Source organism: Carcharodon carcharias, chromosome 10 (genome assembly GCF_017639515.1).
Source record: "Carcharodon carcharias isolate sCarCar2 chromosome 10, sCarCar2.pri, whole genome shotgun sequence".
Taxonomy (NCBI): Eukaryota; Metazoa; Chordata; class Chondrichthyes; order Lamniformes; family Lamnidae; genus Carcharodon; species Carcharodon carcharias.
Genome location: NC_054476.1, coordinates 105,103,487 through 105,164,434, shown reverse-complemented (window position 1 = coordinate 105,164,434; position 60,948 = coordinate 105,103,487). Strand labels below are relative to the sequence as shown.

At 43.8% G+C, this 60,948-nt stretch overlaps 3 protein-coding genes across 6 annotated transcripts; 1 reads left to right on the top strand and 2 right to left on the bottom strand.

The window, feature by feature from the left end:
* Positions 1-3,116: 3,116 nt before the first annotated feature.
* On the bottom strand, positions 3,117-23,732 carry derl2 (derlin 2). Of its 2 annotated transcripts, none has more exons than XM_041196512.1 (7): positions 23,605-23,732; positions 15,982-16,047; positions 13,724-13,797; positions 13,402-13,495; positions 10,494-10,689; positions 7,269-7,359; positions 3,117-5,002 (listed from the first exon to the last, which is right to left on the bottom strand). In XM_041196512.1, exons 1-7 carry the CDS (start codon positions 23,695-23,697, stop codon positions 4,897-4,899), a joined length of 720 nt encoding a protein of 239 aa, XP_041052446.1. In that variant the 5' UTR covers positions 23,698-23,732; the 3' UTR covers positions 3,117-4,896. The 2 variants fall into 2 exon arrangements, with proteins under 2 accessions (XP_041052446.1, XP_041052445.1); XM_041196511.1 differs by having other exon boundaries at positions 23,506-23,729.
* Positions 23,733-23,786: 54 nt separating this feature from the next.
* On the top strand, positions 23,787-29,283 carry mis12 (MIS12 kinetochore complex component). Of its 2 annotated transcripts, XM_041196514.1 has the most exons (3): positions 23,804-23,874; positions 27,886-28,042; positions 28,143-29,283. In XM_041196514.1, exon 3 carries the CDS (start codon positions 28,151-28,153, stop codon positions 28,835-28,837), a length of 687 nt encoding a protein of 228 aa, XP_041052448.1. In that variant the 5' UTR covers positions 23,804-23,874; positions 27,886-28,042; positions 28,143-28,150; the 3' UTR covers positions 28,838-29,283. The 2 variants fall into 2 exon arrangements, with proteins under 2 accessions (XP_041052447.1, XP_041052448.1); XM_041196513.1 differs by lacking the exon at positions 27,886-28,042 and having other exon boundaries at positions 23,787-23,874.
* Positions 29,284-29,363: 80 nt separating this feature from the next.
* Positions 29,364-53,674, bottom strand: ift22 (intraflagellar transport 22 homolog (Chlamydomonas)). Of its 2 annotated transcripts, none has more exons than XM_041196516.1 (5): positions 53,585-53,674; positions 50,659-50,741; positions 41,912-42,001; positions 36,065-36,267; positions 29,364-29,991 (listed from the first exon to the last, which is right to left on the bottom strand). In XM_041196516.1, the coding sequence occupies exons 1-5, from the start codon at positions 53,621-53,623 to the stop codon at positions 29,951-29,953; spliced, it is 456 nt and encodes a 151-aa protein (XP_041052450.1). In that variant the 5' UTR covers positions 53,624-53,674; the 3' UTR covers positions 29,364-29,950. The 2 variants fall into 2 exon arrangements, with proteins under 2 accessions (XP_041052450.1, XP_041052449.1); XM_041196515.1 differs by lacking the exon at positions 29,364-29,991 and adding an exon at positions 32,006-34,249.
* Between the last annotated feature and the right edge of the window lie 7,274 nt (positions 53,675-60,948).

Below are 60,948 nucleotides of genomic sequence, written 5' to 3'. Positions count from 1 at the left end.
AAAACAGCACTCCAGTGCAGACCTCGAGTAAAGTATCAGCCTGGATTGTGTGCTCAAGGGTCTGCTGTGGGAATTGAACCTTTGACTTTGAGTCAGGGGTGAATGTTACGGTGTGTCAGTGTCAGCTGTGGAAAGCACTATCTCTGAGTCAGAAGGCTGTGGGTGCAAATTCCACAAAATCAAGGCTGACACTCCAGGCAAGTAACTGAGGATGTACTGCACTATCAGAGGTGATGTTTTCTGGATATGACACATTGTCTGTTCTCTTCTCTACAGAAAAGATCCCACAGCACTATTTCAAAGAAGAGCAGGTGAGTTATCCCTAATGCCCTGGCCAATATTTATCCCTCAACCAACATCATTAAAAACAGATTATCTGGTCATTATTACATTGATGTTTGTGGGAACTTGCTGTGCATAAATTGGCATTTTCTACATCATGAGATAATTAATTAGGGGACAATTAATAAAGAATAATGAATTGAAGAAAGACAACTTTGATGCGATGAGAATGCACCCAAGTCAAGTGAGTTGAAATCAAATGCTTACAGAAAAGACCATGGCTGATCAATAGGCTACCTTTAAAGAAACACTATTGCAGGCAATGTCAAGGTATATTCAGTTGCAGAGGAAAGGTAGGACAAGTAAAGCCAGAGTGCCCTGGATGATGAGAAAGATAGAGGTGAAGATGAAAAGGAAGAAGTGCGCGTACGACAGATTCAGGTAGAAAATACAATGGAGAATCAAGCTGAATATAGAAATACCAGAGGGGAAGTGAAGAAACTAATCAGAAAAGTAAGGAGGGAGCATGTCAAGAGGCCGACAACAAACATAAAAGGGAATCCTAAGGTCTTCTATAAGCATGTGAATAATAAAAGGGTGGTAAAAGAAAGAGTAGGATCGATTAGGGATATAAAAGGGGACTTGCATGTGGAGGCAGGAGAAATAGCGGAGGTACTAAACGAGCACTTTGCGCCTGTCTTTACAAAGGAAGAACTTGCTACCCAGGCTGAGTTGACAGAGGAGGTAACTGGTACATTAGAATAATTTACAATTGAGGAGGTGGTGGTGTTAGAAAATCTGTCTTTACTTAAAATAGATAAGGATGAGCTACCAGGACCAGATGAGATGCATCCAAGGATGCTGAGGGAAGTGAGAGTGGAAATTGCAGAGGCACTAGTGATAATCTTCCAGTCTTCCTTAGACGCAGGAGTGGTGCCAGAGGACAGGAGGATTGCAAGTGTTACTCCCTTGTTCAAAATAAAAGTGCAAAGATAAAGCTGGCAACTAGAGGTCAGTCAGTCTGACTTCAGTGGTAGGGAAACTTCTGGAAATTATAGTTCGGGACAAAAATCAATAATCACTTAGACAAGTGCAGGATAATCAAGGAAAGCCATCAAGGGAAAATCATGTTTAACTAACTTGGAGTTTTTTTGAGGTGGTACCAGAGAAGGTTGATAAAGGAAATGCTGATGTGGTATATGTGGATTTTCAAAAGGCATTTGATTTGGTGCCACACAACAGACTTGTGAGCAAAATTCTAGCTCATGGAATTAAAGGGAGAGTAGGCACTTGGATAAGAAATTGGCTGTGTAACAGGAAACAGAGTAGTGATAAATGGTTGTCTTTCAGATTGGAGGAAGGTCTGTAGTGGAGTTCCTCCGGGGTCAGTGTTGGGACCCTTGCTCTTCCTGATATATATTTATGACCTACACTCTGGTGTTCAGGGCATGATTTCAAAATGCACAGATGATATGAAAATTGGAAATGTTGTCACTGTGATGAAGATAATCTTGAACTTCAAGAGGACATAGGCTTGTTACTGGATTGGGCAGACAAATGGCAGATGAGATTCAATGAAGAGATGTGTGAGGTGATTCAGTGTGACAGGAAAAATATGGAGACAATTTAAAATAAAAGGAGAAACTCTAAAGGAGGTACAGGAACAGAGGGACCTCAGTGTATGTCATGGCTGGTCAAGTTGAGAGAGCAATGAATAAAGCACATTTAGGCTTCATTAATAGGGGCATTGAGTACAAGAGCAAGGTCATGTTGACCTTGTATAAGACACTAGTTAGGCCTCATCTGGAATACTGCGTCCAGTTTTGGGCGCCATACTTGAGGAAGGACGTGAAGGTATTGGAGAGAGTACAGAGGAGATTCACAAGAATGATTCTAGGGATAAATGAACTGTAGCTATGAGGATAGATTGGAGAGGTTGTTTTCCTTGGAGAAAAGAAGGCTGGGAGGGGACTTGATAGAGGTGTTCAAGGTCCTGGGGGTTATGGACAAGGTAAGTAGTGAGAAACTGTTCCCACTCAGGAGAACATTAAGAACTAGAGGGTACAGATTCAAAATAATTGGCAAAAGGAGTAATAGTGATGTGAGGAAATTTTTTTCACCCAGAAGGTGGTTGGAATCTGGAAAAACTTCCTAAGAGAGTGCTGAAGGCAAGTTTAATTGAGGTATTCAAAAGGGAACTAGATGGCTACAAGAATGAATGCACAAGGTTACGGGGATAAGATAGGGGAGTGAGACTAGTTAGAATGTTCTTTCAGAGAGCCATGGGCTCAATGGGCTGAATGGTCTCCTGCTGCACCATAAAGATTCTGTGACAAGAGTGACTGCGCTTCAAAAGTGCTGCATTGGCTGGAAAACATTGATGTCCTGAGGTTGTGAAAGGTGCTATTTAAATACAAGTCTCTCCAGCATTGGGTCATATTTGGCATTCCTCCACCCAACTGGTCTCTCTAGTTCCTTTGCTTCAGGGAGATACAGGAAAGATACCTGTTGTATCTCAGTCCTCTCTCCTTCAGACATATATCTGAACACTGACTAAGGGGTCTCGGTCCCTCTCTGTCAGGTTGTATTTACTGTAGCCAGTAGTACTTGGGTGGAACCTGTATAAAGAGGAACCTTGAGGAAAGGAGTGAAATATTTTAACTAAAATAATTTAATTTCTATCACAAGGCTTAATGTGACTAGAGAGACTAGGATAAAAAGAGACTCCTGCGCACTGTCAAACGACGCTGAAAGAGTTAAACAAGAAACCACTTTTAGAGTGCAGCGCTCTGCATAAAGGAAAACTGACAAAATGCTGCTCAACAACTTCACAATTATCAAAGCATCACAGTTTATGGGAATCAAATTTTATGATTAAAAACATCCAAAGTACTTTAGATTTGGCACAAGTGCGAATTGATTAAAATGTTTCAACCTTCCAGAGACAGGCCTATTGGTACCAGATACAGGCCTGTGGGGTACAGAATCTCACACAGACATACAAGATCCCACAACACTATTTCAAGGAGCAAGGGAATTCTCTCCAGTGTCCAAACCATGAGATGAAAGGTCATCAACCTGCAATGTTAGCTCTGCTTCTCTCTTCAGAGGTGTTGCCTGACCTGTTGAACATTTGTGGCATTTTCTTATTTCAGATTTCCAGCATCTGCAGTATTTTGCTCCTGTACGAGGGGAGCAGAGTTTGAGGGCCCATCAATCTCCCTATAGTATTGCAATGTTTCTCTCATGTCACAGCCCCTTTGTTCCTCTGCTGTAAGTTCTCTTGTGCTCACAGCATTTCCTATGAAGCGATCTTGGACCTGGGAATCTAAAAGGCTGCTTCGTAACCAAGTGCTGGGAACCCCAACCTGGCATCAGCCTCCCTCAGTACGGGCATCAACTCAGTGAAGATTGGTGTGGGAAATTGCAAACACAAGAGTTGTGTCCCACACACTCTGTTTAATGGAGTTAATCAAAGTGTGGCTGTTTCAATACAGACCAGGCATTCTTCTTATTCAGATGTGCAGTCAGTTTGTTTCAGATACCCCTGTACAGCTGGGTGCTGCTAATTTATGTGTAAGAATTTAATGGAGAATGAGTTTACAGAAGCATCATCTCACCCTCCCATTATATGTGAGGTATCTGAAACGCTCAGATACATCTGCTTTCTGCTAATATTTCTACTAGCAAGTACATTTACATACCCTTCCCATGAGTCAAGGCAGCAGTTTACACTCCATTGTGCAGTGTGGGACTGTGAACCTCATGGCTAACATATCACAAACAAATGTATTCTACCTCGATCTAGCCACGGGCATATGTTACCTAGATGCCAGGCACTGTGACACTGAAAAGGATATGAAGATGTCCTCAGATTACGGTGGCTTGCTGTGGTGTGTTTGGCCAGGTTACACTCTTAGATGAGTGTAATCACCAGCATGAAACAGGGAAAGAGCGTGCAACAGCAAAGGGTTACTCTGTTTAACCAATACTGATTAGACTGACATCTACAGGGTTTAGCTGTACACTTGTGTGACTGACAAAACATACTGATCGAAAGATAGCTGACGCCGACTGTGCTTAGGTAACACATTCCTGTATTAGCCCTGCTGAGTACAGATCAAAGACTCCATCTGCTGGCGTTTTGTTCAGGAATTTGATGTCTCAGATCAGAGTGAGGTTGATGGGTTAAACTCTGTGTTCATTGTAAAAGAATTCTTTCAGCAGTCAGCAACTGTTCATTAAAACCAGTTATATAAAAATTATAGCTACCCATTCAACTAAATGAATGTAACCTCAGAGATTTGATCTTCCAAGAGACAATTAATGTGAACACTCAGTTTGATGGAATAAATCTCACTGGAAGGTCAATGTTTCCAGTATAACAGACAAAGCTCTAGGCACTGTTGGCCAATTGTAATTCACCCTCAAAAGTCAACAGGTATCCATCATCCATGAAGTGTTTGCTGCTTCGTGGATCATTGGCAATCTGCAAGGTGGCATTTATTGAACTGAACCAAACCAGGGTGATGGGGGGGCAGTAGGAAGGCAAAAGAGAACAAATACATCCTTGGAGGTCCTGCAGAGAGCATGTTGTTCGCAGTTGGTTTGTGACTAGCCCCCAAGTCGCTGTCCCTCGCCCCAGTTGAAACCTCCAGGTCGGTCCTCGGGCAGTGGGTTGTAGTTGGGATCTTCTTCAGGAATGTCAAAAACAGCTTTCCTGTCGGCGAAGAACAGAACCCATTCCTGGGATAAGTAACGGAAACAAACAACGTTGCACAGGGCCAACAGTAACACTTGCACAGACCCAGAGATGAGGCTGGGTGGGAACAATCAGGTCAGGAGTAAACATCACACAATCGACATAAGGGTGAGCAATAGAAAGAAAGGACTAAGTCAGTCTTATCTTTGGAACAAATACAGCAGTATTCATAATACATTCTAAAGGTGCATAAAGATTGCCCCTCAGAGTACTATCAAGGCAATGCTGGGGACAGCAGGAGTCTGGTGGGCAGAGGGGGCAGCGGGAGCTTATGATTTGCTTGTGAATTGATTGTGATTAGGACTCTACACTGCCCCTGTTTTTTTTATTATTCATTCACGGGATGTGGGCTTCACTGGCAGGGCCTTGAGAAGCTGGTGGTGAGCTGCCTTCTTGAACCCCTGCAGTCCATGTGGTGTAGGTACACCCACAGTGCTGTTAGGAAGGGAGTTCCAGGATTTTGGCCCAGCGACAGTGAAGGAACGGTGACATATTCTGAAGTCAGGATGGTGAGTGGCTTGGAGGGGAACTTGCAGGTGGTGGTGTTCCCATGTATCTGTTGCCCTTGTCCTTCTAGATGGCAGTGGTCGTGGGTTTGGAAGATGCAGTGTAAGGAGCCTTGGTGAATTCCTGCAGTGCATCTTGTAGATGGTACACATTACTGCTACTGTGTGTGTGGTAGAGGGAGTGAATGTTTGTGGAGGGGGTGCCAATTAAGCAGACTGCTTTGTCCTGGATGGTATCGAGTTTCTTGAGTGTTGTAGCTGTACTCATCCAGGCAAGTGGGGAATATTCCATCACACTCCTGACTTATACCTTGTAGATGGTGGTCAGGCTTTGGGTAATCAGGAGGTGAGTTACTCATTGCACGATTCCTAGCCTCTGACCTGCTCTTGTAGCCACAGTATTTATGTTGTCACTGGGCTGGTATTCCAGAGACCTAGGCTAATGCTCTGGGGACCTGAGTTCGAATCCCACCACGGCAGATGGTGAAATTTGAATTCAATAAAAATCTGGACTTCGAATCATTGTCTATTGTTGTAAAAACCCATGTAGTTCACTAACGCCCTTAAGGGAAGGAAATCTGCTGTCCTTACCTGGTCTGGCCTACATGTGACTCCAGACCCACAGCAATGTGGTTGACTCTTAAAATGCTCTGAACAAGGGCAATTAGGGATGGGCAATAAACATTGGCCTAACCAGCGATTCCCACATCCCAAGAACAAATGAATAAAAAAAAGCTGGCACAATGACTTTATTCTCTGTGAGGTTGTAGGCATAAAAGGCCAGGTCCTAACTGACAATGGAACCTTGAGTTCTTGGCTAATGTTGTCTCTGTGGTTGAGAAGCTGTGGAACATTACATACAGAACAGGCACCTCTGTTTGTATAAAACAAACAAATGGATTGTTTTGGTTAATTGGAAGGGAGATATGTAACAAACCCAACTCTGTTCTGTACCCATGGTTATACACAATGTTACACCAAAATATGAAGCAGCTGAGAGGTATGGAGAGGCCCCTGCCTCTAAACGCCCAGTAAGCAACACCTGCAAAAAGCTAATTGCAAGAAGCACTCTGAAAATCCAACCTACTTCAGATCCTAGTCCTATAACATACATCAACTCCTCAACATCCTAACCTCTGGGCCCTGTTTTTCCTTCTACCCGTGCGTCTCATCAATATGATGGGATGGAACAGAGAGCAGAGCTGGAAGAGAACAGATTGACTGACTGCGAGGACCATCAAGGGGGAGAGAATGCTGCAGTCACATACAGCATCATTGTTAACTTGGCTCAGGGTAGTCTTACTTCTAGATTTTAAACTAGACCATACTCAAAGAGTATGGAGGTGGGCACTGAGTGTACCTGAGAGGGAGGATTACAGAAAGGTTAGTAAGTCTAGAGGACAGAGTTTTTTTTGATATATAATGCAAGCATTTTATAACCGAACAAAATCATAAGGGGAGTGCACGTGTAGGTTCATACATGGAGCTGCAGTCAGTGAGCTACCCGTGGAGATATCAAATAAATCAACAACACTCATCAGATCATGAAGATTTTCCATTCTTTTAGACAATGGAAGGGCAGATTCAATTAAATTATTCACTGATATTTGATCCTTTAACAGTTCAGGTACTGCTACATACAAACAGACGCACCCTTTATAATCACTCTGCTACTTGTCTAGAACACTGAACAACTGCTTCAGTAAAAACCGACTTACAAAATATTTGGAGTCCTGAGCAGGCGACCTCCACCGGGTTGGTCTGGAAACACATCTTCCAGAAAATAGTAGATATGGCCAACAGCGATTCCTAAAGTCAAACAATAGCCAGGTGAAGTTAGAAGCACAAAACAGGACCACTTTAAATTACTAGCCCATGTATCACATGAAGCAACACAGCCACCAGGACTTGTTTCCTACATATTATCATCAGCTTGCAATATGTTTTCAGACCCCCTTGAATCATACAACATGGAACGAGGCCATCCAGCCCATCAGGCCTGTCCAATGAAAGCTATCCAATCAAGTCCACTCCCTTGTTCTTTATCCAGAGACCTGCAATTTTTACTTTTTCATGTATTTATCCGATTCCCTTTTGAAATTTACTATTGAATTTTCCTCAGCCATCCGTTCAGGCAGAGCATTCCAGGTGAAACATCTTGCTGTTGACTAAAAGAACATCCCCTCATTTTCCCCCTATATGTTTAGCCAATTATCTGAACTCTGATTGGAAATGGTTTCTCCCTATCGGCTCCACCAAAATCCTTCCTGTACCATTGCTCACAGTATTTCTAAAACCTGCAACTGACTGAGTGTAATGACAAGAAGGTTTATGTGGGCACTGGGGCCTTGGGGGCAAGGTTTGGCAGGACTGGGATATGGTGCTAGGGTTGAGTAGGCCACTTAGCCATTCATTAGATCACGGCTAATCTACAACCTAAATTCATATCCCCACCTTTAACCCATATCCCCAAATACTGTACTTAACAAAAATCTATGATCTAGCACTAATTAACAATTGATCTAGCACTAATTGTTGTATGCCGAGGAGAATTCCAAATTTTTACCATTGTGTGTGTAAAAGTGCTTCCATATTTAAAACCAAAGATCTGGGTCTAATATTACTCCTTAGACTAAGGAGTGTCATTAAACTTATACAAAAGGTTTTAGAGAAGGAAGCAGTGGATTGAGATCCTACAAGGTTTTGGCAATTATGTGAGAGATCAAAGAACATGACCTCCAGGGATTGAGTGCAAATCAGAATAGGAAGACAGTTAAATACATGAATGGAGCAATGGTGCAAGGGGGAAGGGTTTGGATTCCTGGAACATTATCTCAATACCGTTTCCAATCACACTGGGCAGGAGCAACCTGTACAGAATGTATCTGCACAATACTGGGATCACTTTCCTGGCTGTGAGAATACTTGATTAAGTGATGGAGAGGAAAATGAATTGATAAAACAGAAATGTAAGCAGAATAGGATGCTGTGATGCTTGGGACTTTTGCCTGTAAGGGATTTTCATTCCGGTTATATCTGGATTTTTATTGAGCTTACTAATGGTTAACTCCCAGGAGTGTAGTTCCTTCTGACAATACTAAAGGCAGCAGGCAAAGGCCAGAAGGTTAATAGGCTACCCAAAAAAGATTGGATAGCCACCAAACTCTAGTTTTACATGTTACTGTAACTTCCAAACAATGGGAAGTGAGCAGGATGCAATTCAGAAGCAATAATGCTGGGAGACAAAAGAGGACTGATAGGAGCATTAAACAAAGATTCCATTACAGCATTAAAACAGTGTGATGATTTGGTCTGGGTCAAGCTAAGGGAGGAAGGAACATGATAGATGGGGGTGCATGACAGATAGCTGAACAGTGGAAAGGAGATGGAGGAAGGGATTTGTACCCAAATTAGAGAAAAGTGAAAGTGCAACACAGGAGACTGAGGATAGAATAATGCTAGAAGGGGGGGAACTCAAAAGTAGAAAAGAGTGAACAGAACATAATTAGGTACAATATAAAATTGAAAAGGGTATCAACACAGATAAAAGTAGTTAAATGGCAAAAAAAACTATTTCAATGAAATAAAAAGGAAACCAAGCCAAATAAACTGGAAACAAACACTATTTAAGGAACATGATTCACATTCAGGCTAGACAGACCAGAGACAGAAGGAAATATGGGAGTCTTGCATTTAAAGCGGAACCATATTCAAAGAATAAGGAACATGGTATTTACACTCAGCAAACTAATGTTCTTCCTCATTTAGTCAACTCCACGGAAGAATCAAAGCATAGTTAATGTAGTGTACAAGCTGCGGCTTGGAGCCTGCTGTGTTGGACTGTGCAGTGAGATGGGCTTTCAGAATTTATGAGAAAGAAATATGAAAGATAAGGAAACTATTGAGTGTGCAGAGATTATTTTACTGAAAAGCCAGGTGACCAATCCAAAGAATGTCTTCTGAGACAGATTGGAGACCTGTCATTTTAAAATCATAAAAGTATCAAGAGTTGATATTTCCAGATATCCAACTGTGACCACTTTAATTTAATCACTTGACTGCTTTAGCTCTGAAGAGTCATACAGACTCGAAACGTTAACTGTTTCTCTCTCCGAGATGCTGCCAGACCTGCTGAGTTTTACCCACATTTTCTGTTTTTATTTTAATTTGATCACTGCTTGCTTGTAAAGGAGATACACATTTACACTGAGGTGCAGACATCATTTCAAAGAGTGGGTGAGTCTCCTCAGTCTAGATAGGCCATTAAAGGAGTATTTGATGCCAAATTTACCCAGGGTGGGAATCAGCTGGGTTGGATTATTTGGTTGTGGCTGCTGATTTAGGATTGCAGACACACTGGGGGAAAAGAAGGTGATGCAGTAGGATTTACACACAACTTACCTAATCCTGGCTGATTGATGGTTCCCATTTGACAGAGAAGCAAATGCTGGATGGCGAGCCTTTTCCCAGTTTGCCTGTTCCCTTCTGGTTGTATTGATATAATGGAGGAGAGATCGTGGAACTCATATTTTTTCAAAAATCGTACCTTACAGACAGGACAAGGCCATTTAGCCCATCGTGTCTTTGTCAGCTTCCTGATAGAGCTCGCTACTTGCCCTGGTCTTATTCACTTAACCTCCCACACCTCTCTCTTGCAAAAACCACTCCATTTCCTTTTAATGGAGATTCTGCTCCTGCCAATATTTCTGATCAGACATTCCACATCTTAACAAACCATTGCAATGTTTTTGCCCTTGTCCTTTTGCTGATGATCTTAAATTTATACCATCTAGTCTCCGTCACACATTGTATTTAGATAGAGAATAGCATCAGGTGTAAACATGACACAAAATCTTTGAAGTTTGCTCCCCAAATAATCAAATGATACAACATGCACATTTTCACTGTTCAAAGTGTTGCTTTACATGACATTGTTTCCTTACCTAGCAAATCCACTATGATTGAATTCCCAAGCAACAATGAGAAGCCCATTAACACCCAGGGCAGGAATGGAGCCTGAAAATTAAGGAGCCCAAAAAAGTTCATCCTGACATAAGGATTTCTCCTGCTCCATATGTATACGAGCATTATAGTAAAGGCCTGACCCAAGAACACTAGATTGACAAACAAGCCAAAGATCTGACACAAAGTTAAGGAGAATAATCACCAAAACTTTCAACAGGATTATGAGAATTTTGTCCATGAGTTGAATAAGGTGAGATGGGACTGGCAAAACGTGGAGGTAGACAGAGAGGTGCAAGAGCAGGCAGGACAGGGGCAAGGACAAGGGTGAGGGGACGAAAGGGGAAGGGGAAGGGTGCAGGGCAGAGTGAGTGCACATTGTTGGGGAGGGGGCGAAAAGAGCTCTCCCCTTTTACCTGTTTATGCAAGGTACCGCTGTCTACCCCCCTGTACATAAAGCTTAGGTTTGAGAATTTACGGTGCTCCCCTGAACTCTTCATTTGCTTGTGACCTTTCCATGTGTTCAAGCTTTCTTTTTGTGCAAAGTCAAAGCTTTCAATGAAGCAACTTTACTTGAAAAAGGAGTATTCGAAATGCAATCTTTTAAGCGTTAAAACAAATGGCAAAAACAAATCTATTGGTTACTGCCACAGGAGGTTAGGTAAGATTAAAGATGTGCACCGAGAACCAGTTTCAGACACTGTTAATCTGTCTCGTACTGTCCTACTTGTAACTGCTTCTAGAATGCTACTGAGAGCTGCACAGACCATGTTACAACTCCAGATCCATAAACTAAGGATAATAATGGATTAAAAGTGACAGCATATCAAACCAAAGCCATCATTTCCCCAATGGTTCAGTTGCTAAGGCCAGTGAACAGTTGCTTCATACAAGCCTGAAGGTCCCTAATGTCATTCAGGGTCTGGGCTGAGTTAGCTGATCTTCATCAGAAGACAGTGGGAAGCCATCATTAGGCTGGTGCAGTGAGGAGTGCAGGGGTTGTGGGTGGTTGGCGAGAGGGGTGGTGTGGAGCTGTTGGTGGAGGTGAATCCAGTGGCCTCTGCTGAAAAGTGACAAAGTTATCAGGTAATTGCGCGGTTGATTAGCCTCAGCCATGATTCCCCCATGTTAGAATAACTTGACTAGACCCACTTAAATGAGGTATCAGAGGGTCAACTGCTTCAAAAGCTTCCAAACGGGAATGGAGAAAAGGGAATGTAACTGACATAAAGCTTGATTGTCTTGCACAAACCTAAAAATCATACATCATCTAGAATTCCTGCATTTTCAAACTTACACACATTACTGAATCACAAAATCTTTACAGTGCAGAAGGCCATTCAGCCCATCGAGTCAGCCCTGACTCTCTGAAAGAGCATTCTACCTCGTCTCAATTCCCTGCCTTATCTCCGTAACCTTACACATTCTCTCTTTTCAGGTAGCAATCCAATTCCCTTTTGAATACCTCAATCAAACCTTCCTCCACCACCCTCTCAGGAAGTTCATTCCAGACTCTAGCCACCTTTGGGTGAAAATTTTTTCCTCACATCACATTTACTCCTTTTGCCAATTATTTTGAATCTCTGCCCTCTAGTTATTAATGCTCAATTGAGTGGGAACAGTTTCTCAATATTTACCCTGTCCATATCCCTCAGGGTCTTGAATTCCTCCATCAAGTCTCCTTTCAGTCTTCTTTTCTCCAAGGAAAACAGTCCCAAACTCTCAAATCTATCCTCATAGCTACAGTTCTTCATCCCAGGGATCATTCTGGAGAATCTCTTCTGTACTCTGTCCAATACAGTCACATCCTTCCTCAAGTATGACGCCCAGAACTCCAGATACAGCCTAGCTAGTGTCTTATACAAGTTCAACTTTATTAATTGCTCTCTCTTAGCATGCCCTGCCATCTTCAATGACTTAGGTACATATACACTGAGGTCCCATTGTTCCCGCATCTCCTTTAGAGTCTCTCCCTTTACTTCGTATGCGGTCTCTTCATATACTTCCTGCCAAAATGAAACACCTCACACTCTGCATTAACCTCATCTGCCACTTGTCTGCCCAATCCACCAACGTGCCTATGTCCCTTTGAAGCTCAAGACTATCCTCTTTGCAGCCGACATTTCCAATCTTCATGTCATTTTCAAATTTTGAAATCATGCACTGAACACAACAGTCTAGGTCATTAAGTTCCCATCCAAGTCATTCATCATCCTGACTTGGAAATATATCACTGTTCCTTCACTGTTGCTGGGTCAAAATCCTGGAACTCCCTTCCTAACAGCATTGTGGGAATACCTACACCAAATGGACTGCAGCGATTCAAGAAAGCAGCTCATTACCACCTTCTCAAGGGCAATAAGGGAAGGGCAATAAATGCTGGCCTAGCCAGCGACGCCCACATCCAGTAAACAAACAATTTTAAAAAATACACAGCAGGAAGAGCAAAGGTCCCAACACCAATCCTGAGGAACTCCACTACAAACCTTCCTCCAATCTGAAAAACCATTTATCACTACTCTCTGTTTCCTGTCACACAGCCAATTTCTTATCCTGCTCTCCCTTTTATTCCATGAGCTAGAATTTTGCTCGCAAGTTTGTTGTGTGGCACCGAATCAAATGCCTTTTGAAAATTCAGAAATATCACATCAACAGCATTGCCCTTATTAACCTTCTTTGTTACCCCCTCAAAAAAAATCAGCAAGTTAAACATGATTTTCCCTAATGAATCCATGTTGGTTTTCCTTAATTATCCTGCACTTGTCTAAGTGACTACTGATTTTGTCCCAAACTCATAAGTTTCATATTAAATACATTCTGTTAATTTACTAATCCTCTAAAGTAGTTTGATGATATATAATTATAAAAGAAATAAAGGCTGAAGGATACAGTCATTAAAAATCCACCAAAGAGAAACATAAAGACAAAATCTGCAGTTCGACCCCTGAATGACCCTTCTTCAAGCATCCGACAATATCGATATCTGTAGTCAATTGTTAAGAAAAGGCAAGGTGCATCAAAATAAAAAATATTGCAAGCGGAAAATATTTTTGGAGGGAGTAAACACTGTCCTTAAACCGGATTTCTTTGGAAATGTAATTTGTAAATAGACATCTTTTCAGTCATTAGCAAAATCAAACAGTTTGATTCTGATCCAAAACCAGTTTTCTGAAATTTCTACATGTAATTTCAACAGCAGTCAAAAGGATACAGGAATATCATATTAAACAAAAAATTAAATCCCACTGTACCAAAAAACAGGAAATTTGTAATTAATCTCCAAACCTATAAGAAAAGAAAACATGGGTTAATATTAGTCTGGAGATCCAGTTGACACATGTAAAGGAGGTTTTTTTTTAAAAAAGTTCCTCACTCCTCTCTTCAGTACTCAGCTGAGTCGCAGCACTAACAGTGTTCTGTCTATTAAAAACAAAGCATATTTAAATAGCATGATTTGGTTTATGGAGAAAGAAAGAAAGTGGAACTCTTAAGGTACCTTGGTAATCACAGCCAACACCCTGGTAGGATCATCTTGGTAAGGCCAGCCAGCAGCCTTGTAAGAACATCTGACAAGGAGTGAACACCAGCAACCCGGGAGGGGGCAGCAAAAATCAATGGGTGGGTGTCTCCAACAATCATCAATGAAGAAAGATGTGAGAAAACAAACAGTGGCCACGTGAAGGATATGATGCAGTCCGTGTGTGAGCAGTTACTCATTCTGGTTCACACCTGCTATCTTCAGAGACTGAGTTCCTGATCCTCACAGTGATGTTTGGGGCTGCAACTGAGTGAAGGGTGGAATACCTGTGTGAAGCTTACTTGTGGTAAATTATTTTTCACAGCATTGAGGAAGATCTGGGGACAGGCAATGACATTCAGCACTGGGAAAACAGAAAAAGCCTGGAGCGGGTGGTGGGGTGGGAAATCAAAGAATTTACTAAAGACACCACAGCAATCGATAAAATCAACTTACATGAACATAATTTTAGATCCCTACTGTTCAATTTACAATCCATAAAACTAGCAGAACTTGTGCTATGTCGGCATTTTCCAATATTACCAGAACAAGGGCAAGCAACCACTCTACTCAAACCAGGAATTGTCGACCCAATAGATTTAGGTTGAGATGAAGATGATTCTAACAGTATTGAATAAATTAGCTCATAACGGGAATAACTACCACTGCATTAGAAACATTAGGAACAGAGATTTATTAGAATTATTTGAGGAGGTAACAAGCAAGATAAATAAAGGGGAACCAATAGATGTAATATATTTGGATTTCCAAAAGAGATTTGATAAGGCACCGCACATAGGGCTACTTAATAAGATAAGAGCCCATGGTGTTGGGGGTAGTATTTTAGCATGGAGAGAGGATTGGCTAACTAATAGAAGACAGAGAGTTGGGATAAGGGAGGCATTTTTGGGATGGCAACCTGTAACGAGTGGAGTGCCACAGGGATCAGTGAAAGGGCCTTAGTTATTTACAATATTTATTAATGACTCAGATGAGGGAAGTGAATGTACTATCACCATTTGCAGATGACACAAAAATAGGTGAGAAGACAAGTGGTGAGGATGACACAATAAGTCCACAGAGGGATATAGACAGGTTAAGTGAGTGGGCAAAAACTTGGCAGATGGAATATAATGTGTGAAATGTGAGGTTATGCATTTTGCCAGGAAGAATAGAGGAGCTGAATATTATTTAAATGGAGAAAGACTGCAGAAGGCTGCAGCGCAGAGGGATTTGCATGAATCCCAAAAAGCTAACATACAAGTTCAACAGGTAATAGGGAAGGCAAATGGAATGTTGGCCTTTATTTCAAAGGTATGGAGTGTAAAAATAGGGAAATCTTGCTAAAACTATACAAGGCACTAGTTAAAGCACACCTAGAATACTGTGAACAGTTTTGGTCCCCTTATCTAAGGAAAGATATACTGGCATTGGAGGCAGTCCAGAGAAGGTTCACTAGGTTGATCCTGGGGATGGAGGGATTTTCTTATGAGGAGAGGTTGGGCCTATACTCATTGGGGTTTAGAAGAATGAGAGGCGACCTTATTGAATCATATAAGATTCTTAGGGGGCTTGACAGGGTAGATGCTGAGAGGTTGTTTCCCCTTGTGGGAGTGTAGGACCAGAGGAGACACCAAAGTAAAACAGAGACTTCTCTCAGATTTCTTCTCTCAGATGGGTAGTGAATCTGTGGAATTCTTTACCGCAGAGGGCTGTAGAGGCTGGGCCATTAAGTATATTCGAGGCTGAGATAGGCAGATTTTTAATCAGTAAGGGAATCAAGGGGTAAAAGGCAGGAAAGTGGAGTTGAGGATTATCAGATCAGCCATGATCTCACTGAATGGCGGAGCAGATTCGATAGCCTGAATGGCCTACTTTTGCTCCTATGTCTTATGGAGAGTATACACTGTCCATGTGTCATTCTGCAATAAGGTAAAAAACACAGCACTTACTTGATAGTGTTTAAATATTAACTCTGGATTGAAGTACAGCTGGAAAGGTGTGATTATTTCCAATTGCTGAAATAAATAAACAAACATTTCTTAACTTTCACAAAGAAACAAAAGATGATGATGCATTTACAAAGCACCTTTCCTATCCTCAAACCATCCGAAAGAATTTACAGCAAATGAAGCAAAGTATTGTTACTGTTGTGATGTAGGGAAATGTGGCAACCTATTTTCTCGCAGCAAGTTCCCATAAACAGTAATGAGATACATCATACTGGCTTTCAGTGTCCAATATGAATAGGATGAGGAGTGCAGTATCAAAGCACATCCATGACACAATGGGGCAAATGACTGCACAGCAGGGCACTGCAAGGTGTAGAAATGCAGTGATAAGAGGGGATTCCATAGTCAGGATGATAAAACAATTGTTTCTGCAACTGCCTTGTGTGTTGTGGGTAAAGGACTGAGAGGGTGCTGAATATTTTGAGGTCAGATAGCAGAAGTCCATTTGGGAACTAAAAACATAGGAAGAGAAAGGGTCGAGTCTGCTGGAGTTTCAGGAGGAAATTAAAGAGCATCATGGGGATACAGTGGCAGAGTGGTAATATCACTAGACTAATAATCCAAGAGACCCAGGTTAATGGGGACTCTAGGGACACGGATTCAAATCAGTTGATGGAATTTAAATTCAAGTAATAAATCTGGAATATAAAGCTAGTGTCAGTAATGGTGACCATGACAACTATCATTGATTATGGTTAAAAACCCATCCGGTTCACTAATGCCTTTTATGGAAGGAAATCTGCCATCCTCACCTATGACTCCAAACCCACAGCAATGTGGTTGACTCAACTGCCCTCTGAAATGGCCTAGCAAAGCTACTCAGTTCAAGGGCAATTAGGGATGGGGAGTAAATGGTAAGTGCTGGCCTTGCAAGCGTTGCCCACATCCCATGAAGGAAAGAAAAAATAATTATCTCAAAGATAGTAATCTCTGAATTACTCCCAGTACTACACATTAGTGAATATAGATATAGTAGGACAAAACAGGCTAACAAGCAGCTGGAGAAATGGTTCTGAAGGGAGGACTACAGATTCCTAGGACATTGGGATCAGCCCTGGGGCCAAGGGGATATATTCAAGGTGGATAGATTGCATTTCAACAAAGCTGGGCCCAATGGCCTTGCAGGAGAACTTCAACTAATTTAGCAGGGGATGGGCACCAATATGGAGAATAAACAAGGTGCGCAGAAAGAGGATGCAAGAAAGATTTAAGAAAATGTTTTCAGGGATGAGGGACTTCAGTTACATTGAAAGATTGGAGAAGCTGGGACTGTTCATCTTGATGAGAAGAGAAGGTTTTGAGGAGATTTGATAGAGGTATTCAAAATCATGAGGGGTCTGGACAGAGTAGATAGAGAGAAACTGTTCCCATTGGATCGCGATCCAGATGACATTGATTTAAGGTGATTGGCAGAAGAAGCAATGGAGACATGAGATTTAAGGTGACCTTTTTTACATAATAAGTAGTTAAGATCTGGAATGTGCTGCCTGAGTGTGGTGGTGGCTGATCCAATCATGGCTTTTAAAAAGAAATTGACTAAGCACTTAAAGAGGATAAAATTGGAGGGCTACAGAAGGGCAGGGGAATAGAACTAGCTGATGGGCCAAATGGCCTCCCCCTGTGCTGTAACCATTCTATGATTCTACTCAGCAGGTTACTGCAATTTGGAATACTTTATCAGAAGTGACTGTATGATCTGAAAAGGGAGAATATAAAGAGAGTAGGGGGATCGGAGTGACTGATTCTTATTGAGCTCCTGTCTATGGTGTCAATTTAAAGATTCTACGAACTCGAATGTAATATTTAAATGCTGAATTTTTACTAGATGTAAAAGTTGTCAGGATCCAAGGCTATGTGGGCAAATAACGTAATCCAGTTTTATTTTTAATGTGGAGATATTTTCCCTAGTTATTTGCTGTTACTTTTTAAGCTCACTTCCAAATCTCCACAATATTGGTAGGCAATCTAAATATCTCTGTGCACCTATTTCCTGCTCACCACCTAGTCTCCTTGCCCATTTTTAGTTGTATTTGATCTGCCCATTCCCCTCTCTGTACAGTAGTTGTCTTATTCTGTCCTTCTGTGTACAGAAGTTCTATCTGATCTTTCCATTCCCCTCAGTTTTTTTATTTGGGAAGATGGCGTTGCGGTAAAAGATCAACTATGATCTAGTTAGATGATGGAGCAGACAAGAAGGATTGAAAGGCCTACTCCTATGTTTCTGGATGTGAACATTGTTGGAAAGACTAGCGTTTATTGCCATCAGTAATCGTTCGTGAGCCGTGTAAAACTGAGTGACGCGCTAGGTCAGTCATTTCAGGGGGCAGTTAAGCATCAACCACGTTGCTCTGGGTCTGGAGTCACGTGTAGGCCGAACCAGATGAGGACAGATTTCCTTCCCTAAAGGACATGAGTGAACCACATGGGTTTTAATGACAATCCAGCAGTTTCTTGATCATTATTAATGAGACTAGTACTTTATTCCTATGTTTTATGAATAGAATTTGAACTGCTTTAGCTGCTGTAGTGGAATTTGAACCCATGCCTCCAAAGCATTGGTAGGGCCACTAAATGACTACTCCAATAACATTAATGGTGTGCTATTGCAACCTAGCATTCTATCTCATCTGCTCATCCTGGTCCCTCCGCTTCCCCCCTCTCCGCATTGTCTCCAATCCGTCCGTTCCCCACTCTCTGCAATCACCCTCTCCGATCTGTCCATTCCCCCTCTCCGCAATCACCCTCTCTGATCCGTCCATTCTAACCTCTCTGCAATCACCCCCTCCGATCTGTCTGTTCCCCCCCTCTCCAATCCGTACGTTTTCCCCTCTTTGCAGTCGCTCTCTCCAATCTGTCCGTTTCCCCCGCTCCGCAATCGCTCTCTCCGATCTGTCCGTTCCTTCCTCTCCGCAATCGCTCTCTCTGATCCGTCCCCCCCTCTTCACAATCGCTCTCTCCGATCCATCCGTTCCCTCCACTTTGCAATCTCTCTTTCCTATCCATCCGTTCCAACCTCTCCGCAATCACTCTCCAATCTGTCTTCCCCCCTCTCCAATTCGTCCGTTCTCCCCTCTTCGCAATTGCTCTCTCCGATCTGTCCGTTCCCCCCTCTGCGATCTGTCTGTTCTCCCCTCTTTGCAGTTGGTCTCTCCGATCTTTCCGTTCCCCCCTCTTCACAGTCGCTCTCTCCGATCTGTCTGTTCTCCCCTCTTTGCAATCACTCTCTCCGATCTGTCTGTTCCCCGCTCTCCGATCTGTCTGTTCTCCCCTCTTTGCAGTCGGTCTCTCCTATCTTTCCGTTCCCCCCTCTTCACAGTCGCTCTCTCCGATCCATCCGTTCCCCGCTCTCCGCAGTCGCTCTCTCCGATCTGTCTGTTCCCCCCTCTCCGATCTGAACGTTCCCCCCTCTCCGATCTGTCCGTTCCTCCCTCTCCGCAGTCGTTCTCACCGATCTGTCCATTCCCCACTCTCCGCAGTCGCTCTCTCCGATCTGTCCGTTCCCCACTCTCCACAATCACCCTCTCCAATCAGTCTGTTCCCCCCTCATCAATTCGTCCGTTCTCCCCTCTTCGCAATCGCTCTCTCCGATCCGTCCGTTCCCCCCCTCTCCCATCCGTCCGTTCCCCCCCTCTCCCATCCGTCCGTTCCCCCCCTCTCCCATCCGTCCGTTCCCCCCCTCTCCCATCCGTCCGTTCCCCCCCTCTCCCATCCGTCCGTTCCCCCCCTCTCCCATCTGTCCGTTCCCCCCCTCTCCCATCCGTCCGTTCACCCCCTCCCATCCGTCCGTCCCCCCCTCTCCCATCCGTCCGTTCCCCGCTCTCCCATCCGTCCGTTCCCCCTCTCCCATCTGTCTGCTTCCCCTCTCTCCCATCTGTCTGCTTCCCCTCTCTCCCATCTGTCGGCTTCCCCCTTCTCCCATCTGTCTGCTGCCCCCTCTCCCATCTGTCTGTTGCCCCCTCTCCCATCTGTCGGTTCCCCCCTCTCCCATCTGTCTGTTGCCCCCTCTCCCATCTGTCGGTTCCCCCCTCTCCCATCTGTCTGTTGCCCCCTCTCCCATCTGTCGGTTCCCCCCTCTCCCATCTGTCTGTTGCCCCCTCTCCCATCTGTCTGTTCCCCCCTCTTCCCAGTCGCTCTCTCCGATCTGTCCGTTCCCCACTCTCCGCAATCATTTTCTCCGATCTGTCCATTCTCCCCTCTCCGCAGTCACTTGCTCCGATCCGTCCGTTCCAACCTCTCCGCAATCATCCTCTCCGATCTGTCTGTTCCCCCCTCTCCCATCTGTCCGGATCCCCCCTCTCCCATCTGTCCGTTTACCCCCTCTCCCATCTGTCCGTTTACCCCCTCTCCCATCTGTCCGTTTACCCCCTCTCCCATCTGTCCGTTTACCCCCTCTCCCATCTGTCCGGATCCCCCCTCTCCCATCTGTCCGATCCCCCCTCTCCCATCTGTCCGATCCCCCCTCTCCCATCTGTCCGATCCCCCCTCTCCCATCTGTCCGATCCCCCCTCTCCCATCTGTCCGATCCCCCCTCTCCCATCTGTCCGATCCCCCCTCTCCCATCTGTCCGATCCCCCCTCTCCCATCTGTCCGATCCCCCCTCTCCCATCTGTCCGATCCCCCCTCTCCCATCTGTCCGATCCCCCCTCTCCCATCTGTCCGTTTCCCCCCTCTCCCACCTGTCCGTTTCCCCCCTCTCCCACCTGTCCGTTTCCCCCCTCTCCCACCTGTCCGTTTCCCCCCTCTCCCACCTGTCCGTATCCCCCCTTTCCCATCTGTCCGATCCCCCCTCTCCCACCTGTCCGATCCCCCCTCTCCCACCTGTCCGATCCCCCCTCTCCCACCTGTCCGATCCCCCCTCTCCCACCTGTCCGATCCCCCCTCTCCCACCTGTCCGATCCCCCCTCTCCCACCTGTCCGATCCCCCCTCTCCCACCTGTCCGATCCCCCCTCTCCCACCTGTCCGATCCCCCCTCTCCCACCTGTCCGATCCCCCCTCTCCCACCTGTCCGATCCCCCCTCTCCCACCTGTCCGTTCCCCCCTCTCCCACCTGTCCGATCCCCCCTCTCCCATCTGTCCGCTCCTCCCTCTCCCATCTGTCCGCTCCTCCCTCTCCCATCTGAACGTTCCCCCCTCTCCGATCTGTCTGTTCCCCCCTCTCCAATCTGTCCGTTCCCCACTCTCCGATCTGTCCGTTCCCCCCGCTCCGATCTGTCCGTTCCCCCCGCTCCGATCTGTCTGTTCCCCCCTCTCCAATCTGTCTGTTCTTCACTCTCCACAGTCACTCTCTCCGATCCGTCCGTTCCCCACTCTCCACAGTCACTCTCTCCAATCTGTCCATTCCCCACTCTCGGCAATCACCCTCTCCGATCTGTCCGTTCCCCCCTCTTCACAATCACCCTCTCTGATCCGTCCGTTCCCCCCTTTCTGATTTGCCCGTTCCCCGCTCCTCACGGTCTTGCTCTCCGATCCATCCATTCCCCGTTTTCCGATCTGCCCGTTCCCCACTCTCCGCAGTCGCTCTCTCCGATCCGTCCGTTCCCCCCTCTCCAATCTGCCGGTTCCCTGCTCCTCACGGTCGTGCTCTCCGATCTGCCCGTTCCCCGCTCTCCAAGGTCGTGCTGTCCGATCTGCCCGTTCCCCGCTCTCCACGGTCGTGCTCTCCGATCTGCCCATTCCCCGCTCTCCACGGTCGTGCTCGCCGATCTGCCCGTTCCGCCCCCCCCCTCCACCGTCGCTCTCTCCAATCGGTTACAGATGCTGAAGCACATTGTATGAGTATGCCCCAGAAACCCATGCTATACTCTCTGCCTAAGCCCCACTTCACTTGCCCCGGACTCTCTTTGGACAATGCCATGGGAGGCCCACTAGACTACTGATACAAATTTACAAGTGATACAAATTTACAGTGTTTACATCCTGGAAATCTCACACCTATTTTCTGTAACATTCTTTCATCATACTTTGTCAATTGTCTCAATGTGAAACTAGAACAGAAGAGATAGGAGAGCTACAAACTGAAAGGAAGCAAAATAGCTTTAAAACTGTCGATGTAATTCTGCCCTTGCAGTATGAAAATTGTCAATCTGGACAACCAGTCAGGTTAATTTACAAATAAAAGAATACTCTTGTACGAACATATGAAACAGGAGAAGTAGGCTATTCAATACATCTGATAACCTTTGATTCCCTTCCCTAACAAGAATCTAGCTATCTCTGCCTTAATATTCAGTGACCCTACTTCTGAGGCAGAGAATTCCATCGTTGCACAACCCTCAGAGAAAAAATTTCTCCTCACCTCTGTTCTATAAGGCCGACCCCTCATTTCAAAACAGTGCCCCCTAGTTCTGGACTCACCCAGAAGAGGAAACATCCTTTCCATGCCAGCCTTGTCAAGAGCATTCAGGATCTTATTTACTTCAATCAAGTCATCCCTCACTCTTCTAAACAGCTGAAACAAGCCCAACCTGTCCAACCAATCATCATAAGACAACCCACTCATTCCAGGTATCAACCTAGTAAACCTCCTCCGAACCGCCTCCAACACATTTACATCTTCCTTAAATAAAGAGACCAAAACTGCACACAGTATTCGAGATGCAGTCTCACTAATGCCCTGTATAACTGAAGCATAACAGCCTTAATTTTATGTTCAATTCCTCTCATAATAAAGGATAGCATTCTATTAGCCTTAATTACGTGTTGGACCTGCATACTAGCTTCTTGTGACTCATGCACGAGAACACCAGGAATTCTGCAGGCGTTCTCTGTTTAAGTAATACTCTGCTTTTTTGTTCTTCCTGCCAAAGTGAACAACTTCACATTTTCCCACATTATACTCCATCTGCCAGATTTTGGCCCAATCACTCAACTTATCCATATCCATCTGCAAACTCCTTATGTCTTCTTCACAACATATTTTACTACCTATCTTTATCTCATCTGCAAATGTAACTACCATACTTTCACTCCCCTCATCTAAGTCATTGTTATAAATAGTAAAAGTTGAGGTCCCAATGCAGACCCCTGCGGACTCCACTTGTCACAGCCTACCAATCAGAAAATGACCCATTTATGCATACTCTCTGCTTTCTGCCAGATAGCCAATCTTCTATCCAGGCTAATATGTTACCCCGAACAGTATTCTAAACCCTAACTACATGTTGCTTAAAAAGGTTTTGCCTCATGTTGCCTCTGTGTCTTCTGTCAATCACCTTAGGTCCATATCATCTTATCTACCGCACAGCCATTGGAAAGTTTCATTTTATTTACTCTCTCAAAGCCCATAGTGATTTTAAACAGCTCTATCAAATTTTGTGGCTTTTCTGCTGCAAGTGAATCTCCTCTGTACCCTCTCCAAAGTCTTCATCTCCTCTTTTAAAGTGGGGAGCCCAGAATTGGTGACAATACTCCAACTGGGGGCCTCGCCTCCTCCCTCTTCCTTCACCTACCCTACCTTCTCCTACCTTCCCTTCTACTCTCCTTCCCTCTTTCACCCTCCCGCTGTCAATGAGCCTCCTCCAGGCTGAAGCGGGATCGAGGACGAGCAGACACGAAACTCCTACCACGGCGGCGGTGGTGAGCACACAGGCGGTGGTGTACGCCCGGGTCACCAGGGGGATCTGAAGGTATTCCTGCTGCAGGCTCTGATACGCCATCTTCGGAGCGGCCTCGCCGACAATTTCCGGCGCTCGCCGACTGCGTCACATGAAAAACGACAGAAAATCGTCATTTCCTGTACAGAAACCCTGCCCACTCGACCAGCCGGAGCTAGTACGCATGCGCGACTGACTTTCAGCGGGAGAATCTAGACTGAACTCATCTGAAAGAGCAAGGTAAGTAAGTGAGTGAGGGAGGGGAGTGTGTGGAAAGTGAATGAAAGGGGGGGTGGGGAAGGAGAGTCAGTGAGTGTATGTGTGGAGGAAGGGTGTGGAGACGGAGGCGGTGTGATGGAGGGGGAGGGTGATGGAGGGGGAGGGTGATGGAGGGAGAGGGGGTGGGGGTGTTGCGTGGAGGGGGTGGGGGTGTTGCGTGGAGGGGGGGTGGTGTGGAGGGATTGGGGGGATGGTGTGGAGGGAGGGGGGGTGGTGTGGAGGGAGAGGTGGGGTAGAGACGGAGGCAGTGTGACGGAGGGAGAGGGGGCGTTGTGTGGAGAGGGAGGGGGTGCGAAGACGGAGGGAGTGGGGCGGTGGGTGCGAAGACGGAGGGAGTGGGGCGGTGGGTGCGAAGACGGAGGGAGAGGGGTGGAGGGAGGGTGGGTGCGGCGGGAGGGGAGGGGAGTGCGGAGGGAGAGGGAGGGGGTGAGCAGACGGAGGCGGTGTGACGGAGGGAGGGGGGTGAGCAGACGGAGGGAGGGGGGTGAGCGGACGGAGAGGGAGGGGGGTGAGCGGAGGGAGAGGGAGGGGGGGTGAGCGGACGGAGGGAGGGGGGTGAGCGGAGGGAGAGGGAGGGGGTGAGCAGACAGAGGCGGTGTGACGGAGGGAGGGGGGTGAGCGGAGGGAGAGGGGGGTGAGCAGACGGAGGCGGTGTGACGGAGGGAGGGGGGTGAGCGGAGGGAGAGGGAGGGGGGTGAACAGATGGAGGAGGTGTGACGGAGGGAGGGGGGTGAGCGGAGGGAGAGGGAGGGGGTGAGCAGGCAGAGGCGGTGTGACGGAGGGAGGGGGTGAGCGGAGACGAGGTGGTGTGACGGAGGGAGGGGAAATGTGGAGATGGAGGGGTGCGAGTGGAGGGAGAGGGAGGGGGGTTAGCAGGCGGAGGCGGTGTGACGGAGGGAGGGGGTGAGCGGAGATGGAGGCGGTGTGACGGAGGGAGGGGGAATGTGTGGAGACGGAGGCGGTGTGACGGAGGGAGGGGGGTGAGCGGAGGGAGAGGGAGGGGGGTGAGCAGACGGAATCGGTGTGACGGTGGGAGGGGGGTGAGCGGAGACGGAGGCGGTGTGACGGAGGGAGGGTGAATGTGTGGAGACGGAGGCAGTGTGACGGAGGGAGGGGTAATGTGTGGAGACGGAGGCAGTGTGACGAAGGGAGCGCGAGCGAGCAAGTGAATGGTGGTGAGGAAGGGGGAAGGGGAAACAGCTTTTCTTTGTCTACGTTATCTATACCTGTCATCATCATGTACACCTCTATCAACCCCCCACCCCAACCCCTCAATTTCCTTCGCTCCAAGGAGAACAACCCCAGCTTCTCAAACCCACCCTTTACGTTAAATTCCCTCTGGTAAATTTCCTTTTCCCCCTCTCAAGGACCCTCACATCCTTCCTAAAGTCTGGTGACCAGAGCTAGACTCAGTGCTCCAGTTGTGGTCTAACCAGACCTTTAGAAAGGTTTACTATAACTTCCCTGCCCTTGCACTCAATTCCTCTATTTGTGAAGCTGAAGATCCCATATGCTTTGCTAACCACTCATGCAATCTGCCCTGCCATCTTCAAGCATCAATGCACATGCACGCCTAGGTCCCTCTATCACATCTCTCAATCTTCTCCACAAGCAGTCCCAACTTGTCCAGTCTATCCACATAACTGAAGTTCCTCATGCTCTCGTGAATCTTTTCTGCATCTTCTCTAATGCCCTCACACCCTTCCTAAAGTGTGGTTCCCAGAGTTAGGTGTAATATCCAATTGAGGTTGAATTAATCTTTTATACAGGTTTAACATAACTTGGTTTTGTACTCTCTGACCCTATTTATAAAGCCCAGGATGCTGTATACTGTATTAACTGCCCTCTGCCACCTTCAATGATTTATGCACATATATCCCCAGGTCTCAGAATTGTATCCTTATGATTGTGTCTCCATCCTCCATTGTTACTGTCCTCACTATTTGCCACTTCCCCAAGTTTGATATCATTCAATTTTGAAATTTTACTCTATTCCATTGTCCAAGTCATAAAAGTGGTCCTGGCACTGACCCTTAATGAACACCATTGTCTACCATCCTCCAGTCTGAAAACAGCCAACCAACAGGACTCTCCGTTTCTGTCCTTAAGCCAATTCTCATCCAGCTGGCACTCACCCTCCTATTCCATGAGCCTCAATTTTGTTAGCAAGCCTTTTATGTAATAATTTGTCAACCCTTTTGTTAAAAACCAAATAGACAACATCAACCACGTTCCTTTCATCAACCTTCTCAATTCAATTAGTCAAGAATACATGCTGTCTCCTTAATTAACTCAAACCTCTCCAAGTGCCTGTTGATGCTTTCCTCATTATTATTTCTAAAACCCTTATCCATTGTTGAATGACTGACCTGTAGTTATTAGGAATGTCCTCTTGAATATGCGTGTCGTATTTACCACTCTCCAATCCTCAGGCCCCTTCCTGTATCTGGGGAAGATTGGAATAGTATGACAAATCCTCTGCTATCTCCATCCCCACTTCCTTTAGCAACCTGAGATGCAAACCATCTGGTGTTATTCACTATAAATATAGCAAGCTTTTGAGAGGACTAGTGGGAGTTGATGCTGAGAGGCTGTTTAGCCTGGCAGGAGAGCCCAGAACTTGGCTCTTAGCCCCAGGATAAGGGGTCAATCATTTAGCACTGATATGTGGAGAAATTTGTTCACTCAGATTATTGTGAATCTTTGGAATGCTCTAGCCCAAAGGCCTGTAGATGCTCAGTTATTGAGTATGTTCAAGGCTGACTCCAATACCCTTTGGAAGGAGTAATTTGACAAGGAAGTATTCAATGAATGGCATGACACTAGAAAGTTCTGAGGAACAAAGGGACCTTGGCATGTGTCCATAGATCTCAACGCAGAGGGGCATGTTAGTGGGGTGGTGAAAAAGGCATATGGGACACTTGCCTTTATCAATCGAGGCATGAATTACAAAAGAAGGGAGGTCATGTTGGAATTGTATAGAACCTTATTGAGGCCACAGCTGGAGTACTGTGTGCAGTTCTGGTCGCCACATTATAGGAAGGATGTGATTTCACTGGAGGGGGTGCAGAAGAGATTCACCAGGATGTTGCCTGGGATAAAACATTTAAGTTATGAAGAGAGATTGGATAGACTTGGGTTGTTTTCGTTGGAGCAGAGAAGACTGAGGGGCCAACCTGATTGAGGTGTACAAGATTATGAGGGGCATGGACAGGGTGGATAGGAAGCAGCTGTTCCCCTTAGTTGAAGGGTCAGTCATGAAGGGACATAAGTTCAAGGTGAGGGGCAGGAGGTTTAGGGGGGTTGTGAGGAAAAACTTTTGTACCCAAGGGGTGGTGACGGACTGGAATGCACTGCCCGGGAGGATGGTGGAGGCGGATTGCCTCACATCCTTTAAAAAGTACCTGGATGAGCACTTGGCACATCGTAACATTCAAGGCTATGGGCCAAGTGCTGGTAAATGGGATTAGGTAGGTCAGGTGTTTCTCATGTGTCGGTGCAGACTCGATGGGCCGAAGGGCCTCTTCTGCACTGTGATTTTGTGAATAGACCTCTGCTTAGTAAAGGAGATTAAAGGATGTGGGGATCAGGCAGGAAAGTGGAGTTGACCAGCCATGATCCTATTGAATAGTGGGGCAGGCTCAAGGGGCTGAATGGCCTCACGCTCCTATTTCTTATGTTGCAACATGGGAACCAGGAAGGGAGGTTGAGAGGCTGACGGTTAAGTGGGAAAAGGATTGAAGGAGTGGGAGATGGGTCTCATCAACAAGTTGAGCTTGGAGAGTGCCTTAAATCATAGAATTCATCCAGTACAGATTCATCAGGATGATGCCAGCGATAGGATACTATCATGAGGTGGTGAGATCTTTTCCACCAGAGCAGAGAAGACTGAGGATATCTAACAGTGGTCTTTAGAAGTGTACAGGTTTGGGTGGAATCAATGGTGAGTCAACGATTATATCAATATTACAGAGCAAAGAAGGTTTCAGAGAAGTTTCTTTACCCAGGATTGTTGCATTATCAGAGGGACTGCCACAGAGGATGTTGCGAGCAAGACCATTCATCCTTCTGTAAATAAGTTGGGAGATATTGTCTTCTACCTGATATAGACGCTTTTCAAGTTTTGAAGGTGAATATCATCTGAAATCTTTCTCAGGCCACATTTATTGGTATTCACTGTTCTTGATTTTGTTTTAAACATTGCTTTCCTGCATAAACTATTTTTCTAGGTTTGAAAATGGCAGACAGGCTGATGACATACGAGACCCAATTTTTTGGGTTTTCTCCCCAAACCTGTGTTCTCAGAGTGTCCAGTGGAATCCAGGATTCTCTCCTTGATGTCATGCTGGTTGTAGAACGAGTCATTTTCAAGAAACTGAAGGAGATGCCAGAGAACAGTATAACTCCATCTCAGATCCGTGTCTGCACAGAAAGCTTCCTTCAAGTGATGAAAGAACGCTTTGACATGATCTTCGAGAGGGTTGAGCAAGGGATTCTGCAACACATCTTTTACATTCCTGAAAATATTCTGCTTCCTGAGGACAAAGTCCAGGAACAGTACCCATACACTGAGGAACAGTGCAAGGCCTTGCAGGCAGAAATAGCTCAGCTTGAGCACAGCTACAGAGGTGAAATTATGGCTAAGCATGAACTTCTGGCAGAGCTGGAAGAACAAAAACTGACTGAGCTGAGACTAGAGCAGAGGATTCACTGGTTCAACAACCTGGATAGCACTTGGAAGAGTAATGCAGTCAGCAATGTTCCTGAGAGCCTGGCCTTTGTTCGCGAGTTGACTCTAAAGGTCCCAGCTATGCTGCAGAAAATTCAAGAGAAATACAAGGATGAGCTAAAGCACTCACAAGCAGTCAGTGTGAGTGAGCAGGAGGAAGAAAAGGAAAGCCGAAGTAAGCGGCTTAAACTCTAATGGTGTTGGGACTGGGTGTTGCAGTGGGTTAGAACACTGACCCTCATTCCCACCCCAATCTGAGGGGCTACAAGATTTCTGGTTGTGAAAGAAACTTGAGAACTCTCCGCATTTCTCATGCAATGGGTCTAGTGAACAAAAATTGCTTAGAATTTGGCATCTTATTGGTCCTTGTTCGAAGGGCAGGAAACTAGCCATCCATTGGAAAATGAGCAACCATGTCCATGAGTGATGTATAAAGTGTGACCTTCCGAGGTGGCGATTGGAATACGAGAAAGAATGTTATCCTGTATGTACTCTGCATGATAGTGTCCTGGCACTTGAGGGACTTGGATGGTTTGTGTGAGGGACAGTGAGTGTGAATTGCAGAAAAGTTCCAGATCCTGTGTTGACATCATTCATCTGTGAACAGACAATTTATAAATAAAACTAGGTGCATATACCTACATACCTAGCCTGTCTTTCATTCACATTTCTGGGTATTCACAAGTATTTACTGGCAGAGTACAGAGTGTGACATTGAGCTAGGTTTTCAAAGATCACAATTCAAATGGGTTTTCAGTCATGTTTTAAAATGTAGGGTTGCAATGTCATGATTTGAAAGTACTTTTGAATCTGACTTTTCTTACATGTTTGTGTTTTTCAGGAAGCTGTTATGTAACGTAAAGCTCATGATTAAAGATTGTTTGCTCTGGCTAAAATCCTTTAACTAATTCAGTTCAGGCTGTCTGCCAGTTGGTGACCAATTCATAAATTCTGCAATAGGCCCATTTTAAACAGCTCAAATCTGACCTAATTCAAGTCAGACGCTGTTTGACAGTTATCGGGCTGGGCTGGGCCGCCTGGCGGACGCTGGCCGGGGCCGGTCTGTCTGATGGAGACTCATTAGGTTGTCTGCTTCCTGCAGGGAAAGACGATAATGGTTGACTTTCCTGTGTTGCTTGTACTCTTCTGCGTGATTGTACAGAGGGAGCCCTATCTAAGCAGGTGGAAAGCTCTGAACGACGGTCTTCACTGGGCTTCGTACTTCCCAGTACTGGACTGAGAAGTGTGTGTATAAGCCTGCTCAGCCCTAGATGATGCTAGGCTCTCATGCTGAGCAAATGGGAGAAATTAGGATTCTGTTCCTGCTTCCATCCATGACCAAATGATTCCTGTAAAAAAAAAAAAAAAAATTTTTTGTTTACATTTTATAGTTTGTTACAATTTCACTTTGGACACCAAAATGACTAGAAAAATCTTTTTGTGTAGGAGGTAAACACCTGGTAGACATTTACTCAAAGATAAAACATCCTAAGGCATTGGTAGAGATGAACTTAACTGGGTTATTCGCAACCCTGTTTAGACCCATCCTCATTTTGAACACTTCTTTCAAATAGCGTCTGAGTCATTACAGCACAGAAGGAACCCATTCGACACATCGAGTCTCAGTAGAGCAATCCAGTCCCATTCCCCTGCTCTGTCCCTATAGCCCTGCAAGTTTATTTCCCTCAAGTGATCATCCAATTTCCTTTTGAAATCTCTGCTTATCTATGCTTCCACCGCCCTCGAGGGCAGTGCATTCTGGGTCATTACCACTCTATAATAAAAGTTCTAGCCCCTCATCGTCCTGCATTTCTTGTCCAAAACCTTGAGTTTATGCCCCTGAATCCCTGTTTCTCCTCTCAACCTTCTTTGAAGAAACTGGGGTTGTTCTCCTTAATTTATCCATGTAACTGAAGTCCCTCATCCCTGGAACCATTCTTGTGAATCTGTTCTGTTCCACATCTTTATTGCAGTGTGGTGCTCAGAACTGGACATACTACTCCAGTAGAGGCCAGTTCAGTCATTTATAAAAGTTCCTCATAACAACTTTACTGTTGTAGTCTATGCTTCTATTTATAAAGCCCAGGATCCCATTTGCCTTTTTTATTCTCCCACTCAACCTGTCCTACCGCCTTTAATTAATAGGAACATATACCAAGTGTCTCTGTTTCTGCACTTCCTTTAGAATTGTACCCATTAGTTATTGGCCCCCTTCCTTCTTACCTATCAAAGTAAGTCACTTCACATCTCTGCATTAAATTTCATTTATCACATGTGAGCCCATTACACCAGCTTGTCATTGTCATCTTAAACTCTATCACTATCGTCACAGTTCAATATTTCCAAGTTTTTTGTCATCTGCAAATTTTGAAAATATGCTCTTTAAACTCAAGTCTCAGTCATTAGGTTTCAATCCACCCTGTCCCATTCTTCTAAATTTTAAACATTTTTCGTATCAATCTCTAATCCATGTTGCTCTGAGAGATCCAATAGGGGATCAAAAAGAGGATTTGATTTATTCATGAAGACAGCGAGCATGGCTGAGGTACTAAACGAATACTTTGCACCTGTCTTTACCAAGGAAGATGCTGTTGCCTCGGTCCTGGTGACAGAGGACGGAATTCAGACACATAAAGGGTTTAAAATTGATAAGGAGGTAGTATTGGATAGGCTGTCTCTAACTAAAGTTGAAAAGACAGGACTGGATGAGATGCATCCAAGGATACTGAAGGAAGTGAGTGGAAATTGCAGAGGGACTGGCCGTAATTTTCCAATCGTCCTTAGATTCAGGGCTGTTGCCAGAGGACTGGAGAATTGCAAACGTTACACCTTTATTCAAAAAAGGCTGCAAAGATAAGCCCAGCAACTACAGAACAGTCAGTTTAACCTCAAAGGTGGGGAAGCTTGAGTTTTTTGATGAGGTAACAGTTGATGAAGGCAATGCTGTTGCAGTGATGTGTACATGGACTTCCAAAAGGCATCTGATAAAGTGACGCACAACAGATTTGAGAGCAAATTTAGAGCTCATGGAATAAAAGGGGCAGTAGCGACATGGAATTGGCTGAGTGACAGGAAACAAAGGGCACTGATTAATGGATGTTTTCAGACAGGAGTTCCTTGGGACTCCTGCTTCTCCTGATAAATATTAATGACCTACACCTTGGTGTACAAGGCATAATTTCAAAATTTGCTGATATGAAACTTGGAAGTATTGTGAACTGGAAGGAGGATTGTGTAGAACTTCAAAAGAATGTAGACAGGGTGGAAAAGTGGCAGATGAAATTGAATGCAGAGTAATGTGAAGTGATTCACCTTGGTTGGAAGAACACAAAGACATCATAAAATAAACAGCACAATTCTGAAGGGGGTGCAAGAGTACACATGTTTATGTGCATAAATCATTTGAGGGTGGCAATACAGGTTGAGAGCACGGTTAATAAAGCATACATTGTCCTGGGCTTTATTAATAGGGGCATAGAGTACAAAAGCAAGGACGTTATGTTAAACCTGTATAAATGGCTCAGCCTCAGCTGAAACATTGTGTTCAAGTTCTGGGTACCTCACTTTGGGAAGGTGTGAAGGCTTTAGAGAAGGTTCAGAAAAGATTCATGAGAATGGTTCCAGGGATGAGAAAATGTAGTTACTTAGAAAAATTGAAGAAGTTTGGACCGTTTTCCTCAGAGAATGTTGAGAGAAGATTTGATAGGGGTGTTTAAAATCATCAGCGCTCTGCAGAGTGGTTAGGAAGAAACTCATGAAAGGATCGAGAATGAGATTTAAGGTAATTGGCAAAAGAGGCAGTGAAGACACGAGGAAAATCTTTTATGCAGTGAGAGTTAACTGAATGCACTGCCTGAGAGGCAGGTTCAATCAAGGCATTCAAAAGGGAATTGGCTCATATGTGTAATGGAAAAATTTGCAGGGCTACAGGTTGAAAGCAGGAGAGTTGCACTTGGTGAATTATTCCTTCAGAGGGCCAGTAGAGACAACAGGCTGAATGATCTCTGTTCACCCAGTCCTGGATGTCAGACAAATCAGAGGTGGCGGAGGGTTCAAGGGAGTTAGGGATGAGTTAGAGCTGGTTTCAAATAAAGTATAAATGCTTAGCAGATTCCTGAAATAATAGTGCAGGAGTCGGAAGGGAAGGGAAGGCCATTGCAGGCTCTTATTTATGACTGGATAGATCGAATGGAACCAGATGACATTTCCACTCACTATTGCCACACAGACTGTAATAGAAGGTCCAGCACCACCACCTCAGGGCAATTTCTGAGGAAGTGACTAAAATGTGGTGCAAATAAAATTTAACAAGGAGCTCTGCGTCTGATCAGAAATCACATGCTGCACTGAAGAACATTTTCACATAATGAATATCAAATAATTTTATACAAAGAACAAAGGTCTGAATACTCTGGTCCCACTGCTGTATTTCATTTTTTTTAAATCAATGATGAATGAAAAAAATACCACAAGCATGAAAGCAAACATATAACAATCAAATTTTCATTGACTCAATGTCTGTTTGTGCCTGTACTGGGTGTGAGGTGCTAATGGCAAATACATGGAAAAAACAGATCATGTTTAAGAACTTGTCACAGCTTTACGTTCTCCACTTTTTAACTAGGCAAGGCATCTGACTAAAGTTAAAAACTTCATGTTGATCATTGCACAGGAGAAATAGACAAGGTTTAGAAAATATATTTTTAATACACCAGGTCAGTCAATTAAGGTATAAGGGAAATTAGACTTTGGTTGTTCGATGCAATTAAGAGTTATACACAAACAGATCGAGTTTAGTTTGGGTATCTATGCATGTGCCTTACTTTAATTGCCAATTAAAAAATTTTATCTTTAAAAGGAAATATTGCAACTACTTATGAAAGGCAAACACGCATTGGTTTGGAAAGAATCACCTGTAATATAACCAGCTGAACCAAACATGACATGCTGCTACTGATCAATTTATTCTGGAATAAGTACAACACATCTCACTTCAAATATGCTGTTTAATCACCAACCAACTTTGAGAAATTTCAACCTGAATAAGTTATTTCCTTATTTTAAGTTATTTGGAATCACAGAATATAATGGATAACATATACATTTTCTGGTATACAAAACCATTGATCAGGTGTAAGCAGATATCCCCTAAGTAAATTGCCAGTTTGTTGCTGACTGATTTTGCTGCTAAAAGATTTCTTTTATGTGAATTTTTAGAAGCACTTTTCTGTCCTTTAGGATCAGAGTGTGCGCAGACTGGGTTGGACACCGACCTGATGAGTTCGTCTGCATTCTCGAATGGGAAGCAGAATTCAAATTATTCTCAATGAGAAAAGGAAGACTCAGTGACTGAAAAATGCCAGTGAATGTGATTTGGGAGTCTCATTGTCTCTGCTCCAATCAAAGAATTGACAATCCCTTATAATTTACAGACAGTGAAGAGATCTGAGTGGTTCCCTCAGGTGATGATTGACATCTCTTCTTTGTCTCTGCTCTCAGACAGAGAACTGATGACTGCCCCCAGGAACTGTCGGAAAGCTGTGCGCACTTGTTCTGGATCATCCTCTAGGTTTGAATGGATCAAAGTCAATTTGTTCAGTTGCTGGGCTAATAAGAAAATGTAACATCATTAGGAATAGAAACAAAATTCCTACACACTTTTTATGATATTTGCGCCCTGCTCACCACAGCACTTTCCTGGCCATTAACATTGTGTTTTTTACAGCTTCATACAGCTTCAACTCCCTTGCTTTTGTATTCTATGCCCCAATTTATAAAATCCAGGATTGTGCTCTTAGCAGATAGGAGATCGACTGGGCCTGAGAGAGGCAAGCTGACAGAATCCCCAGGAAAGCCATGAATTGTCTCCCAACTGCTGTGGATTTCTGATGTTGGGCTAATGTGGTAGAACCCCACTGAATTTGGCCCCTTGCCCTGGAGTTATGGGCCCTTATTAGAAAATCTGGCCCCTTGCCCTGAAGTTATGGGCCCTTATTAGAAAATCTGGCCCCTTGCCCTGAAGTTATGGGCCCTTATTAGAAAATCTGGCCCCTTGCGCTGGAGTTATGGGCCCTTACTGGAAAGACAAAAAATTAGCACAACCACAGCAACTTGCACTTATATAGAATCTTATAGAAAAACATCCTAAGACACTTCACAGAAATGTAATCAAACAATAGGCACTCAGTCAAGGAAGGAGATTGACAAGGTGGTGTGTTTAAGGAGTACCTTCAGGAAAGACTGGCTAAAGTTGATTGGGTTTTTTGACCAAAAGGTATAGCAGTTAATGAACAGTATGAAACATTTAAAGAGACAATTCAAAATGTTCAACAAAAATACATTCCATTGAAAAACAAAAACTCCAAAGATGATTCATCCATTGTTTACTATGGGGGCGGGGGGAGAAACGGAATTAAGGATAGTATTAGATGAGAGGAAGAATTAGTTTATAATGTTACAAAGACTAGCAAGAAGCTTGAGGATTGGGAGTGTTTACAAACCAGTAAAGGGCCATCAAAAAAGGAAAACAAATAGAATATGAGTGTAAACTAGCCAGGAATAAAAAAAAAGAGCTTTTAAAAGTATATTAAAAGGACAGTAGCTAAAGTAAACATTAGTCCCTTAGAAGCAGAGGTAGGGAAAATAATCACGGGGAACAAGGAAACAACAGTGACACTGAACAAATATTGTCTGTCTACAATAGAAGGCACAAATTACATCCCAGAAGTAGAAGGTAACGAATGAGGAAATTAAGGTAATTAACTTATCAGCAGAAAAACTTAAGGGACTAAAATCTGGCAAGTGCCCAGGACTGATGACCTACATCCTCAGGTTCTAAAAGAGAGCTGAAAAGAGAGTGAATATGTTATCTGTGACTTTCCAAAATTCCCTAGGTTCCAGAATGGTCCCAGCAGTTAGCAAAGTTAGCAAATGTAACATCACAACTTATGAAAGGAGAGACAGAAAACTGGTCAGTTAGTCTGACATCAGTTGTTGAGAAAATATTGGAATTTATTAAGGAAGTCTTAACAATGCACTTAGAAAATCATAGTATGATTAAATGAAGTTAACAAGGTTTTACAAAAGGGATGTAATGTTTGATGAATTTATTAGAGTTTTTTTGATGATGTAACTAGTAGGATGGACAAGAGGGAACCAGGAGATGTAATAAAGTTGGATTTCGATTAAGGTGCCACACAATGTTAATACACAATGAAATATTGTTTTTTTAAGAGGAGAAACCAAGAACAATGTGCATTTTTCAATGCTAAACATTTAGTGGTAGAGATTTTCCCTCTTGCACACAAGTTTTCCTCTAGCAATTTTCTTCAAGATATCAGAGCTTGTTTGATTATTTGTTGGATTGTATTGGAAAGCATTCCCTCTTTGTTATCGAAAGTCATGTAATTGCTTCACACTTACCCAAGTTAGGCCGCCCTCTGCCAGCTGCTGAGTTTGGCTTGTGGTGAGCAACTAGAAGACACTGAGAGTCATGCAACCGCTGCTGTTGTACAAAGGAAGAATAGAACGTCTCAATTTCCTTCAGCTGGCTGGGCACATCAACATTAAACACAATGACAACTCCATTGGAATCCTTCATTAAAGCTGGCCAGCAATTTTCAAACCTTCAGGAGAGGAAAGGGACAACTTCACAAACTTATCTGAATTCTTATAGTAAAAAGAAAAGAGAAAATACATACAAGAGGAGTGTAAACTGACAACATGACAGATCTATTAAATATCCAAGTATACCTCCAGTTGAAATGTTACAGATTATATTAAACAACAATCTTATTTTCAGAATGCTGAACAATCTATGTGTGGTTTTCCGCATTTTTTGAAGGATCCATTTACCAAGCTTGGTTCTCATCCCCATCAACACACATTCATTTTGTGAATTCTGTAGAATATATACAGGCAAACAGGCCATTTAGTCCATCAATTCTGTCCTGACACTTATGCTCCACACATTACTTCAAATCAATGCTATTCCTCACAGTCACACCACCCCAGGGAATGGTTGAGGCAAAAGTTATAGAAACATTTACATACTGGACAAAGGAAAAAGGGTTACGCTGATAGATGAAGGAGATTGCAGATTTTAAGGAGCTAGGAATGAGATTGAAAAGCAGGGCTTCTATAATGCAGTAATCTCAGGATTACTCCCTCTCCACGTGCTAGTGAGCACGGAAATAGGAGAATTAAGCGATTGAATACATGGCAGGAGAGCTGGTGTAGGAGGGAGGTTCTGAGGCATTGGGACCAGTTCTGGGGCGAGGGACCTGTACAAGGTGAATGGGCTGCATGTTAACAGGACTGGAACTAACATCCTCGCAGGGAGATTCACTAGTGCTGTTGGGGAGGGTTTAAATTAGATTGGCGGGAGATGGAAACCTGAGAGGGAAGCAAGACTGGTATAAAGTAGAAAGCAAAAATAGAAGACAGAGAAAGCACAGGCAAGCGTCAAATAGGATCAGAATAGAGAATAAAGTTAAGAAAATCAGAATTAAAGGCACTCTGAATGCACATAGCATTCGTAAAAATGGTGGTGATCAAAATTCTCAAATTGAGGTAAATGGTATTATGACCAGGATGGGAGGAGTACGCAGTTGATCTAGCCCCGCTTCTCCGCAGATTGCACCATTAGTGTAAATGTTTAATTCACTCACCAAAATGACTAATTATTTACCTTCACCACTGTTAGACTCCAAATAAAAGAGCCTTTAACCAGGCTTCTTTCAATAAGCTCAGAATGAATGATTTATTAGAAAAAAAAACATTTTTAAAACAAGTTGCAAGAAATGGTTAACACACAATTTGTAATCTGGAAGTGTAACTACCTAACCCTTTTAAAATACCCCAGCAACACACACACAAACAAAGGACAAACAAAGAGTCTCCGCAGAGATTGGCAGGAATAGAAAAGTGTTCTTGAAAGGATAAAGTTGCAGGGTTTTGACACTGTCACGTGAAGATGGAACACTAGTCTCACCAACCAAGCTCCAACATGGAGGATAGAGCCAGGTCAATCCTTGGGAGCTCCCTCTTGTCTCAGCTTCTTGGGTTTCCAAGTATAGACAAATACCACTGCGATGAGGATTCCTAGCCGGATACCGATAACCATACTGTTTCAGGCAAGGCAAGGAGAGCGGAGTTGGGCAGCTTTCCTCCTTGGTTTATTTCCAACCAAGTTCAAAAAAAAAGTTCAAAAAATAAAGATCATCTTTGTCAGGTGATTTCCAGTAAATCACCAGGATCTCTACCTTCAAACATTTTTTTTATCCCAGCCATTAAAGAAATTACAGTCCAAACAAGCAAATAGCTCTCAAGTACAATGCGGCTTGCTCCCAGTCCAAGGTGAACTTATGACCTTATTTCAAAAAAATCCAAGTATCTAAATACTGCAATGTCCTTCCAAATTTTAAAAGAATATACAGTTCTTGAAGATATGATTTCCCAAAAATGGGTATGATTTAACTGCCATTATGGAGATGTGGCTACAGGGTGACCAAGATTGGGAACTGAATATCCAAGCACTGTTAGTTAGAGAGAGAGGACCTCAGATCAAAGGATCAAGATGTAAAATCAGTTTGGGCAGAGCTAAGAAACAGCAAGTTGCAGCAAACATTGGTGGGAGTTGTTTTTAGGCCACCAAATTGTAGTGGTAATGTTGGGCACAATATAAATCAGGAAATTAGAGGTACATGTAACATGGGTAATAAGTAATAATGGGTGACTTCAATTTACACACAGACTGGGTTAACCAAATCAGCACTAATACTCTGGAGGAGGAATTCTTGGAACGTGTACGAGATGGGTTTCTGGAACAGTACATTGAGGAGCCAACTAGGGATTGGGCTATTTGGGATTTAGTATTGTGTCATAAGAAAGGGCTAATTATAACCTTGCTGTAAAGGAGCTTTTGGGAAATAGTGACCATAATATGATAGAATTTCGGATAAAGTTTCAATGTGACATAGTTCATTCTGAAACTAGGGTTTTAAGTCTGAAGAAAGGAAATTTTGAAAGGATGAGGGACAAGTTGGTTATGGTGGATTGGGAAAATACTCAAAGGTTTGATGGTAGACAGGCAATGGCTAGTATTTAAAGAAATTTTACACAGTCTACAACAGATATACATTCATCTAAGGCACAAATATCCACAAAGGTAAATCAATCATGGTTAATGAAGGAAGTTAAAGGTTGCATTAGATCGAAGGAAATGGCTTATAAGGAGCCAGATAAATTGGTAAGCCTGAGGATCGGGAGCAATTTAGAACCCAGCAAAAGAGGGCCAAGAAACTGAGTAAGAAAGGGAAAATAGAATACGAATGCAAACTAGCGAGTAATATAAAGGCAGACTGTGAAAGCTTCTTTAGGTACATGAAAAGGAAATGATTAGCTAGAACAAATGTGGGCCCATTACAGGTGAGGACAGGAGAATTTGTTGTGGAGAACAGGGAAATAGCGGAGAAACTAAACAGTTACTTTGCATCTGACTTCACAGAAGATATAGGAAATTTCCCAGAAATACTCAGCAACCAAGTGACTTGAGAAACTGAGGAACTAAAAGAAATTAGTATTAGTTAAGAGATAGTACTTGAAAAGTTAACTGGTTGAAGGTTTATAAACCAGATGAGCTTCATCAAAGAGTGTTGAAGGAAGTGACTGAGAGATAGTGGATGCATTGGTGGTTATCTTTCAAAAATTTGTAGATTCTGGGAAGGTTCCTGCAGGCTGGAAAGCAGCAAACGTAACCCCACTATCTAAGAAGGGAGGAAGAGGGAGAATGGAGAACTACTGACCTGTTAGTCTGACATCAGTAGTGAGGGAAATATTAGAATCTATTATAAGGGATGTGATAACTGGACATTTAGAAAAGAATGGTAAAATTGAGCAGAGTCAGCAAGGATTTATAAAGGGAAATCATGTTTGACAAACTTGGAGTTTTTTGATGAAGGTACTTGTAGTATTGATAAAGTAGAACGAGTGGGTGTGGTGTATTTGGATTTTCAGAAGGCTTTTAATAGAGTCCCACATAGGTGGTTAATAAATAAAATTAGAGCACATGGGATTGGGGGGGGAAGTATACTAGTGTGGACTGGGAATTGGTTAACACACAGAAAGCAGAGAGTAGGAATATACAGATCATTCTCAGAATGGCAGGCTGTTACTAATGGAGTACCGCTGGGAGCAGTGCTAGGACCACAGCTGTTCGCAATCTATATGAATGATTTGGATGTGGGGACCGATTGCAATATTTCAAAATTTGCTAATGACACCAAACTCAGTGGGAATGTAAATTGTGAGGAGGATGCAAAGAGGCTTAGACAGGCTAAGTGAACGGGCAAGAACATGGCAGATGAAATATGTGAATAAGTTATTCACTTTGCTGGAAAAAACAGAAAGGCAGAATATTTCTTAAATGGTGAGAGGCTGGGAAATGTGGGTGTCCAACAGGACCTGAGTCACTAAAAGCTAGCATGCAGATGCAGCAAGCAATTAGGAAGGCAAACGGTATGTTGGTCTTCATCACAAGAGGATTCGAGTACAGGAGTAAGGATGTCTTGCTGCACTTATATAGAGCCTTGGTGAGACCTCACCTGGAGTATTGTGTACAGTTTTGGTCCCCTTATCTAAGGAAGGATATACTTGCCATAGATGGAGTGCAACGGAGGGTCACCAGACTAATTAATCCCTGGGATGCAGAGATTGTCTTACGAGGAGAGATTGGGGAGACTGAGTCTATGTTCCCTAGAGTTTCGAAGAATATGGGGTGGCCTTATTGAAACATACAAAACTCTTACAAGGTGTGACAGGGTGAATGGAAATAAGATGTTTCCTCTGGCTGGTGAATCTAAAACCAGGGGACATAATCTCAGGATAAAGGGTCGCCCATTTAAGACTGAGATGAGAAGGAATTTCTTCACTCAGAGGGTAGTAAATCTTTTGAATTCTCTACCCCAGAGGGCTGTAGAAGCTCAATCATTGAGTATGTTCAAGATAGAAATCGATAGATTTCTGGAGACCAATGACATCAAGGGGATAGTGGCATTGAGGTAGATGGTCAGCCATGATCTAATTGAATGGCAGAGCAGGCTCAACAGGCCAAACGACCTACTCCTATTTCTAGGAGCATGGGTGGAGACCCAAGTTGAGCATAAATATGAACATGAACTGGTTTGGCCTATACATCCTATGGAATTCTATATACCTGAGGAAGCAAGTTCCATATTCTCAGCACCCACTGGGTTAAAAGGTTTCTCTTGAATTCTGTATTGGATTGTTAATGACTGTCATTTTCTCTGGCCTCTAATTTTGGACTCCCCAGAAATGAAAACATCTACATCTATCGTATCACAATATTGCTGAAAATACAAAGCTAGGTAGGAATGTAAGCTGTGAGGAGGACACAAAGGCGCAAAGAGATACAGACATGTTAAGTGAATGGGCAACAAAATAGCAGATAAGTATAATGAGGGGAAGTGTGAGGTTATTCATTTTGGTCGTAAGAATGGAAAAGCAGGATATTTTTTAAAAGGCTCAAAGCTGTAAATGTTGGTGTTCAGAGAGGCTTGGATGTGCTCGTACAAGGGACACAAAGTATGTAGGTACAGCAAGCAATCAGGAAGGCAAATGGCGTGTTGGCCTTTATTGAAAGGGGATTAGACTACAAGAATAAGGAAGTTCTGCTACAATTGGACAGGGTTTTGGTGAGATCAAACCTGGAACACTGAACAGTTTTGGTTTCCATATTTAAGGAAGGTGCCACACTGAAGTTTCACTAGATTGGTCCCTGGGATGAGAGGGTGGCCCTATGATGAGTCAGTAAATTTTGTCCACATTCTCTGGAATTTAGAAGAATGAGAAGTGATTTAATTTGAACATACAAGATTGGGAAGGGATTAGACAGGGTAGACAGAGAGAGGTCATTTTCCCTGGTTGGGGAATCTAGAGCATGGGGATACAGTCTCAGGATAAGGAACCAATCATTTAGAAATCAGTTGAAGAGGAATTTCCTCACTCAAAGGATTGTGAATCTTTGGAGTTCTCTACCCCAGAGCATTGTGGATGCTCCACTGCTGAATCAAGCGATACAGGGATGGGCAGGAAAATGGAATCAATTTGGAAGATCGGCCATTCACTTAAGCTGTTGCCCATATTTTAATTTATTCTCATTCTCAGTGGTTTAAATGTTGAATCTTTCTCCTGAAGGTACAGGAGAAATCTTCACACTAATTGGTAAATGCATTAATTCTATAATCTTACTTCTGATCACCAGAGCAGTCCCAGAGTTCCACTTCACACCCAATACTTTTCCCATTGGCATTCACATTCGGACATTCATATTCTAGGATCCTAAAAGATGAGAGGACTTTTGTTTAGCATTAATACACACAACTTAGTAAATTTAAAATACAAAAAAACGCTGACATTTAAAATGATCTCAGCCTGGATAGGTCCTGTCGAAGTACATCCAACACACTCGCAGAATATGTAGTTCCCATTTATTCTGCTTTATTACAATTCTCAATTATTCATTTAAAAAAATTATTTCATGGGATGTTTAGGTCGATAGCTAGGCCAGCATTTATTGTCCATCCCTAATTGCCCTTGAGAAAGTGGTGGTGAGCTGCCTTCATGAACCACTGCAGTCCCTGTGGTGTAGGTACACCCACAGTGTGGTTAGGGAGGAAGTTCCAGGATTTTGACCCAGCAACAGTGAAGGAATGGCGATACATTTCCAAGTGTGTGGCTTGGAGGAGAATTTCCAGCTGGTGGTGCTCCCATGCGTCTGCTGCCCTTGTCTTTCTAGGTGGTAGATGACGTGGGTTTGGAAGGTGCTGTTAAAGGAGCCTTGGTGAGTTCCTGCAGTGCATCTTGTAGATGGTATACACTGCTGCCACAGTGCATCAGAGGTGGAAGGGGTGAATGTTTAAGCTGGTGGATGGGGTGCCAATCAAGCGCACTGCTTTGTCCTGGATGACAGAGCTTTGAGCTTTGTTGGAGCATTTAAAGAAGCTTATATGGTTAAGTATGCCAGCAGGCTTTGCGTTAACATTTTAGCTAGAAAGCACTTTGGAGGAGGGAGGTGGAGATTGAATTTTATTCCCAGTGAACAAAAAGAAGCTTGGAGACCGAGAATCCTGATCTTATCTTTGGCTGGAACTCCCAGGTCAAGAGGTGACCTTTACCTAGATAAGAAAGTTGGTTGCTAGGAGACTCACATACCCAACATCGGAAACTGTTCTCACCTTTTGAAAGCTATAATCCTAAAAGATACATAGTGTGTCTACAGGCAAGAACAGAGACCACTACCATCTCATGACCTGCTAAGGCACAGCTAGAATGATAGGATAATTTATGAATCAAAGAACAAAAGAAGTAGATGTACAGCTGAACAGCATAAAGATAAAGCCTTTGAAAGTAAGAATTCCTGGGATGGCTGGAAGTTCATAGGTGAACAGACAGCCCAGAAAGCCAAGATTCATCACTCCAAGTCTAGGGAACATTCGGTATTATTTATGTTTATGTAAGAACAATATTAGTTATTATACATTAAGCCTATTGCTTGTGAAGTGGGGCTTTCAATCTCCACAGCAATTATGGGGTTAAAATGGATCCCAGATGCTAAGCTTATAGAGTATCACAAACACATCTCCTGAGGACATCTTGCTGGATGATTGGTGCTTAAGCAAGATTGACCCAGCAAGTCTGTTCTGGACAGACCTGATCAGTGCTGATGTTATTTCCACAACTGAAAATAATAGATCCAAGATGGGCTCTCCCTGGCTCTGAAGTTGATCTTTATCTAAAAGATTCCTCTCCTTCTCTGACAGGGGTGAATGGATGTTGTCTTGGGCCAGTTAGTTATGACAATTGCCTCCTCAATTTCTTAATGAGATTACATGATAGTGGTTATCCTATGTCATTGTTGTGATGTCCTAAATTCCAGTCCTTCTTAATGCTATCAGTTCTGTTCTAGGCGGCACTGTGATTGTTAAGCCATTAGAATAGTATATAAACTGCTTGAAACTCTGTGGAGAAGTCACCTGGTTTACCAGTAGAGATTGTCTCCTACTGGTGTAAAAATAAAGGTTGCTTGACGTTTGAACAAAAGACCGCGTGTCAAGTGTTGGTTTAAAATACTCCAGAACAAATTGGCAACAAGGGTGGGATCCTGCTAAGGACGGAGGAGTGACAGCTGAACCACCGCATGAGTACCTTTTAAATTACCATGCATAGTTAGGGCAAAACCAAAACCACCTGTGATCCTCTGCCGTGTGACTAAAAGAACTTACAGGTCTGAATCAAACTTCAATCAGTCGGTAAGGGTTTGGGTGAAACATGTATAGTAAGATACTCAGTATTAGTTGCAAGTAACGTGCTCACTTCGGGAAGTTAATAGCCAGGGCATACTGGGATCTGAAAACATCTGCCGTAACTAACATTTACCCAGTACTACCAATAGCCCCACAATACAGGACCAAAAGTCCAGATGATTGGGATATAAAAAGTGAGGCGTATAATTATGAAAAAGACAAAAGAAGGAAAATATCCGCCTCCGTCATATGACAGTACTGTTGGAGTGGCACCAATTAAAGTAGAAGTTGTGCCCAAACCCCCAGATGCCCAAGGCCAACTGGGACCGGTCCGATTAAGAACAACACATGTTCTGTTTTCTCTGAGTGACAAAATCAAATTATTGGAAATGTTGCCAAAATTGATCCCCCCCCCGCCACATTGGAGCAATGGGACAAACCAAGAGAAAAACGAATAACTCACCAATTACATAATCGAAACATAGCCGGTCTAGCATGAGCTAAAATGCCTGAGACAAAACGGCAGGAATTAGATGATGACTTTAGGGACGGCACCTGGTGTGCAGCCGTCACCCAGACTGGCCAAAAGTCTCAGACAGCGTTTGATAATCTTAAAACAGCAGTGACTACTGCACTAGGAGTGGTACCAGTGAGTTGGGATATGATAACGGGAATGACACAGAATAAAGGGAATCAGCTACGGGGAATGAAAGCGGATATCCTATATAGTACACTTTGGCATACGATGCCCAGCAAGGAACAATGCAGCACTCTTAAAAATGTTTAAAGCAAAGCACATCAGGACGTAATAAGGACGGAACTAGTCACAATGCAGGATTACGACTCCTTGGTTAGAATGGGCTATGGGCATAGACAATCAACAGCAGGCTAAACTAGCTGCACCAGAGTCAGTGGCAGCTGTAGCAAAAACAGGAGGAAAAGGTGAGGTTTGCTATGATTGCAACCGTCCAGGACATAGGTGCAATGAGTACCATATGCCAAAATAAGGACAATAGGAGAAAGTGTAGCAACTGTAACAAGCCTGACCACGAGGTCAAGGACTGTTGGTCGGCTGGGGGCAGGCAAAGCAGGACAGGACCCCAAACAACAACTGGTCCTTCCAACTGGAGAAACATCCATACTGGAGGACATGAACAAAAACAAAGTCATTGAGATAATCAAAACCCCGAGTCAGAAGCAACAGGTAGCAGTGACCCCCAGGGAGGACTAAGAGCCCTGAATATATTTAGCAGTGTTGTTAGGAGGCTGGCAGTGCAGGGTGCTTGATGGAACTGATTAAAGGTACTGGGGCTGGAACACCAAGCCTATAGACAATACCCAATAAAACCAGAGGCAAGGGAAGCCATGCAGAACATAGTAGCAGATCTAGTAGAACAAGGGATGTTGAGAGAAACAATATCAACCACTAATTCCCCTATATGGCCCTAAAAAAAAAAGACGGATCATATCGACTGACGGTCGAATATGCTGCCCTTAATAAAGTAACCCCACGAGAACACCCGTAGTGATGAGTCCCTCCATCATATTTAATGGATTAAAACCGAACACAGTGTTCAGAGTCTTGGACATTGCCAAAGGGTTCTGGTCCATACCGTTGGATGGCGAGTCACAAGAAAAATTTGCATTCACGGTGAAAGAGAAACAATACACTCGGACTAGAGTCCCACAGGGATTCCATTACAGCCCTAATATATTCCAACGTGTAATGAGTCAAATCCTGGAAGCAGTGGATTTGGCAAAGTACCAAAGTGCACTATTATAATATGTAGAAGATGATCCCATGGGGGCGCCTATTCCCCACTTAACTGAACAGTTACAAGAAATTAAGGAGTTTAGGCATAGTGGTGCAATGATACCACGTTTTGAAACAGAGCCTAATGATTTTGAAGAAACATATAGAAAAGCATCTAAGGGCCACAACTTGGTGGGAACTACTGTGGAACTGGGGAGTAAGTATTGAAACTTACAAATTATTTTCATGTCTTGGTAGTGTCACAGTTACTGTTAGCTATAGGTTGGGAAATTGCAGCATGTAGGAAGAAACAGGAAAAGAAAAAAGCAAAAGCATTGCTTAAGGAACAGCAAAACTTGTTGTTCAAGAACCAGTATCCAGGAGTATTATAAGATATGGGGTACATCCCGAGTCCTGCAAGCTGTATGCCTGATCACCACAAAGGGGCAAAGGACCCCGACATCATAGGATTAGGTTAGTTTACTTGGGCAGGGTGACCAAGTACCAAAAGTGGGGCTGAAGTGGGGCTTTCAAGCTCTACAGCAATTATGGGGTTAAAATGGTTCCCGGATACTAAGCTTATAGAGAATCACAAACTCACTGCCTGAGGACATCTTGCTGGATGACTGGTGCTTAGCACCCACTTTGATCCAGCAAGTCTGTACTGGACAAACCTGCTCAGTGCTGATGTTATTTCCGCAGCTGAAAACAATAGAGATCCTACCAAGAAGAGCTGTCCCTGGCTCCAAAGTTGATCTTTATATAAAAGATTTCTCTCCTTCCATGACAGGGTGAATGGATGTTGTCTGGGGCCAATTGGTTGTGACAATTGCCTCCTTCATTTTTTAATGAGATTACATGATGGAGGTTATCCTGTGTCATTGTTGTGATGTCCTAAATTCCAGTTCTTCTTAATGTTATCAGTTCTGTTCTAGGCGGTAGTGATTGTTACGCATTTAGAATAGTATATAAACTGCTTGTAACTCTGTGGAGAAGTCTCCTGGTTTGCCAGTAGAGATTGCCTCCCCATTGGTATAAAAATAAAGGTTGCTTGACATTGGAATGAAAGGGCTAGTGCTGAGTATTGGTTTAAAATACTCCAGAACACTTGAAACCACTCATGGGCTTATTGTTGCAAGAATAACTGCCCTTTGTTGCACCTTGGGATGCCATACTACCTTAAATATGCTTTACAAATGCAAGCTGTTGACAGTGAGCACAGTAATATTGATTGCCTTTCAAAGACCTCACCTCGAGTAACAGGTTCGAGTAACAGGTTTTAGAATAACAGGCGTTAAGATTTATTTCCAACAGGAAGAGGGAGAAGGAACCGAAAAAAAAGGGAAGATATAGCTCTGTGAAAAAATAGCTTCTAAACTAAGATAGGGAGAAGGAGTTGGTAGTTGTCCCTGAAGAACGAGAACATAACCATGCTGAATGCACCACAACAGTGGTCATATATAGCCCTAATACAGAAAGCAGAGAATCTAGAACAACTTGAATTGACTGAGCAAGAAAGCGGAAAAGAAAAATTGGAAAGCTGTTGTGCTGCCATAGTTTGACCACAAACTGCAAAATTTAAAAAGCAACTTGAGATTGATTTCAACCTCAAAAAAAGGTTGATGAAACAAAATTTAGAAATAAAAACAATTAGACCAAAAGAAATATTTATTACAGGATATTGACTATCAATTACCTTCAATAATTAGTTCATTTCCATTAACTATTACGATAGGAGTGAAGATTGTAGCAGGTGGGCCATAATCACTCTTTAGCACATTGGAAAGACATGGTCATGCGTCCCTGTTAGACACTGCAGCTCATCAGCTTCTGCATCTATCAGTCATCCTGCACTTCACTTAAAGCATGCTGGAGCTTGGGTTGAGTATTTTTATAGGCTTGATGCTTGGTTGTTAATGGTGGAGCCACTAGAAGACTTGCATGTGCAGCTGTTTCTGTTTGAGAAGATGGGAACTGTTTTCATCATTCTCACAAAACCAGTCTTGGTGCTTACACTTGCTGTATCTCAGGACATCTACTGAAGTCTTGAAGATCTGATCAAAGAGTCATTTCCTTTCATTTTCTACATCGCTCGAGGGAGGTAGGTCAAACTGCAGTGATGTCCCATTATATAGTATATAGTAAGGTAGGGTTCTTGAGGAGTTTGACATTGAGCTTTGGCTGTACCTGGCAGGTTAATTTAAGATACTTTGGCTGCATTGTTAGACTCAGCTCGGTGCAGATCTTGCGGTGGTCAGCCCAGCAGTCAGGTCCATGGCACGAGTTATCTTGACGTCAAGTGTTTTCTGTGTGCTGAGCACATCATCAAAGAGATGCTAGATGCTTAGATTGTGGGTGTTGCCAGATTGTCTTGTTTTTTCTTTTCAGGTGGAACATGATTTTGGTTATAACCAAGGTCATGCTTGGGGCACAATGAAAGCCACACAATTCTGTTTGAGGTTTCCTTTCCAACTCCATGTTGACAGAGGATGCCTGCCCATGTGATGTGGTCATATCCAACTCTGGCACCCAAATCACCCATTAGGATAATTTTGTCATCTTTAGGGTTTGATCTTAGGAGTTGGCCCAGATCTTTACTGTGTCGCTGTTAGTCATTGTGGGGACAAGTGCAGGGAAAGGTGCAGGCTCAAGCATTCATGATGCCTTTGGGAAGGTTTTCTAGATCCTTTGCAATCTCTCTCCTGATGGCAAAACCAACTCTTGCTTCTCTATGTTACGCAGAGCAGGCTTGAGGGACAGAATGGCCTTCTCCTGCTCCCATTGCTTATGTTCTTATGACCACTCCAAAACGAAGTATATTCTGCTCGTATTTCTTGAAGCTGGTCTTCTCCTACTGGTCCTGTCTTGCTAGGGGCAGCTATTTCTACACCATACCAGCTAAGTTCCCTGGCTGCAGTTGAACAATGTTCAGGCTTACTGCTGGTTTGATGATCAAGTAAGGAGTGGATATTCCAGCATGCCACTCTAATTACTGATGACTTTGTGTTTGTCTTTGCTGTTAGATTGAGTCGCTGGCAGTAACGCAAGAGGCAGGCTTTGTTTAGGCCTTTCAAAGTATCAGCAAATGCTGCTGCCTCCAGACTGCTCCTCAATTCTAAGATTCGCTCAACTAAGGAAGCTGGTCATGAAGTTCAGGAGGAGCTCTCCAAGATCATTCCATCATCTCCTCCCACATCCTTGCTTTCTTCTCCCTACATCAGGGCTGACATTGACACAGGTCTTTCCTCCACTAAAGCAAGGAAAGCTGCAGGATTTGATGGCATCTATCCTGAATTCCTGAAGAACTAGAACCCAATGGATGTAACTGATTGACTTCTTTCTATACAAAATTCCATTCAACTGGTGACATCCTATCAATCTGGAGACAGGCTAATGTCATCACCATCCTCAAGTGTGGAAACCTGCTGTCCACCCAGCTAGTTAGAGGCCCATATCTGCTAGACTCCTCCCAGCCAGGCTCTCTTAACTGGTGAAGCCCAACCTATCTAAAGAGCAAGCCTGTTTCAGACCTGGAGGGAGCTGTGTTGACCAAGTACTCACAATTACCACCCACTTACTAATGGGCTCAAGACAGTTATTGCACTCATCGATTTTTCATCAGTATGTGACACTGTGTGGTAACACAGTCTTCTGTTGAAAGTTGCCAGACTTTTCCAGTGCCAAGTTACAATGTGTATCCTTTCTTCAATGCTTAGCAATCAAAGATACAGGGTTTCACTCGGTGACTAAATAAACTCCACAAGGACCCTGAATGATGGACTTTCCCAGACACACCCCCAGGGACAGACTGGAAGACCAAGGGTGGGAGAGGCATTACAGACATGTCTGATCTGGGCCTGATATTCATAAAACACTTCCATCAGTGACCATCAGATGGCAACCTAGAGCAGGAAGGCCACGTGGCAGATTTTTCTCTCTGTCATGAAGCTATTATTGTATATAATATTATTGGAAAATATTTTTCTTTTAAAATAGGGGTTTAGTTTATGGGTGTGACTTAATTGAATTAAAGCCAGCTAGTCTGGGTATTTTGATGTGTACTAGTTTTGAGATGTAAGAGAGGCACAGTGCATTTGCATTTTGTTTTGAATAGAACATTCAAGGGGGGTGAAATCTGGCACCTAGCTAGCAGAGACCAAGCAATACATTTATATTACTAATAAAATTGATACAATGGAAGGGGTTTTATTGTTAGAAGAGGTGGAGTTCAAAGGGGCTGGTGATACAATGAGAATTTACATTCAATGGCTGTGTTGGGTATACCAGGTAACAGTTGTGTGTGTGCAGGGCAGAGGCAATGTAACATCAAAGCCTGTAAGCCCACCGTGTCTGCAAATGAACCAAAGTGAAAATAACCTGATTTTGAGTTTGTAAGGTGAAAATGCTTTGCCTGGTGTCTACTTAAAAATCTACAGGTTACTGTTGCCTTGTTAGAGATTAGTCTGGGAATTTGTTAAAAGTTATGATAGTAGTAATTTGTAGCCATGTGTATGTGTTTAATGTGTTATAACTTCATAAAATGTTTCATTTAGTTTAATATAAAACCTCTGGAGAACTGGTGATTTGATTCCTGAATTTAGAGTTGCATCTCAAACATACCACTTAAAAATATAGGTTATGACAGTTGTTTGAAGTTTCCCTCTGGGATTTTTAAATAACTCAGCTTTGCCAACTGCTGTGTCATAACACTCTCCCTTCTCCATGGTTACAATGATCAATTACTGCAATCTGTCTGCCACTTATGCTGTGATTGGCAAACACCCACATCCTCCAGGTGGATGTGGCTCAGTTAGTGGGCTACTTTGGGGAACAGATCTACGCAGTAAGATGGTAAATATAGGGTGTCAATTTGATTTTATCTATTATAAAATATGATTCTACAACATGTGTTTTAAATAAGATATGAAGTACTCAAATACCTGACACCTTGCGTTGGGCTGTAATCACCACCAATGGCTTCAGTTGCATCAGACAGAAAATTTGCCAGAACAGTTTTTCCACCCTGTCAATGACAAATTCAGAAACACATAAAAATGCAGTGAGCGTATAATTTAACATGAATTTATTGTGGATGACTGCATCATCAGGGCCTTAACAGAAACCTGGCTGAGGGGTGATAGCACTGAATGAACTCTCCATGCCTGGTTACCCATTCCACCATTTTCCCCGCCAAGTCAAATTATACCTTGGCCTGTCCCTCCACTCCTCTGGCACTTTTCTCCTCCTTTAAGCATCTCACCTGGTTCCATCCCCCTCACCTCTCAAAATTCTTGTCTCCACTGCCCACCCCCACCCACCAATACAATCTCACTGAGATATACCTTCACTGCTTTCCTCCCTCAGCTTCTACCTCCTTTGCAAAAACTACCCCAAATTGGCTTACTCTGCACTTTCAAAATCCCAACAGTTTAGCCTTTGGCCCTCCATTCATCACAACATTTCTACAGCTATGGATTGACTCAACTACACCCTTGACAACTTTGATGTTTAGAAAATCACAATACAAATCAGGCAGAGTCAACATGGTTTTGTGAAAGGGAAAAAGTTTTTGACAAATTTATTAGAGTTCTTTGATAATGTAACAAGCGGGGTGGATAAAGGGAAACCAATGTATTCAGATTTCCAAAAGGCAATCAGTGATACCACATGAAAGGTTAATGCACAAGGTTAGAGCTCATGGTGTTGAGGGTCATATACTAGCATTTATAGGGAGAATTGGCAAACAAGAAACAGAATCGGGATAAATGGGTCATTTTCAGGTTGATAAACTGTAACTAGTGGAGTGTCACAGGGATCAGTGCTGGGGCCTCAAATATTTACAATCTATATCAATGACTTGGATGAAGGGACCTTTGTGTTTTCCTTCTCCTTGTTCTTACTCAGTTGATAAGCATCAGGGCACCAACCACACAAGGGTGGTTAACACAAAAACACCTATGTTTATTTATTAAGGATTTGAGAAGTTGGTAGCAGTATAACACAGTTGGATAACTTGGTACATATGTCTGAGTTGGTAGCTTCCTCAGAACAAACAGACTATAACTCTGAATCACACGATTCACTGTAGCATTTTCCCTCTAGTGACGTATACAGAAAACATAACCACACTCCTTAAAAATATACCACACCAAGAATATTGTCGCTAAATTTGCTGATGATACAAAAAAGGGAAGCAAGTTGTGAGGACACAACCTCTCTATCTCCCTTTGCAGAAACGAGTGGGGAAAAATTTGGCAGATGGGGTATAACGAGGGAAAATGTGAGGCTGTTCACTTTGGTGGGAAATATAGAAAAGCTGAATATTATTTAAATGGAGAGAGACTGCACAATGCTGTGGTGCAGAGGGATCTGGGTGTCCTTGTACATGAATCAAAGTTAGAATGCAGGAACAGCAAGTAATTAGGAAGGCAAATGAAATGATGGCCTTTTTTGCAAGGGGGTTGGAGTATAAAAGTGGGTCATGCTACAACTGTACAGGGCAATGGTGAGATCACACCTACAGTACTGTGGACAGTTTTGGTCTCCTTATTTCCAGAAGAATGTACTTATATTTGAAGCAGTTCGGAGAGGGCTCACTAGGCTGATTCCTGGGATGAAAGGGTTGTCATATGAGGAAAAGTTGGAGTTTAGAAGAATGAGAGGTAATCTTATTGAAACATATAAGATTGTGAGGGAGCTTGGCAGGGTAGATGCTGAGAGGATGTTTACCCTTGAGGAACCTAGAACTAGGGGGTGCAGTTTAAAGATGAGGTGTCTGCCATTTAAGGTGGAAATGAGGAGGAATTTCTTCTTCAGCGGGTCATTACTCTTTGGAATTCTCCACCCCAGAGAGCAGTGGAGACTGGTTCATTGAATATATTTCAAGGCTGATTTAGAGAGATTTTTGATCAAAAATAGAGTCAAGGGTTATGGGGGGAGCGATGACGATAGGAAAGTTGGATCAGTCATGACCTTATTGAATGGTGGAGTAGGCTTGAGGAGCCAAATGGCCTACTTCTGCTCTTAGTTATGTTCATATACCTTAGAGCTCAGTAAAACCACTACTCTCTCTCACCCTGGCCCTTCTCCCAGTATGGCCCTTATCTCCACATCCTCAAGTCCAGGGCACACAGACTGAAAGAATGTGGTGAGTAACTGGTTTAGCTATCCACTGCTAGATCTAACTGAATTACATAAGAGAATATGGAACCTCCTCTCAGCTGATAAAACTGCTCATTATTCCAGATCATCCTGGAATGCAAAGATAACCTTAGCTTCTTTACTGCAAACTGTCTTCTTAAACCCTTCTTCCATATCACCTCCCACCTTCACCTCCAAGCATCACCTTTGCTGAGTCCCTTCTTTCCCCTCATTTACTGGTCAAAATTTGTCTAAAGTCCACTCGCCCTAGCCCTGAACTCGCATCTTTCTCGAGTTTCTCTCCAATCTCCCCTCATACCCTCTCTTGAGCTTATCTTGCCCACAAGACCCATCTCCTTTTCCCTCAACCTTATTCTCACCAAGCTGATCACCCCTGTGCCCCTCCTGGCTCTCATGTTAGCCGATATTGTTAACAGTTCGCTCTTTTCTGTTGTCATTCTCTGCTTTAAATTTGCCGCCATCACCCCTCTCCTCAAAAAAACCCTTGACCCCCCCCACCCCCACCGTCTCAGGTCAGAACACGGGGAGCGGGAGAGAGAGAGAATCCCGGTCAGGGTTGGATATCCAGGGAAAACACAATTCCCTTTGCAGAGATCCCTGAAAAACTGACCCCTCCCCCATTCCCCGAATCACTTCATTACCACCCTCCACCTCCATATTCCCCAGGCCGCACCAATATCAACCCCACCCCCCAGGCCCCGGTACCTCTCTGGGTCCCACGACAACCAGTTTGATGTTGAACATGGCCTCGATCAGGTGACCTCCGCTTCCGTTACCATAGACACGAACCCGCCCTCACTGCGCTTTCTGGGGAACTGAACACAAACCCCGCCCCCTGAACACAAACCCCACCCCCTGATCCAAACCCGGCCCCCTGCCCCACCCCCCCGACCCAAACCACACCCCCGACCCACGACGCCCACTGACCCAAACCCATCCCCATCCCCTGACCCCCACTGACCAAAACCCCACCCCCTGACCCACCCCCCCACTGACCTAATCCCCGCCCCGATACAAACCCTGCCTTCTGATTCAAAGCCCACCTCTGCCCCAACCCCCACTGACACAAACCCCATCCTAATCTAAACCCCGCCCCCTGACCCAAACCCCACCCCTGCCCACCACTGACCCAAACCCCACCCCCGACCCAAAATCCAACCCTGCCCACCACTGACCCAAATCCCACCACCTGACCCAAACACCCCCACTGACACAAACCCCACCACCTGACCCAAACCCTGCCACTGATCCAAACCCCGCCACTGATCCCCCACTGACCCAATCCCCGCCCTGTGACCCAAACCCCCCCTCCCCCCGCTGACCAAACTCCACCCCCTGATACAACCCCACCCTCTGGTCCAAAGCTCAGCCCTGCCCCACCCCCCACTGATCCAAACCCCATTCCCTGACCCAAACCCCACCCCTGCCCCAACACCACCCCACTGACCCAAACCCCACCCCTGCCCCAACACCACCCCACTGACCCAAACCCCACCCCTGCCCCAACACCTCCCCACTGACCCAAACCCCACCCCAACACCTCCCCACTGACCCAAACCCCACCCCTGCCCCAACACCTCCCCACTGACCCAAACCCCACCCCTGCCCCAACACCTCCCCACTGACCCAAACCCCACCCCTGCCCCAACACCTCCCCACTGACCCAAACCCCACCTCTGCCCCAACACCTCCCCACTGACCCAAACCCCACCTCTGCCCCAACACCTCCCCACTGACCCAAACCCCACCTCCGCCCCAACACCTCCCCACTGACCCAAACCCCACCTCCAACACCTCCCCACTGACCCAAACCCCACCTCCAACACCTCCCCACTGACCCAAACCCCACCTCCAACACCTCCCCACTGACCGAAACCCCACCTCCAACACCTTCCCACTGACCCAAACCCCATCTTGCCCCAACACCTCCCCACTGACCCAAACCACACCCCTGCCCCAAACCCTGATTGGAGAGTGGCAAATGTGACATCCTTGTTCAAGAAAGTGAGTGAGGACAGTCCCAGTAACTACAGGCCGGCCAGTTTTACATCATTGTTCGGTAAGATTTTAGAAACAATAGTGAGTGAAAAGATCAACTGGCACTTGGAGAGGTTTGAGTAATTGTGGGTTTGTAGGAGACCGATCATGTTTGATGAATCTAATTGATTTTTTTGGGTGATTTAACAGTAAAGTTTGATGAAGAGTTATGATGTTGTGACATGTGCATGGGTCATTTTAATCTTTAATTTCATTGTCTGGTCAAATATATATTGAACTTCTGTCAAAGAACTTTTTAAAGCAAACAGTCACTGACTTAAGATTGCGGCCACAGGTCACCTGACATGTCTGGTATTAAAGGTTGGTCGGTTTTTGGAGGTTTCCAATGTGAATTACAATTACAGCATGTCAAGACAACCCCCTATGGAATTTCACACCTGCTGCTGTCAAGAATTTCTTTGAAGATGAACTGAACTGTGACCGGCTCTCACCATTTGCATTTCTATAAAGCTGCCTTTCAGGCAGAGATAGAAAGTCCACTGGGACAATGGCTTTTTAGGTGTCCTTCTTAGCTCATCACAGGGAAGAATGTTCTATTCAAAGATGATGGCTGGGGTGTTAAAGAAACTAAGCATTTAGACCATGACACAAAAGCCAAGGTCCATCCAGAGATGAGCTAATCATTTACCTTCTGTGGAATACCCAACTCACTATGGGAAGTAAGGTCATATGACCAGAATAACCATTTTTAAGTAAAAACAGAAAATGTTGAAAAAACTCAGCAGGTCTAACAGCATCTGTGGAGAAAAAAAAAGTTAATGTTTCGAGTCCCTATGACTTCTTCAGAAGCAATTCGTGACAGCAGCAGGTGTGAAATTCCATAGGAGGTTGCCTTGGCATGTTTTACTTATAATCTATTCATTATGATCATGGCTGATCGTACAATTCAATAGCCTGCTCCCACTTTCTCCTCATACCCTATGATCCCTTTCGCCTCAAGAGCTATATCTAACTCCTTGAAAACATACAATGTTTTGGTCTCAACTACTTTCTGTGGTAACGAATTCCACAGGCTCACCACTCTCTGGGTGAAGAAATTTCTCCTCATCTCAGTCCTAAATGGTCTACCCCATATTCTCAGACTGTGACCCCTGGTTCTGGACTCCCCCATCATCGGAACGTCCTTCCTGCATCTACCCTGTCTTGCCCTGTTAAAGTTTTATAGGTTTCTATGAGATTCCCCCCCTCATTCTTCTGAGCTCCAGCGAATATAATCCTAATCGACTCAATCTCTCCTCATGTGTCAGTCCCACCATCCCAGGAATCAGTCTGGTAAACCTTCGCTGCACTCCCTCTATAGCAAGTACATCCTTCCTCAGATAAGGAGACCAAAACTGCACACAATATTCCAGGTGTGGTCTCACCAAGGCCCTGTACAATTGCAGCAAGACATCCCTGTTCCTGTACTCAAATCCTCTGGCTATGAAGGCCAACATACCATTTGGCTTCTTTACAGCCTGCTGCACCTGCATGCTTACCTTCAGCGACTGGTGTACAAGAACACCCAGGTCTTGTTGCACATTCCCCTCTCTCAATTTATAGCCATTCAGATAATAATCTGCCTTCCTATTTTTGCTACCAAAATGGATAACTTCATATTTATCCACATTATATTGCAAAGGGTTGTCCCCGACCGGGTGTTGCAGACTGGCACATTTCAAGGTCCAGGACTATGTGCTGAGTAATGCACTAAAGCTTGGGGAAGCCACTGCAAAGGCTCAATGGGGAAAGTCCACTGTTGAAGACGTCCCGCCGTAATACATCAAGGGACTGGAAACTGCTTAAAAGCCTTTGGGCTGTGCGTTTAACAAGAAATGAACATTGTAAAATATCATTGTAGAAGATGATGTTTATGTAGTTCCCAAATGGAAGCTAGCAATTCCGGGAAAGAGAGTCATAAAACTCCATTAGAGATATAAATTATTCATATGAGTCACAGAATGAAAGAGTTATACTAAAGGTAAAAATAATTAATTTAAATTTCTGTAATTGTAAATGTAGTGAAGTACCTTAAGATGCCATATATTGAATTGAAAGGAATGGATTTGTTTTGTACACAAATAATGTCAACTGTGAATGAACATGTAGTGTACTTTCGTAAATTTTATGAATAAAGTATATTTTTGGACAAAGAAAGTCACCCTCGGCACCACTTGTTTTATCACCAACGCACCAGTTCAGATACTTTCACCTGAAGGAAAGTTAGAAAGTGTTAGTACAGAGTGGGGCACTGGGTGACTAAAGGAGGTGGAAGAATAGGTGAGAATGTACTGCTTGCTGAGTGGATGCTGTTGAGAAGGCTGCCTAAGGTTTTGGTGCTGGGGGATCTTGAACACATGTAGGATGTGAAAGCAGGCTTTCTAGATACAAGCTCCAAAGATTTAACCAATAGCAACTGATTCTTAAGATCAGGTTGATGTCAGAGGATGAGCATCTCGGTCTCACTACCCTCCAGTAGGGTAGGAAGAGTCAACCATTGTTGCAAGAATCTAGATTCATAATTCACATGCTTTAGAATATAACTTTTAGTTTTACAAATTGGAATTTTGTTAATGTGGATACGTGGAACACTTGGTTAAGAAATTGGTATGCATCTGAAGTAAATGCAAATCAAACAAGCTTGACTGAACAATTTCTCCTTCAACTCCTCTCACTTCCTCCAAATAAAAGGTGTGGCTATGGGTAACCGCATGGGCCCCAGCTATGCCTGTCTCTTTGTGGGGTATGTTGAACATTCCTTGTTGCAGTCCTACTCCGGCCCCCTTCCACAACTCTTTCTCCAGTACATCGATGATTACTTCGGTGCCGCTTCATGCTCTCGTCAGGACTTGGAAAAATTTATTAATTTTGCTTCCAATCTCCACCCCTCCATCATTTTCACGTGGTCCATCTCTGACACTTCCCTTCCTTGACCTCTCTGTCTCAATCTCTGGTGATAGACTGTCCACCAATATCCATTACAAACCCACCGACTCCCACAGCTATCTCGACTACAGCTCCTCACACCCCGCTTCCTATAAGGACTCCATCCCATTCTCTCAGTTCCTTCGCCTCCGTCGCATCTGTTCCGATGATGCTACATTCAAAAACGGTTCCTCTGACATGTCCTCCTTCTTCCTTAACCGAGGTTTTCCACCCACGGTCGTTGACAGGGCCCTCAACCGTGTCCGGCCCATCTCCCGCGCATCCGCCCTCACGCCTTCTCCTCCCTCCCAGAAACATGATAGGGTCCCCCTTGTCCTCACTTATCACCCCACCAGCTTCCGCATTCAAAGGATCATCCTCCGCCATTTCCGCCAACTCCAGCATGATGCCACCACCAAACACATCTTCCCTTCACCCCCCTTATCGGCATTCCGTAGGGATCGCTCCCTCCGGGACACCCTGGTCCACTCCTCCATCACCCCCTACTCCTCAACCCCCTCCTATGGCACCACCCCATGCCCACGCAAAAGATGCAACACCTGCCCCTTCACTTCCTCTCTCCTCACCGTCCAAGGACCCAAACACTCCTTTCAAGTGAAGCAGCATTTCACTTGCATTTCCCCCAACTTAGTCTACTGCATTCGTTGCTCCCAATGTGGTCTCCTCTACACTGGAGAGACCAAACATAAACTGGGCGACCGCTTTGCAGAACACCTGCGGTCTGTCCGCAAGAATGACCCAAACCTCCCTGTCGCTTGCCATTTCAACACTCCACCCTGTTCTCTTGCCCACATGTCTGTCCTTGGCTTGCTGCATTGTTCCAGTGAAGCCCAACGCAAACTGGAGGAACAATACCTCATCTTCCGACTAGGGACTTTACAGCCTTCCGGACTGAATATTGAATTCAACAACTTTAGGTCGTAAACTCCCTCCCCCATCCCCACCCCCTTTCTGTTTCCCCCTTCCCTTTTTTTTCCAATAAATTATAAAGATTTTCCTTTTCCCACCTATTTCCATTATATAAAAAAAAAACCCCACTAGAGCTATACCTTGAGTGCCCTACCATCCATTCTTAATTAGCACATTCGTTTAGATAATATCACCAACTTTAATTTTAACACCTATGTGTTCTATTGTACTATTGTCGTTGACATCTTTTGATGATCTGCTTCTATCACTGCTTGTTTGTCCCTACAACCACACCACCCCTCCCCACCTCTTTGTCTCTCTATCTCTCTGCCCCCCACACACACACCTTAAACCAGCTTATATTTCAACTCTTTCTTGGACTTGAACGCAAGTTCTGTCGAAGGGTCATGAGGACTCGAAACGTCAACTCTTTTCTTCTCCGCCGATGCTGCCAGAACTGCTGAGTTTTTCCAGGTAATTCTGTTTAAGCTTGAGTTAGTTACAGTTAAGTGCTAAGCTATGTTTATCTGACAAGGCCAAAGGTAGTAGTGTAAAATTGTAACAATGGCTGACCATCTTTAAGCTTTTTAAATGGAGCCAGGGGGTTTACCCTTACTTCAAAAAATTTAAATTATTTATATGGTTCCCAGTTAAAAAAAAAGTGAAAAGCTAGCAATTCTGGGAAAGACAGTCATAAAACTCCATAAGAGATATAAATTATTCATGAGCACCACAGAATCAAAAAGTTCTGATGAAGGTAAAATAAATAATTCAGATTTGTTTGGAACATTCCAAATATGTCACGTCATGGGCTGTTTTGGTTAGGAGGTTCCTTTGTTTAATTTATCTGGGTGTTTCTCACAGAAGGCACTTGCAGTTTTGGAGTTGTATAGGCTGCAGTTCACGGAGTAAGGGGAGCAAAGGGAGATAAATGTTAGTCAGGCCTGCATCTTGATCAGAGGAAATATTACCTTCATCGTTCATCACATGGAATTTGAGGGCTCAAACTCAGTTTGGAGACTTGGAATTTATGAGGGGGAAAAAGCTGGACAATTTGCTTAGCTTGAAGCTAGAGCAAAAGAATCTACAGTGGTCCTTACAGTGAAAGGCAGTTAGCCTTGTGGCTTAAAAGCAGTTAGCTTGGAATTGGCAGAGAGAAAGCATCTGCCAGAAGCTGTGGAGCATGGAGGGCCATTAGGAACTAGGGGTGTTGCTGATATTTAAATCCATAAACAAGAATGCAGTGAAGCCCAAGTTTGAGCTGAGAAGTCCACAGTCATGACGCTTTGAAGAGAAGTTGCAGGATTGCTTATCCAAAAATTAATGGAAGGATCCCCATGAAATTTTATAACTCAGAAAGTAGTTGGAGCATTGAGGAGAAATTAAAGTGAATTCCAAAGGGCTATTGCATACCATTGTGTTGGTCCCAGGAAAAGTGAATGAACCTTCAAGATTTTGTAAGATAAGGGAGCTCTTGGGGAAATTGAAAGTAAACCATACACGTACATATAAACTAAAGTGTTAAATTACTAGTGCTTGCTTTAAAATATACTGTACAATAAAGGTTGTTTTTGTTTAGAAACATAAAATCTTGATGGCATAATTTATTTCAGTTAATTTGTGATTCATGTACAAAGACACCCAAATCCCTCAGTACCATAGCATTTTGCTAACATTTAAATAATATTCTGCTTGTCTAACAAACTCACATTTTCTTACATTATATTCCAGCCCACTTTTGTACATTCATTTAACCTATGTGATCCCTTTGCAGACTTTTTGCATCCTCCACATAACCTGGTTTCCTACCTATTTGTATAATGTAAGCAAAATTGGCTACAATACATTTGGTCCTTTCATCCAAGTCATTAATATAGATAGTGACAGTTGAGTCCCCAGCACTGATCCTTGAGGCTAGTTCCTCCACTAGTTATAGTTTGCCAACATGAAAATGACCCATTTATCTGAACTCTGTTATTGTCAACCAATCCTCTATCCGTGCTAATATATCACCCTCAACACCATGAGCTCCTACCTTGTGCAGTAACCTTTTATGTGGCACCTTATTGATTGCCTTTTGGAAATCCAAATATACTACATCTACTGGTTCCCCTTTAGCCTCAAAGAACTCTCATAAATTTGTCAAACACGATTTCCCTTTCACAAAACCATATTGA

What these genes read in the sequence shown, in the direction of transcription:
- derl2 (XM_041196511.1), bottom strand. Translation starts at nt 23,697, where the DNA reads ATGGCGTATCAGAGCCTGCAGCAGGAATACCTTCAGATCCCCCTGGTG. An exon ending in TTGTTTAATATGATATTCCT is followed by an intron (nt 13,496 to 13,723) that starts GTATCCTTTTGA and finishes AATTGACTACAG; the next exon opens with ATATCGATATTGTCGGATGC. An exon ending in CTCAGGACTCCAAATATTTT is followed by an intron (nt 5,003 to 7,268) that starts GTAAGTCGGTTT and finishes CTTCGCCGACAG; the next exon opens with GAAAGCTGTTTTTGACATTC.
- mis12 (XM_041196513.1), top strand. Translation starts at nt 28,151, where the DNA reads ATGGCAGACAGGCTGATGACATACGAGACCCAATTTTTTGGGTTTTCT.
- ift22 (XM_041196515.1), bottom strand. Translation starts at nt 53,623, where the DNA reads ATGTTCAACATCAAACTGGTTGTCGTGGGACCCAGAGAG. An exon ending in GACTGCTCTGGTGATCAGAA is followed by an intron (nt 36,268 to 41,911) that starts GTAAGATTATAG and finishes CCTCTCCTGAAG; the next exon opens with GTTTGAAAATTGCTGGCCAG. An exon ending in CAGAGGGCGGCCTAACTTGG is followed by an intron (nt 34,250 to 36,064) that starts GTAAGTGTGAAG and finishes TTTTCTTATTAG; the next exon opens with CCCAGCAACTGAACAAATTG.